Consider the following 72,089-nt stretch of genomic DNA (forward strand, 5'->3'; position numbering starts at 1 on the left):
CATTCTTTCCTTGGACAATGGTAGCCAAGTTGAGGCTTGTCTTTCTTGGTGGGATGTTGTATGAGAAGTTTCCCACAAACAACAAACTAAGGGTGGTAAAGTAATTGATGCATCCGGCTGGGAGGTTGTTAAACCAGTCCTGGGCCACCCCTTTGAGAGTGGCCGGGAAGCATCTACACCATGTAGCATCATCTACACGTTGCAAGTACATCAAGTTCCTGTACGAGGTAACATGCTCTTCTGGGTTGCCCGTACCATCGTAGGCACCCATTAATACACTCTTCACTTTTGCTGGTTGAGGGGATGCTAGTATATCTTGCGAAAACGGAGGCGGCTTATCTCCCAAATTCAACAAACGCATTTGCCAATCGATATGCTGAGGCTGAGCGGACGTTCCAGCCAGGTAAGGAGTCTGGCCGAACATCTGACCATACGGCCCATATTGCCCAAAAACTTGGGGAGTTGGTTGTATCAACCCATTGAGTACTTGAGGGGGCTGATATTGCAATGGCTGAATTGGACGGGGAGTAATAGTATGACTCTTGCTGGAAGCAGCCGTGTTGGTGTAGAAGGAGAAAGATTGGTTGGAGACTTCCTCCGGCATGGTTGGGGTAGAGGCCGTGTCAGAGCATGCGGCCCTCTCCCTTTGCCTGTGCCGAATGTAATCCCTTGCGTCTTTGAAACGCTGTGACGGCTCAGTCTCAACTCTTTTTGGCTGTCTGCCCCTCCCCCTAGCCGACTGTGTTTTCGCCAGCAGGCTAGAGAAGTTGGTCCGTGGGACTCGGGAAGACCTTCCGTGCGGACGACGGAATGGGGTGTTACCAGCATCAGTTGCATTGGTCTTGTTGTTGGCTTTCTTGGAAGTGCCTCCTTTCCCCTTTTGCAAGGTAGCCGCCAACTCCTTGCGGAGCTTAGTCAACTCGGCCATTAGGGTAGCTGGGGTGACAGGAAGTTGTTCGGCCTCTTCAAATGAGGCAGTCAAAGGATTGCTTGAGTGTATGGTAGTATGTATGTCCTCTACATATCCATCCTCGCCTGGACGAGGTCCAAAATTAGGTGTCTGACCATCTATTGCCATAACGGACGAGTATCCCCACAGACGGCGCCAAATGTTTCGGGGTTTTTTGTGATTCCCTCGGATACTGGTCACGCTCTGCTGACAAAGACTCGGACACCTGCAAAATAACGAATATTCCGGTGTTCGGAATATTCGCCTCCGACGCTCAAGTTATTGAACGGAAACGGAAAAGGCTAGAGAGAGAAAGTAGAGAGAAGTTGGAGCTCTTTAATGCTCTATATTTATGTTATGTCACAATCCACCACTCCCATCATAAATGATTGGGGTATTTATAGGGGTGGGAACATGTACCCCTCTAGGGTTTATGCCCTGGAATTTCGTGACATGATTGGCTGCGCAATCAGAGGTCGCCACGTGTCGTAGGGGGCGCCGTTTTACGGCTTTCAAGGTTTTCTCGGGATTTGGGCCTGAGGTCATCAGGGCCCTTTTCTCTTTCTGATTGCAGCATTGGGGCATTTAGAGATGGCTGACAAGTGTCACCATGACAAGTGGACACGTGTCTCACTCACATAGGGCCACGTGTCGCCTGTTTATTGGGCCACGTATCATCATGAGATTGGGCCACGTACCTGGGGTATTTTTACCCTAAACACTGTTTATGGCCGATAAGCTGTTGGCCGATCGATGGATCAAGGTTGCAAACCTTTGGCACTTGTCATATTTTTTCACCATTTTCATGGCGTCCGAATTCTGCTCGACCAATAATACCCCAGGTGGGTAGCCTTTTCAGCTAAAGCGCGTCCACCTATATGGGATCCACAATGCCCTTGGTGGAGGTCGTCCAACACATCATGCCCTCTTTCTGGAGTGATACACATCAAGTATGGTTTCACAAAAGCTTTCTTGAATAATTCCCCTCTCCTCATTTCGAACTAGGCCGCTCTCTTCCTCATCAGCCATCTCTCTTTTGGATCGTCCGGGAGTATTCCATCCCTTAAGTATGAGATAACTCTGTCCAACAATGAGGAGCTTCTATCAATAATTTGCACAGACTCGGTATCAATACTTCTCTTTTCCTTTACTTCCCAAAACATCGTTCTGGGAGTATCGCATGATGCTGAGGACACTACTTTGGAGAGCGCGTCCGCTTGATGATTTTCTTAACAGGGGACTTGCTGCAGGGTAAAATGTTCTAGGCTCTCGGCCTCCTCTTTGACCATCTGTATGTATTTCATCATGGTCGGCTCCTTGGCTTCATAGTCACCATTCACTTGGTTGACTATCAGCTGAGAGTCTGAGCTTGCATCAACTTTTGTTGCCCAGGCCGCCTTACACATTCTAAGGCCGGCCAATAGGGATTCATACTCGGCCTCATTATTAGAGGCTTGGAACTGAAATCTCATTGCATATTCAAACTTATCTCCCTCGGGAGATTGACAAATAATCCCAGCACCACATCCGGTTGTTGTTGCACTACCATTTACATACACTTTCCAAACTTGGTCCCCAGCCGCCAGCAAGTCCGGGCGAGTCATCTCAGCTACAAAATCAGCAAAGGCTTGCCCCTTGATTGCCCTTCTGGGTTCAAACGTGATGTCAAAACCTCTCAGCTCTAAGGCCCATTTAAGCATGCGGCCGCTGGCTTTCAAAGTTGCAAACGGCTTCTTGAGTTGTTGGTCCGTATAGACCATAATTGAATGCGCCAGAAAATTCGGCCGAAGCTTCTTTGACGCCATATACAATGCGAAGCCAAATTTTTCAATAGGGGAATACCTAAGCTCGGCATTATGTAAGACATGGCTGATGGAATATAATGGAATTTGATGGCCGTCCCCTTTAGCAAGCAGGACGCCACTTAAAGAGTGTTTTGAAATAGCAAGGTACATGTATAGCTTCTCGTTCTTGAGTGGACTGACGAGCCGAGGCAATGTATGCAAATAAATTTTCAGCTGAACAAAGGCTTCTTCGGCCTCCTCTGTCCACTCGAACATTGCTTTCTTCTTGATTGTCTAAAAAAAGTATCGGCACTTGTCCCTTGATCTTGACATGAATCGGCCGAGGGCGGCTAAACAGCCGGTCAATCTTTGCACCTCCTTACTTGTCCTCGGCGACTTCAGGCCCAAGGTGGCTTGAATTTTCTCAAGGTTGGCCTTAATTCCTCGCTGGTCAATCAAAAATCCGAGAAATTTGCCGGACTCAATGCCAAAGACACACTTCTTTGGATTTAGCATCATCTTATGCCGCTTAAGTTCGGTAAAGGTTTCTCGAAGATCCTTTAAATGGTCGGCCGGCTCCTTTGACTTGACAATCATGTCATCAATGTATGCCTCCATATTCCGGCCGATCTGATCTCTGAAACAGTGTTCACAAGTCTCTAAAAGGTAGCAGGGGCGTTCTTGAGGCCGAATGGCATAACTTTGTAACAGTACAACCCTTGCTCGGTCACTAATGTAGTTTTCTCTTGGTCTTCTTCCCATAATGGGATCTGGTGGAATCCGGAGTATGCGTCCATAAAACTCATAAGAGCATGTCCGGCCGTAGAGTCGACCAGTCGGTCAATCTTAAGCAAGGGGAAACTATCCTTCGGACATGCCTTGTTGAGATTAGTATAGTCCACGCACATCCTCCAGGTTCTATTCGGCTTTCTCACCAACACAACATTGGCCACCTAGTCTGGATAGGAATACTGCCGAATGAAACCAGCATCCAGCAGCTTCTTTACTTCGGTTAATGCCGCCTGATTCCTTTCCTCCCCGTGATTCCGCTTTTTCTGTCGGACATGCTTAACATGCGGATTTACAGCAAGCTTGTGCACGGCCAGGTCTAGGCTGATACCCAACATTTCACTTACTTCGAACGCAAACACATCCTTGAATTCTCTAAATAAGCTGGTTAAGTCATCTGCAAGAAAACCCGTAACTATAGTTCCGACCTAACTGTCCGATCTAGTTGGTCAGGGTCCAGCACTACATTCTGATGATCGCCGGCCGGTTGGGGTCTCAATTCTTCTGGCCGACCGACGGTCATTAACTGCAATGCCTGATCGACCATGTCCTGCTTACGCTTTTGGCCGACCTGGTATGCTTGGAGTGGGGGTTCTTCCCCTTTTAGCTTGGACGACTTTCCTTATCCGCGAGTTGTTGGCTTCACCGCCAGCTGATTACATTCTTTGGTCATTTTTTGACTTCCTTGAATTGAACCAATTTTTCCGTCTAACCTTTCGAACTTCAACAGCATCAGATGAGGGACGATCACAGCTTTTGCGGAATTTAGGGTGGGACGACCGAGTATGACATTGTAGCCAGTCAACTCTTTTACCACCAAGAATCGAATGACCATATCCCTTCCTTCCCCTTTTTTCCCAAATCGGACGGGCAAGTCTATCTGTCCGACTGGGTGAATGACGTTTCCCCCAAATCCCACTAAGGGGTGAGTGATGTCTTTAAGAGAGTCTTTGAGAACTTCAGATTTTTCAGTGTGGCCAAGCTGATGATATCGGACGAGCTGCCCGTATCCATTAGGATCCGGCCAACTTTCAGATTTGCTATCTTCATGATGAACCCCATGGGATCTTTATGCAAGACCTTGACCTCCCCTCGGTCGACCTCACTGACCGTTACCTCAAGGAAGGGTTCAACTTTGACCCCCTCGACCTGCATCACCTTGCCGAGCTTCCAAGCATCCTGCTTGATACCCTTCATGGTAGGGCCGCCTACAGCAAAGCCCCTTGATATTACGGTGACTAAACCAGAATAAATACTGTTTCCATCATCTTTTTTCAGTTTACTTTTGCTTTTTCTTCTCGGAGTTGTTGTCTGTCCGAGTGTAAGTGAATTTTGACTTTAAAATATATGAGTTCAGCATGCCCTGCTCGGCCAGCTTATCCAGTAATCGCTTTAAATTAATGCAATCGTTTGTGTCATGTCCTACGTCCTTGTGGTAATGACAATACTTGTTCTTGTTGCGATACTGAGCCGAGCCTCTCATCGGCTGGGGCTTCTCAAACTCAAACTTATCCTTAATCTCCATCAAGATCGAGTTACAGTCTTTGGTGAACTCATACTACGGCTCGTACGCCTTAACCTTCTTTAACTTTGGGTGCTGATCATCCGCCACCCAAACTTCTTTTCGCTTTTTTCCTTCCTTCTTCTTCCCGGTAGAGTCTTGTTGAGAAGATGGCTTCTTCTCAGCTCCCTTGGCTGGCTGCTCTGCTTTGGTGAGCGAACAAAAATCAGCTGCCTCTATATACGCCTCGGCTTCCCGCAGAACTCCTGCGTTTGTCCGAACCTTTTTTCTGACCAAATCGAAGTTAAAACCGTTATGCCTTAATCCCCGAAGTAATTCTGAGTATGCCATTTCATCCGGGTTATTCTGAATCTGGGCTTTTTCTTGGTTAAATCTTTAGACGTACGAACGCAACCCCTCATTCTTTCCTTGGACAATTGTAGCCAACTTAAGACTGGTCTTTTTTGGGGGAATGTTGTATGAAAAGTTTCCAACAAACAGCATACTTAGAGTAGTGAAGGAATTTATGCACTCGGCTGACAGGCTATTGAACCAGTCCTGCGCCACGCCCTTGAGGGTGGCCGGGAAGCACCTACACCAGGTGGCATCATCAACACATTGCAGGTACATCAGGTTTCTGTACGAAGTGACGTGCTCCTCTAGGTTGCCCGAGCCATCATAGGCACCCACAAGTACACTCTTCACCTTAGCAGGTTGAGGAGAGCTAAGAGTCTCTTAAGAGAACGAAGGCGACTTGAGGTTGTCTAGTGGATACTTAGAGCTAAGGATCCTTGAGAGATTTGTTCGTGGCATCCTAGGGGACCTGCCATGCGGCCGGCGAAAGGGGGTATTCCCAGCATCTTCAGCGTTAGCTGCCTTGCTCTGATTTCTTCTTTGAGCGCCATACTTCACCCTTTTGGACAGTTGTCTGGAGGTGGACGGCCTCTTTACTTCCAACTCCTTTTGAAGCTTGTTCAGAGCGACCTTTAGGGAGGCGGTAGTAACTGGTAGATCCTCGACCTCATGAAATGTGGTGATCAGAGGATCATTAGAATTGATTGTTGTGGCTATATCCTCTACATGGCCGTCCTAACCAAGGCCAAGGCCGACATTAGGTGTCTGATTGTTTATTTCCGTTACGGACGATTATCCCCACAAACAGCGCCAAATGTTTTGGGGTTTTTTTGGAATCCCTCGAGACACTGGTCACGTACTGCTGGCAGCAAGACTTGGACACCTGCAAAACAACGAATATTCCGGTGACGGAATATTCGCCTCCGACGGTCAAGTTAGTAACCGGAAATCAGAAAGGCTAGAGAGAGAAAGTAGAGAGAAGCTGGAGCTATTTAGTGCTCTATTAAAAGTTATGTCCCAATCCGCCCATCCCATCATAAATGATAAGGGTATTTATAGGGGTGGGAGTTTGTTCCCCTTTAGGGTTTGTGCCCTAAATTTCCGTATCCTGATTGGCTGCGTAATTAGTTATTGACACGTGTTAAATGGGGGCGCCATTTTGTGGCTTCCTATAGTAATCTCGGGATTTGGGCTTTGATGTAAGAAAAGCCCTTTTTCTCTCATTTCAGGTGCTCTTTGTGAGCTTTTTACACGTGTTATCTTCCCATTGGGACACGTGGCACCCTTTGATTGGGCCACGTGTCTCTATGGGATTGGGCCACGTGTAAGGGGTATTTTTACCCTAAACACTTGATTTCTTTCGTGCAATTGTGAATGTTGTCGTTCACTTATTGCATAGGTTTAGTTATGATTACTTTGCAAATCCTAACATCTTCATTATTGATCACTTTCATAATAAGATCATAAGCTTTGAGAGTGACATGGATTATATGTGATTTAGGATTTATTGTCCAAGTGATGGCTCCCACTCATTTTCATGATCTGAGATCTTCAACTTGACAACCTACAATCATTAATGTTCAACAACGAACTTTTCATTGAACAACTTTCTTATTATTGACTTTAAGGCAACAACAATATTCTCAACATATATTTCAGTAGACCTCCTAATGGTTCTTTGCTTGGATTTTATTCCAAACAGGTCACAATGATTTGGGATAACCTAGTCACTTGTGATCATGGAAATTTACCTTAAATTTCCGCACATTATACATGGATGCACGTCCATGCTACCGTTTTCAAGCCACGACGCATTGTACCTTGTGCTTATAAATGGCTTTCTTGTTAAGGATCTTGATCCTTCCTAAGGATGTGCTTGCAACATCAATTCTCAAAGTACATTTTTATCCATGTGTCAAGAACCCATCCCTTTTACTTATCCAAGTACTTTGGATGTTCTTGATCATTATCTAACGGTCCATGACTTAGATTTATTTTGATTGGTACTTTATTCTTCTCATGCTCTAAACATGTAAATTGTGTGACGAATCCATAGCATACACGATGGTTTCAATCGCAGAATTATTCTCAATTTTATTCCATTCATGTGACCTTTTAGCTCATCCAGTTTCACCGAGTCTTGCCAAACTTTTTGCTATGTGATACGATTGAAAGTCTCTACTAGAGTCTTTCTTGTTTGGCTTAGTATTTATCCTAGCTCATACTTAGTTCAAACAGTTACTTAGTTGTATACATATAAGTCAAAAGCCTTTCAAAACTCCTTCAATTCATGTTTAACACGATAAATTCCTTTACCCGTTCAAACATTTTATTAAGTCTATACAATAGACCTTAATTCCCAATATGTACTAAGTGTCGCCTTTAGGTTGGTCCATCGTCGAAAATACTTTCAAATTTATGCATTTAGCATTTGATAGTTAATTTACAACAGAGTTCGTAATTTCTTGTTGGACCTTACAAGATTGACTCTTGCTCCCACTAAACTTCTTATCCATAAGAATTTCTATGTTTCTTCATAAGCCAATCCTTTTATTAAATTTATAAGAAAACACGTTCCAATTCCTTTATGCAATACTTCCTTCAATCCCATAATGGATTTCTTGAGCTTGCTTTCAAATCTAGCATTATTTAGATTTTCAAAACCCTTAGACTATTTTCATAGTCACTTCCAAAATCCTATTTTAGGAAGGCGTTTTTGGAATCTATTTTGCCATATTTCATGTGTGCAATTTTGCTAGAATAATCATGAAAAAACCTGAGTTTTCCGATTGGTGAATAGGTTTTTATTAACATCAACTCTGTGAATTTAATTATATCCTTTTCAACCAATCTAGCTATGTATGCATATACATTTCCACATTTGTTAGTTTTCTCCGTGAAAAGTTATTTGCGATCGATGGGTCTTTCACCCTTCATGAAAATTAATCAAGTTTTAAACATGGAGTCTATTTTGGATTTATGGCCTCTAACCCTTATTCAAAATTTGGATTTTTTGTAGCTAATTTACAAGACACTATTCCCTAACCATCTAATAGTAAATAGTATGCTTGTAAGTCTTAGGTTTATATCTAACTTAATAGAAAATTTATAGGATTCAATCCAAGCCTTTGGTGAATTCTATACCTATACAGGGTAATTGCATCAAACACTGAGTTTCAAGGCGCTTTCAAAGCCCTTTGATTATGTTGATATTACTCCATCATTTCTGATGTTTTGTGAGTAATGAATTCTCTTTTAAGGCACTTGTAAAGTCCTTTTGAGTATTTTGATCAATCATTCTCATGAAGCCCTTTTGAGTCTTCCGAGATTCTCAGTTCTAGTTTGTTGCTAAGCTCGATGGTTATCGAGTTCATTTTCCTCCCACTTGTTGTTTTGGAAATGTGTTACTTTCCAGAAAGACACCATGTAGAGCAACAAATATTATGTTCTTAATTAGGTTGTGGAGGTAATGCCCGTAGTCTCGCTTGTATGCTTACAAAGAGACATGTATATTGTCTTTGGTTAAAAGTTTGTTGTGAAACAAACATTTAGATCTCTTTTGAGCTATGTTAGCATTTATTGAGCCATTAAGCTCCCACTGAGCCACCTAGCTCTCACTGAGCCAGTGAGCTCCCACTGAGGATAAGAGCCTTAGACATATACTTGAAAAGACGTTTAAAAGTTAATTCTATCCATAACTGAATATGGTGTCCTTTCTTAGCTTCGACATTTTGTTTAGTGTAAGTCATTTGTGCAAATCTTTAAGAGTTTTATAGGAAGGGATATGATCCATCATCCTTCGAGTCATTTTTAAATGGCATCGAGGTCTCCGTGAAGACATACTATGTCCTTTGAAGAGTTATTTATGAAAATTTCAATTTCATAGCTTTGAGATGGTCACACTTGGCTCAAGCAAATATCACTCGATCTAATCTAGACGTTGTTTGATGTCTTTCCAAGTCGATTCTATACTTCACTGACCTTTTGAGCTACTTAAGGAAACTTTGTTAACATTTGATGAATATAGCCATATTCTTTCAAATTCTTTGTGAAACGTTGAAGTAATTGAATCCTCTTTAGCTTTCGGAGTCAATTGCCTATTCCAACAACAATAGCTTTTTACTTTATCGGTTTTTAACAAGTAAGACTTGCTTGTCTTAGAACGAATCCGAATCGATCAACTGTCAAGAGCCTATATAGCCTTGAGTACGTTCTTGTTAATGTGACATTGCTAAAGATGTTCGGAACACAAATCATGCCAATGATTTGAACTTTGTGAGTTTTCATGTTAGGGAAATGTTTATTTATAATCAAGCATTCTTGACTCATGGTTTAGACAACCTTGCCATTCAAATAAATTCACAACTATTGCTCTTTACTTTGAATGTGAGTCTTTCCGTGTGTTAACGGATTGTTTGCTGATTATGGAACATAATAACCATTTATTTGTTCCAGCCTTAGTTTAAAAGGTCTTTAAACAAAGCATAAGACCTTACAACTGATGTAGCTCTTCTAGCTTCATTCTAAGCTTGTAAGTCATTAACTTAGCTTAACTCAAGCAGTGTCCGATACTTGTGAAGATAATACTTGCTAAGTTAACTATAATAACATGAACTCTTAGTAGAAATGGAATTTTATTCCTTTTCTTTGTTCCTTGTTTCCTATATTTATTATTTATACATCATCTCACAACCTTTAAGAACCGTTTCTTTAAGTGTTTTGACTTTTATACTTTGTTAGGCATAATTAAGCATCTAGTGCGCCGTATAACAAAGTTCCATCTTTTCCTTAAATTCATACTTGAATTAATACATCAATGAGTTGTACTCACTAGTGTATAAAGCGAAAAGATATGTTGGTTGTCAAGCATTGACAATTTAAGTTTGCAACTCAATACTTCATGTTTATCAAAACAACCTAGTATTTTGAATACATGATGTCCAACCGTCCTTACGAACTTAGTTTATAAAATTCATTTATGAGAATTGTATTTTAGAAATGCATTTCCTTTCTTTGAGAACTATTCTCCAAGATTTCCTTTACCAATCATTGAAAACAATATAATTTGATTTAGGATTCTACAAATATAAATGCAAAGTATAACCATTTATCAAGAAAATAACATAATAAGTTTGAAATTTAAAAGCATTCATGAAAACTTTCAATCTTATTAAACGTCTTATCCACGCATTAAATTTGTCCCCATTTGGCGAGAATAAGACGATTCCAAGATCCAAAGAATCAATGAGTGATTAAGCATTCTTTGGCTTGTCTTAACACTTATTACTCTAAGGTAAGCAACTTTTTGCTATGGCTCCAAGCCACTCTTGGTTAGATAAATCGTCGCATCTAATGATGTCTTAACAATTTATCTCCTTTGCCACGACATGTTAGGACTCCATCACTCATATCGTTGAGTATAACCAAAACCAACATGCATACCCAGTATGCCTTACATTTCCTAGGATTAATAGTGATGCCTCGCTTTGGCGTAGCCCATCACTACTATCATTAGGTCGGTAAGTGTTGTTTTGGAATGATAAGTTTTACTCAATATTTTAGGGACCTAGGATTTCTACGTTGGTTGATTTAATTGAACTTAATTAATCATCACAATATTCGAAATTTTAAACATGCACCTAACATATCATTCATATATAAAAGCATAAATATATATCGAAAACATAAGTAAATGATGCATTTTGGCAACTAGCATGACCCCTTGAGTCTTCAGGTCTTCAAGGGTCTTCTCTTGCAACTTCATGGCTTCGTCTTCCAAGAACCTTTCTTCTTCAAGACTTAACAAAAATTATGCAACTACTAGTATCTACGATTAGGACTAATCTAAAAATTAAGGTACAAAAATACGTAACGGTTCGCAGATTGTATTTAGATTTACAAAAATACATGACGGAATACAGTCTGTATTTTCTATCCTAATCGGGCCCCACTAGTTGCCATTTTATAAAACCTGTGAGAGAATAGGAAAAATTGTCAAAAATAATGCGAACTTTGAGTGGTCCGCTAAAAACAAATCAATCTTTTAATTATTTTTAAATAATACAATCTTTGTGGGTTATTCGCTTTAAACAAGTTATTTTACCTACAACTTATTTCGCCTGTTAATTTTTTTTTATTTATCTTATAAACCTATTTAACAGTTTAAATAAAATAATACAATGCCACGTGTTCCATATAACATTTTCATCAGATAATTAACCGGTTTTAACTTGTTTAAAGCAGATACCCCTCAAAAGTTGTATTATTCATAAATAATTAAAAGATTGACTTGTTTTTGGCGGACCGCTTAAAGTTTGTGTTATTTTTTACAATTTTTCAGAGAATATACATTCCATTCATCCATTCACTATATGTGAATGGCCCATGCATTTTACAATGAAAAACAAGTAACAATGCATAAACACGCGTAAACTAGTAACCAACTTAGGTGGTTAATAGATTAACGCACCTAATTAAAACTAGTCAAAGTTGTTTAACCGATTATGTGATTAAGCGCAATTAAAAAAAAATATGAAGCTCCCACTAAATTCCGCATCCAACTTAATTAATCCAAATTAAGGCGGTAAACCCAAAATTTTGCCAAAATAAAATTTTTCAAGTGCGGCTCAAAACTGAGGCCTAGCCTCAAAATTTTAATTAAAATAAATAAACATAATTAAAATAATTAAATCGGCAAAAAGTTTGCAAAACACATAGCCCCATTAAGCTCAAAAGCCTAGCACCAAGCCACGAGGCTTGTGTTGCTAGGCACCGAGCCTCGGCAAGATGCATGGCTACTGCCCGCACAACCCTTATTGCTGGGCTCGTGCTGTCTGGAAGCTACAAACCGTAGCTCCCCAAAAGGCCCTTGCCTATTCGCATCAAGCAACGCACCACCCTTTGCTCACACACACATGCCGCACACGCAGCATGCATGGCTCGCTTAGCATGCGGCTGCTGCTGCACCATGCTGCTGCCTTGCGCACATAGCCCACGCATATGGTGCACTGCTCGCACCAATGCACAACCACACAACTCGGCAGCCATTTGCGGGCTGCTATGTAGCCCAGCTAGCCGAGGTTGAGACGTGTCTTGTGCCTTGGTTTGCGTGTAAGTGTCTCGGGGTTAGTTCCCGAATTTTTGCGTGACTTATGTAATTAATTCTAAATTAATTTTAGAATCAATTTAATAAGCAAAAAATGAAAAAAATAACATGTCCAACTTAATAAATTCATTCAAGTGCACAAAACCAAATCAATTCCAAGAACTATTCTTAAATGAAATTTTGTTCAACTTGATGCAACAAAAGAAAAGGCGATTCTCACTATTAATTTAACCAACATAAATTAATTATGAGATTTGACAAAATTAAAAGGGAGTTGGAATTATGAACATAAATATTCAAATAAAGATTTCAACTTTAACTTGTGAATCCTTGAAAAATTACATCTTCCAATATGAAGATTAATGAAAATTCTATCACAAGTTTAAAACTTTATGATTTCAATCAACTTAACAAATGATTAAATAAAAAAAGTTCAACAAACATACATGGAATTTAGTAACACAAAGTTCCAATCACTTAAAATAATTAAAGATTGAATCTTTAGTACTTAAGAGCCTCAAAATACAAACTTTTCACACTAAAAGCAATTTATTTGCAATTATGTGAAAATTTGAGCCAACTATTAAGCACCAATTACTACCAAGTAATCATGCTCAAAAGTGGTCTAAAATTGCAGAAGCATAAAGGAAAGAACAAAATGCATAATCACAATTAATATGCCATTAAGATTCAAGGTTTACAAGATTTAAATTTTTTCGTCAAAACGAAAAATCCCTCGAAACAGGCATTTCTGGGCAGAATTTGGCTTTTTCGCAACCCTTAAAGATCAGAATGTTTCCAGAATATCGATTCCACCTAAAATTCACTAGTCTTGAGCGAAAATCTGGGTTCTAGAGCCAAAATTCTAAATAAAACGAGATTAAAATTAATAAAATCGAGCTACTAATCTAATTAGCAACAACAACAAGAAATTAAATCCATTTTAAACATCTTGAAAATTTTAGTTACAAAAATAAATGAGCAAGGCTCCAATACTGCTGTTGGATTAAAGAAAGTTTGACTTTTTGCGGAACAAAACCCGACCTAAGACCCGCTCACAATTAATATAACTAAAAGACATAAATAACAAGATAGAGAGAAAAGACTATCTTACCCTTGATGCGTGCTTCGCTCACACCTCAGAGCTCTTACTTAGCTTGAAAAGCCGGGTATTGCAAGTGCAAAGACCTCCTACGGTATCCACCCGCAACCCGACCCGATCGGTCTCTTACTTGAAGTTTAGCCGAGTCAAACCAAAACAACTACTCGAGTATTATGTGAACTTAAAGGTTTTCTCTCAAGTGGAGATGCCTTTTTTGAGTTCCTACTCAAGTGATTTTCTCCAATTCCCAAGGTGGGTATTTATAGAGAATGTCATATGAGGATTCCACTCTCCCATCAATGTGGGAGAGTTGATAAAATCAATTTTTTTATTTTATTTAAAAAAAATAAAAGGAATCCCAAGAAAATAATTAATCAACAAGTGGCAATCATAGAAGGAGAGGGTAGGTGAGGACCACAAGGGGAGGGGACCATTTCCTTCATCCCCAAGCTTCCCCTTAGCCGCCCTTTTCAAGCCACACGGACCAACTGAGCTACGCCACGTGGCGCGACTAGCCTTGGGTGCCAAGGTAGCCTAGCTGGCACCTAGGCCCTTGGCTGGTCTACTTGGTTGGTTGCTAGCAAGCGCGGCCTAGCAAGCGTGCCTTTCTTGCCAACAGGCTGCTGCTGGGCGTTGCTTGCTTGGCGCGCCAGCAGCAGCATGCTGGGCTCGCACTAGCCCGCACATGCGCGCAACAAGCCACACACGCAATGCGGGCTGCTGCTGTTGCTTGCGTGTTGTTGTTGCTGCTAGCATTGCGCCAGCAGCTTACTAGCCATGCGCACCCAAAACTCTAGCCTTAGTGCGATGTGCATGCTAGCACCATCGCCCCTGACACTCGATTTGCTCGGGGTATTCCAATGCTAGGGGTATTTTGGTAATTGTTGATTAATTATAGATTTTACCGTCTCGTCTTTCATTAGTTTGACTCGACTTGCGACGCTCGGTGTCGATGCTCCTAGCTCGATTTACGACGTCTAAATTCATAATACTCGAGCGACTCATTAATTCCTCCCGGATTAATTCGTCGTATCAGATCGTTAGTTGCTTGGGTGTGACCCGAAGTGTTCAATCAAGATTAAGTTGTAATATTAATTATAGATTAATATTACTGATCGGAAGCGGCCTCCAACTAGGCATTCCGATTACTTGACCTACTGAATAATTAGCTTTCTAATAATTCCGAACCCTCTATTGGAATAATACACTTGTTCGAAGGACACCATTCCTATCACTTTGACTACCATAATCCTTGAGCTTTAGAGAACTAGAGCCATGGTTATGTTGCAAACTCATTGCATCATGTTGTGACTACTTGACCACTTGTGCATCTCTTGCTTGTGCATAATTATATGTGATTAAACTAACCGTTTGTGTTTCCTTGTGTTTCTAAATAAAGTCTAAACAAACTAACCAATGACTAAAGGACTTTGCTTAATTAATGAATTATTTATTTCGGATTAATAAAGTTTAAATTATACGTGACTTGGCAAGAATATAGGCTTACCTTTTTGAAAGAAATATCAAAAACAAGTTAAAACTAACATTCCAGTCTCGGTGCAGAAGTTTGACTTGTGACGCGAAACACCAGCTTTCATCGACACGCGATAGAAATATCGCTCCGCGATGGGACTGACGCGACGCGATGGTTCCATCGCTGTGCAATGGTTCGATTCTTCTTCCCAAGTCTTCGTGTCGAGTCTAATTCACATGATTAATTAATTTTAATTTATAACCAAGGTCCTAATTTGGTCTTTGTTTGAGTCTAATGACATAGTCCATGGTCATCACACGAGTCTTAAGCATATCACTTTCACTAACTAGTTAATGCACACACTTTATATATATGTCACCATAATGACCATGTCTAGAAGTCTTATGTGCGTATTTTCCGTCATTTTTGTAGGGGGTTAAGTCAGATATTATCCTTCCAACATAAACCATGTTTCTTAAGCCTTGATTTGATCCCCATACTTCATTCCTAAAATATGCACCCATTTTTTTAACGAATAAAAATCGAAAATCCATTCAGTCAAGTCATTAAAAGAGTCAATGGTTTAATATTACAACTCTTGGTCAAGGAGATAAGGGCGTCTAATAAAGGACAACACCTTTGTTCAAGTACTACTTTTTTATAGATCAGTTCGTCGAAGAAGAAAGTTCAGAATAATGTACACTCAAGAAGAATTTGAGAAGCTTCAAGAAACTTTGAATGGACTTATCGAGATGTTCAAGGGGCTTTCTACTCAAGTCAATGATCCAGCAAGCAAGTGCCTGTTGACACCATCAATCACATAGAAGAAATCTTGAGTCAAATGTCTAATGACTATAAGTTTCACGGGATTAGATCCCAAGGGGTCTCAGTGGACAAGGAACTTTTTTCGCAAAAGTTCAACGCCAATGACATCCCTACGTTCAAACCAACGGACAATCCTCATTTTCACTTAAGGGCTTTCAAAATAATCATGGACATTAAAGGAATTGACAGGAGAGTTTTTCCTTCACTTTTCCCACTTTCTCTTGAAACAATATGTCAACAATGGTTTTTCTCTTTAGACAAAGAAAAGATCATTGTTTGGGAGTCTATTACGAATACCTTTATTGATAGATACAAATGTAACATTCAAGTTGAAACTGATTATAGAGAGCTTGAAATGTTAAAACAAAAAGAAAATGAGGGATTTACTGCTTTCTACAATAAGTGGAAGGAAACTTCCGCTAGAATGATTGAAGTCCCTACTAAAAGGGAATCTATAAGGATTTTCATCAAGAACCTTCAAGAAAAGTATTCAAAGCACTTAAAATATCAAAATAATTTGAATACTTTCAAAGCCGTCTACAACATAGGCATTGATATGAAGATGATCTTGCAAAACCGAAAGCTGTTAACAATAACGACAATGGCTGGAAAGGAAAGAAGAACGACAATCCTTCTTCTTCCAAGGCCACCAATTCCAATAACGTTGCCTTTAATTTAAATGAAGTCCTCGCCATGAACAATCAAGGGCAAAAGAAGCAATATAGGAGAAACTTTACTCCTATTGGAATGAAGTATGATACTGCTTTTGACCGTCTTTATGCCAAAGGACTCACTACTCCCATTGGACCTATGCAAGATCCACCAGTTAAAATGAGGACAGCTAGTTGGAATCTAAATGCACACTGCAAATATCACCAAGGTAGGGGCCACTATACTGAGAGTTGTTGGAGAAGCCATTCAAGGCTTGATTGACAACAACAAACTACCATTGCCTCCTACTAGCAAGAAACCAAGCATCAATAATGCTCCACTTTCAGATTCTTTTGCAATTTCAGACGAATATGATCCTATGGATCCATCACTCCTCATTAAGCCAGTAGAAGAGGTTTATGCCATTGAAGAAGAGGAGGAAATTTTCTTTGATGTCATGAGAAACTTCTAGGAAAAAGCTAAGCCCTTAACTATTGTAAACAGGCCGCCAATAGAGAAGAAGTGTGCGTCCTGATGAACACATTAGATGAAACAAAGGGGTTACTTGAAACTTTTCGCAAGAAGGTAGAAGAAGCCGAAAAGAGACGGACCCTTGAAAAAGAAACGTATCTCTTCCTCAAACATTGTTGAAAGAATACCATTTACCTTCAATGTGGTTACACCACCAAGAAGGAATGACAAAGTCTATATACCCATTGTGTCTCTTATGATAAAATGTTCAACATGCTCTTCGAGTTGGGAAAAATCAAACCTCTCGAGCCAAGACCATTTGAATCCCTCGAAAGAACAGACATGTATTACTGTAAGTACCATCAATCTTGGGGACATCCGATAAAAAGTTGTTTCAAATTTAAAGATCTTGTCCAAGGATTCGTAGATAGTGGAAGACTTATTCCAACAATGAGAGATTTCTTAGAAAAAGATATACGTATTAATGGAGTTTGAGATAATGATGATGAGGATGTCTACCTTAAAGATTTGGGACGAAGAAGACTCTCCAATTGATGTCCTTACAAGATCCAGAAGGTTGCAACCCCGAGTCATGAATGCACTTATCCCTACTACTCAACAAATTCCATCGCCCCTCATAGAAGATAATGATATTGTCAAAAACAAAACTAAAGTTGAGATGAATATGTGGAAGCTTCTAGCTTCATCCTATGAGAGCATAGAGTCACAATAATGGATGCTCTAGCCAAAGTAGGGATAGATTCCAAGACTACTCATAGGGTTTAGCAAACATTCTAAAAAGTGATCTCCCTAGTCCAATTAATTTAATTACCTTTTTCTAATAAGGATTTACCCTCGAAATCTGACAAACACAATAACTCCTTTAACATCACGGTGATCTGCAAAAAATTAAATGTGCTAATGACCCTTGTGGACAATGGGTCAACAATTAATGTTTGCCCACTTCGAACTGCAAGAGTGTTGGGAATAAAGGATGAGGACTTGTCTCCATCCACACAAGGAATAAGAGCATATGACAACACTGATGAGTGTCATTTATGACACTCATTTGACTTTATTTTGGATGATTTTTAGTCGTTTTATACCTTCTTTATGTCTTTTTCTCTAGTTTTAGTCTTTTATTCTTTAGTTGGTTCATTCTTAGTTGCTTTTCCCTTTTTCTTGTATTTTCTTAGTTTTTATTGCCTTTTCTCTTTTATTTGTTTATTTTCTTTGTTCTCAGGAGAGAGGTGGTGTCCAAGGCTCTCCATGGCTTTTCCTCGGCTTTAAGATGCTCAAGACGCAAGGATGATGCCCCATTGTGGCTTTGAAGACAAGATATGCTAGTTCCAAGACTTCAAGCCTACGCTCTCATGCTGTTGTACTTGCATAAAGAAGTGGTGTTAAACCATCCAATGACATGTTTTGGGACTGCCATACCCAATGGCGATCAAGTGGAGCGCACGAATTGCATCGATGGTTGCACGGAGGAAGTGCCCTGCTCTAGAGGCGCGGTTGCGCACCTCCTGTGCCCGGGCGCGTCGCTCCTGTTCCCTATTCCGTACCCTTCTTCTCGCGGCCGCGCATTTTTGATTTGGACGTCCAACTAATCTATCCTTAGTTTTACTATATATAGATTTTCCTTCTATTTTTAGTTGGAGGGTGTTTTTGGAGAATTTATTTTTTGAGAGAGAAGTTTATGCTTGGAAATTCTAGTTTTTAGATTCTAATTAGAGAAACTTGAGAATTGGATCATTGGTACATTTGATTTCCTTCTTCTTTGAATGCAAGCACATTTCCTTTGATTTTGATCAAGTTTGTAAGAATCTTCTTCTCTTTAATCCAATCTTTTGCATTTAATTTTGATAATTTGTTGAATTGCCAAGTTTACTGATTGATTTGATTGTTGATAGTTTGATTACAATGATGATGATGATATTGATGATTTGTTTTGTTTTGTTCTTTATTTTCACCATGTGTAGTGAGTAGATTCTTTGCTAGGGATGTGGTGAAGCATGCATAAATGATAGATCATAGCTAATTGGTGGATTTTTATTGATTTGATATTGTGATTAAATTGGTTGATAGAAATTGTACATGTGTTTGATTTTGTAAGAAGTAGCTAACCTTGATTTTCAAGCTAGATTGCATTGTAACTCTTGAGTGACATGGCACATTGATTTGGAGATTACGTTTATCAATTGAACTTAATTTGTGATGTGTTGAAGCTTAAGAGTTTTGATGATGATGAACATAAACTAGCAAACTTCAATTAATAAGAATTCTCTAAGTGTTGTAATTAAAACAGGTGAAGTAGACTGTGAAAGTGGAAGAGTAGCCTAACTTTGAAGACTCGAGGAGATTTCAAGGAAAGTTTTCCAACCAGGAACTAACTGTGAGTTCCCTAATAGGAACATGAAGATAGCAAGTTGAGAAGCTCAACTTAGCCCGCGTTAAAGATAGCAAGATTCACAAGAACTTGGTCTGCGAAGTTCCAGTTGAGAACTGGAAGTCAAGTGACAGCAGGAACTTAGTCCTGGACTACGTGAAGCCCGAGTATCCTGGAATGCAACAATTGACGAAGAATTTTAGTTTTGTTAAATTTTTATTCTTTAGATTTGCTGTAAATATGTTTGGCAGGTTTACACATGAGATCTATTAGAAACGTGACAAAAGCTTGGCAAGCTTAAATTAGGATAGTTTTAAAGAAGATAAGTTTTGTGAAAAGATTTATTAAAAATATTTTATTTCATAAAATCCGGATTTACTAAAAGACATTATTCTTTTCACAATTTATCTTTGATAAGTTTTTCTAAAAAGATTTTTTTCTAAAATGATTTACATAAAACTGTATTTTGTGATTTGGTAAAATAACATAATTATCTTTTGAAAACCCTACTTTCTATATGAGCAAGTCTTGTATAAATTGTAGAAATCACATTTCATATTTTCTGGGAGTTTATGCGTGAAGAATTCGAAGAGTGCTTAATAGAGTAAGTTTTCCAAGTTCATTCTTTGTAATATTAGTTTTAGATTTCGTGTGTAGCTTACCTTTCATATAATAGGCTCAAATTATTTATATTGGTTGGGTTATTGGGTGTGTGTGTGTGATTTATCTTTGCATACAGTTTTGTAAGCCTCAAGGTTGAATCTGAATGAAAGTACTCATGGGGTACGAGTGAATCTAAGTCAGGGACTTAGGTTGGGTAGAATAGGGTTCTACTGTGTTGCAAGTTCAGTTTGGAACTTGTGCATAAAAGGTCTTACCATAATAGGTTGTAACTTGTGAGTTTTCCCTATTATAGTGGATTGGTTTGGTTTTGGAAATCCCTTAGAGGGTCGAGGTTTTACTTCTAGTAATTGGGGCCTAGAAGGTTTCATCGTAAAACACTGTGTGCATTGCAAGTTCCTTTACATTCTGTTTTATATTCCGTAAAAGTAGTCACTAGGAACTCACATACAATTCACCCCCCTCTTGTAGTGTTCGTCTCAATTAATATGATGTTTCTAGTTAGTCATTCATAGAGACCCCTAGTTTGGCGCCTAGGAAATAGCCTATCAAGTCCTCTTGATTGCAATTGCTATTTTTCCTTGCATTGTTTGATTGATCGAGCTCCCATCCAATTAGCATTTCTATTGTGAGTGTATGTGGATCCTAAATCCCTATTGTTTGTGATATTGATTTTTCATACTTGATTAGTTGTTGAACCTTAGCCTACACAAAATCATATTCATTCTCTTTGGAATAGCTTAACGAAAGAATATAGAATTTAACCCTCCATTCCTCATGGATCAACCTCGACTTACCCTATGCTATGTCTAGGTGTAGTTGATTGAGTATATAAATTTTGTTGATGATGTTTAAACAATTAACGACATGCTTGTATCGCCCATCAAAATGCGTTGCCGGGGAATGACATAGTTGATTGTTATAGTTGTTCAGTCTATTTCATCATATTTGATAAACACAAAATGATTTTTCTCTTTTAGGCTACATTGGTTGCCGTACGTGCTACTAATATTTTCTCTTGAGATTGTATGCATAGGGCACGTACGTGCTACATCGGTCCCTAGTACCATTTGATTTGGAAATTGAGAGGACTATCACGAAATTAAGAGTTGCTAGTCATTCTTTGAGCTCTAGCCCTCCAAGTGAGGAAGAGCATCAAGAAGAAGATCGAGAAAGCATGAGTGCAAATCCGAGAGTGGCATTGAAGGAGTTGGGAACTCCTTGAGCATATAGGTTTGAGAGCGGGATTGCTCCATCAACAACTCTGGCAAATGTTTTCGAGATTAGACCGGCGATGATTACGATGATAGAGAGGCATCAATTTAGTGGAGCCAAGCATGAGAGTCCCCTAAATCACCTTAAGGAATTTGAGAAATATTGCCATACCATTAAGGTGAATGGGGTTTCTCAAGAATTCATCCGCCTTAAGCTTTTCCCCTTCTCTCTCATTAGGCGTGCCTTGGAATGGTTGGACAAAGTGGTGAAACTAAACACCCTAAGGACATGGGATGAAGTGACAAAAGAGTTTCTATCTCGTTTCTACCAACAAAAGAAGACGGCCGAATCAAGGATACTCATCCAAAGCTTTAAGAAAAAGGCGAATGAGAGCTTATATGAGGCATGGGAAAGGTATAAGGAGTATCAAAGAGAGTTCCCACATCATGGGATACCAACCTATCAAATCATCTAAATTTTCTATGGTGGTCTAAGCCCTCAAGGGAAATCTTGCCTTTGACGTAGGAGCGGGAGAACCCATCATGAACAAGACGGAAGAGGAAGTTGTGGATATAATTGAAGATGTAGTGAGGCATTATATGGATTGGCAAGAAGTTGAAAGAGAATCAACAAGCAAAAGCGATACTATGGTGTATTCGATTCATCACCTTAATGCCATCAACAACTTGTCTTCACAAATATCAAATCTAGGGAAGGAGATGACCTCTATCAAAACAAAGCTTGAGAGTGCTTCATCACAAGCACCAATTCTTCCCTCCCACAATAAGGAGAGAGGTACATCCTCTAATTCTACTCCTCTTTCTACTTCCAACAATATACCAAATGGTTGTCTGTTTTGTGATATTTGTGGGTCATATGACCATGATGCTTCCAATTGTCCTCATGCATTTGTTGATAATTGTGGTGATGTTGATAGTAATGATAGTGAACATGTGAATTTTGTTTCCAATAACAATGGGCCAAGATTTGATGGCCAAAGGAACAATGGGAATAAGAACTATCACCAACAAGGGAACTTTGACAACTATAACCAAAATAGGGGTTATAGAAACAAAGGAAACAATAATTTCCGAGGCAACTATAACAACCAAGGTTATAGTGGCCAAAGTCAAGGTCAAGGGTATGGGAACCAAAACCAAAATAAAGGTTATAGTAACCACCACCAAAACTTTGGCAAAAATCAAGGCCGAGGTAATTAGAGTAACCAAAATAGGGGCAATTTTCAAAACCACAACAAAAGGGGTCCTCCACCCGGTTTTGCTCCAAGAACTCAAGGCAATGGTGATAATTCCTATGCCCAACCTTCATGTTCTAGATCTAACTTGGAGGAAATTATTGAAAATCAAACAAAAATCTTGAACACATACATGACGGTGAGCGACAAAAAGTTCAATGAGATGATTACATAGTAAGATGCTTGAGACCCAAATCACTCAATTAGCAAACACCTTGAAGGAGAATGATAATCCTTCTTCTCTACCCTCTCAAGGGATTGATCCTAAGAAACCGGTCTATTCTATCACAACTAGGAGTGGTAAGGTCCTTGAAGAAAGTGTTTCTAGGAAGAGTAAGGAGGGTGAGAAGGTGAGTGATTCGTGCGAGGAGGATAAGCATGATATGCCAGGGAGAGAGAGTAAAGATACCAAGGAGAAGGCGAAGATTGAAGAAAATGTGCATTAGGATGTGATCAAAATCAAGCTTCCCTACCCTCAAAAGTTCTTGAGGAACAAAGTTGATATTCAATTTGGGAGATTCATCTTTCTATCCCTTTTACTGATGCTTTGACTCAAATTCCAAATTATTTTAATTTTCTTAAGGAGATATTGAGCTGCAAAAGAGTGTGTAATGAAGTAGAATCGGTGGATGTTGGTAAGTGTTGTAGCGCTTTAATTCACAATGACTTACCCCGAAGATGAAAGATCCCGGAAATTTCTCCATCCCTTGCAAAATCAACGGCAATCTTTTTCAAAATGCTTTTTGTGACCTTGGGGCTAGTGTTAGCATTATGCCCTACTCCGTTTTCAAGAAACTTAAGCCGATAGCGCTCCTTTCAACCAATATGACACTTCAATTAGCCGACCGCTCTATTAAGTTTCCCAAGGGGAGGATTGAGGATGTTCCCCTCAAGATAGGAGAGTTTACTATCCCCGTTGATTTCATTGTGCTTGAAATAACGGAAGATACCTGTTATCTTAGGGAGACCATTCTTAGCTACTTCGAGTGCTTTTATTGATGTGAGGGGTGGTCTTACAACTTTGCATGTTGGTGATGATAAGTCGAGCTTTAAGCTTAAGTCAATGCATGAATCTTTTTCCTATGTGAAGGGTATTATGAGTGTCAATTCCCCTTACTTGAATGATAATGTTTTCATGGTTGTGTCTTCCTCTAACGATGTTTGATATTTCTAACAATGTTGAAAGCAAGTTTGGTAGTCAAGATATCAAGGAATCATCATAGCTTGAAGATGAGGAAATGATTGAAATGCCTTCATGGTTTGAGCTCTTATCGAAGGATGTTTAAGACGGATCTCTATGTGTTGATGGTGCGAAACCGTCCACTAAACTTGTTTATTGAAATACCTTCATTTTATCTTTCTTATTTTTCTCTTTATTGAAATACCTTCATTTTATCTTTCTTATTTTTCTTTTATTTTCTTTCCTTTCTTTCACTTGTTTAGTGTTCGTATTTGTAGGGTGTTTTCATGAGAATTGGACTCTTTTGAGCGAGCATGAGCATTATTTGGCGGTGTTATGTGTTTTATGATGAGAGGGTGCTCGATATTCATTGAACTTTGAGCCATATGGGTAAGGTAATCGCAAAGGTGAGTGTTAGATCATTGGTCTAAGATGGAAAAAGAGGTGCTTATAATGTGAAGGAAGTTTGATTTTGGTGAGCTCATTATGGTGCTCTCATGAATTTGGGATGTTAAACCGACTGTCAAGTGGTTTTGAATCTGATATGTTTAGTGGGTATAATAATCTCGGGATTATCTTGAAGCTCGAGCCCACCATCGAGCTCACCAAAGGAGAGGCCATTTTGCGCAGGTACGCAGGCTCGATGCGCGGGCGCGCACGAGTTGCTGTCGTGCCTATTTCTTCTTCTTTCTTTTCTTTTTCCCTCTTTTCTTTCTATCCTACCACACGACACTCATCCCCTCTCAAGATAAACATAAACCCTAACCCTCACATCATCCATTTATCACTCTAAATCACTAATTCCTCACACAAAATCATCAAATTCTTACTTATTTTTCATCAATTTAACCAATCTACATACTACTTTCCACCATTTCTTCTTCTCCAAGCTTAATCCACCATTGGATTCAAATTTGGGGATTTTTGAAATGGGGAGAATTTGTGCTGAAAACTTAGTTAATCTTGCTCCTTGTATGGTGCAATCATCTTCTCTACTCCTATTTTAGATTGTTTCATCATTTTTGATTGAGAATTTGATTATTTAATGATTGTGAATAGTAGTAGTATTGTTTTCTGTTACTTTGAAGATTAATATGATAATGTTGATGCATTTGATTGTTGTTAGCTAATTATTTTTGCTTAACATTTGTTGTTGTTGATTGTTTAGCTTTGTTGTAAAATTTTGGTGGCTATTTGGTGAAGTTGGAAATTGTCTCTTAGTTATGGTAGTAGCATTGTGGTGTTGGTTGTGGTAGTTTTATTGGAGTAGTGGTGGTATTGTGGTGAATCTAGTGTTTGTGGTTGATATATTAGTTCATTAGTTTTCATCTTTGTGGAATCATCATGTCAAAAATCTTGAAATCTTTGTCCTCAAAGAGCAAGAAAGGAAAGGAAATCCAAGTGATAATCAAGGAACCTAGAACTACACCCCAAACACAAGAGTCCGATGAGCCTCTACCATTGCCCACTCTAAAATTCAAAAATCCACTCCATAAACCTACAATGATCTCAAGAAAAGAACCTCAAGACCCTCTCGCCACTATCACCGGCAAGATATGATCAAATTGGGTATCTTTGTGAATACTTCCTATTGGTGTCTTTGTGAATACTTCCTATCGGACTTATCTTAAGCCTACAAGAAAGTTCCTTGTAGCGTCTCTACTACTTCGGTGGGTGATGTCGAATTTGAAATTTCCTTCCAACTTTTCAACGAGCCTCAAATTCTATCCCTTGTAGAATTTAATGCGGCTCTAAACTTTAACCCGACCGCCGACCTCCTTTTCTCAGAGCATGAGCATTTTAATAGGTTTGCAGAATATGCTTGGTGGAATGCTATCTAGGGCAAGGAAAGATTTGCCGCCCGATACTCCTTAGCTAGTGACATTTATCAACCTTGTCTTCGGGTTCTACATCGGCTTTTGGGATACTCGATTTTCCCAAATCAAGATTTGGGAAAGATGTCGAAGCTAGAGTTGGTTGTGCTTTGGTTAGCCACTAGAGAGGAGTCGCGAGGGAGATTGAATATGGGGCACATTTTTATGAGGAGTTGTGAGTCCATGGTAGGTGGAAGGAGGACCATGGAGATAACTTGTGAAAGCATGATCACTCGGTTGGCTTATAAGCTTGGGTATGATCGTAACCTAGCTTCATGTACTCCAGTAGGGGATGCGAAAGAGCTCTACCTCGACATCTCTCAACTAAAGCAAGTGAACTTCATTGCGAAGAATGATGATGATGAGGTGTTTGATTGGTTGCTTAGGCATGAGCACCGGTGTTACCTTCTGAAGATATGATGAGTGCCATTTATGGCACTCATTTGATGAGTATTTAGGTTGTTTTTACCTTCTTTTCATAGCTTGTTTTCTTAATAAATGCTTAGTTTTATGCGTTTTCCTCTTTGTTTTCCTTTTCTCTCTTATTTTGTGTCTTTCATGGTTTTTCTTGTATTTCTCCTTTATTTCTCCTCTTTTCGTGGTTTCAGGTATCGTACGAGGTTCGAGTCTTGATATTGGTGGTTTTCTAAGTTGGAAGATGCTGTTAGAGTAAGCTCAAAGCATTGGAAAAGTTCAAGATGCAAGGAAGTGGATGCTCCAAATTCTATCTCTTGCGCTCTCAAGCCGTGCTCTTATGAAAGATGGTGTTGAACCCACCGTGGAGGCCCTTGGAAACTGCCACCCGCAACATGTATCAAGTGGAGCGCACGAAGACCCATTTGCGAACGTATGAAGCAGCGAAGAAATCGAAGAAACCGAAGAAACCTAGAAGAGCGCGGGCGCGCAACCCACAAGCGCGGGGCGTTGCCCAGTCGCAAGGGTGCGCAGGCCCCATGCTCGGGCGCGCACCTCTCCCGCGCGGGCGCTCCTCCTTGTTTTCGGCTTCGGTCGATTTCGTTTTTCGCACCTCTTATAAATACATATTTAACCCGATTTTTGTAAGAAGTTTTAGATATTATTTTGATCATAATTTTAGCTTGGTTGAGAGTTTCTCTCTCTAGTTTCAGGGTTACTTTAGGAGTAGATTTAGAGAGAGAATGTGAGAGATTTCAATGGTGATTTGAGAGATTGATGATACAAGGGTGACAATTGTGTTGAAAATCTTCTCTATTATCAATGAGCATTTCTAACTCTATCTCATCTTATTGTTTTGTTCAGATTCATGTTTGTTTGATTTGATTTGGATGTTTGGTCTTGGTTAGTGATATTTTGTTGATTCTTGATTTCTTAGTTGTTTGTGGTTAGATGATGATTATTGAGTAGTTGTTTGGCTAGAGATTGGGTGAAACTTGTATGATTGATTAATTGTGCTTAATTTGGGAATTGTATTGATTGATTGCTGAGAATAAAGTGATTAATGTAAGTTTGCATGTGTGTAATTCGATTAGGCCTTGAGAATTATGCTAGATTGCATTGTAATTGCTAATGACACGACCAATTGATTTAGGAATTGCAATTATCGATTGGTTTGGATTGTGATTCTCCTAGTTTGTTATTCGTAGAGACCACTAGCTTAACGATTAGGAGATAGCTCTTTGATTCCAATTGATAGCTCTTATCATTTGTTTTCACAACCTTTGATTGGCTTGTTCTTCCCAAGTTGTTGCAATTGTCATGATTACTTGTTGATCCCCATTACTTAGTGTTTTATTTGTTTGGTTGTTTGTTTTGTTAGTTGGTAGCGTTATCTCTTCACCTTCGACTTCGACCTAGACTAGGCGCACATTAAAAGCACTTGAACATAACCGTTCCTTTGGGTTTGACCATTGACTTACCTCTATACTTGTATTTAGGTTTGTTAAGTGATTATAAATTTTGTTTGACTTAGGGAGGATTAGTCAATGACCTAGTTTTCCCCTCGTCAAGACACCAAATTGTTTCTTCACAAAAAACCAAACTTAGTGATGAGTGCAGTTCACATCATTTGATTATCGAACGAAGTGAATTGTGAAAGAGTCTCGTGATGCCTCTGTTTTTAATAAAAATACTTCTTTCTATTTTTGAAAATCTTTCTTTTTCGTACTCTATTTATGAAAAATGTCCAATCTAATTTAGTTTGATCCATGATATGGGTCCAATAATGGTGTAGTTGGATGGGGCTCGAAAAGAGCTTTCCAATGATATATTATTAGCCCAATTCCGATGAATAATGAGGATGTTATGTCCCAAATACTAAATTGGATTCTAAACGAGTTTTATGGGCGACCCAATGATCAAGTGGAGGGTCCATTAATTGTCATTCCTATAGTCATTAGGAATTACTTTAATTTTCTAGAATAGTCTAGAAGGTTATTTTAAGTTCTAAAGAGATTAGGATTAATTATATTTTTATATTTTTGGACAAGATGAAGAATTTTAGTAAAATAGGTGTTTTGGAGAAATTTAATCTGGTTTTTAATGATAAAGTACGGACTCTAATTACCCAATTATATTGGAAAAAGGACTCCGTACGGTGAAATTTATCATGCAGCACCGTCGCGTTGCGACAGCACCGTCGCGCTGCGATAGGCCTCTCGCATCGCGACAGTGTCATCACGTCGGGATAGCCCTGTTGCGCTACGATGAGAGTAGTTTTACTTCGATTGGAATTCGATCTTTTCTGATCGTTTACGGTCGTTTTTCTTTATAAATAAGGTTGTATTCCCTGTTTTCAATCATCAACAATCATCTTTCTATTCTCTCTCTTTCAAAGCTAGAAGCTTATTATTTATCCCTCTTTCTAAGCCGTACATTTTCAAAATACAACATTCCTTTATCACGAGATTTAGACACACCTAGCAAAGCTCGAAGTTGCCTTCGCCCTAGACATGAAAGAAAGAGATACGAGGCAACAAAGTAAGTAGTTTTATTGTCATATTTCTTTAGGAATCATGCTTAGATAATTTTAATTCCTAGTTTCATGTTAGGATGTTATTTATTTCTTTCTATAACATGATTAGATTGCTTCCTATTTCTTCTATCATGTTAGTATCACGTTTAGGGCTAAAGCTTTGATCTTTATTGCTTAGTAACATGCTAGGATTTGTTGTTAATCATGTTAGTATCATGCCTAGGATCGTACTAATATTATGCTTTGATGAGAGTATCGTAATGATGATGATTTGTTGTATCAATATTATTATCTTGCTTAATATCATTGTAATTGCTTGATCACGCCCTCTCTTGCAGGTTTAAAGGGAATTTGTATTTGAAATCATGCTTAATAAGATAATTAATAATTTTATTAAGGGTAATATGATTTTAATTCAAGTGATCACCAATAATAGATTTGTTTGTGCATTAATATCAACCAACATAGATTAAACATGTTCAGGGTTGATATAATGATTGTATGTTAGTCAGAAAGTGCATATGAATATGAGAAGAATAAAGTAGAGGCCTATTTAGGGCAGGTTCAATCTCTTTTAACTTAGGTTGGATTTGTACCTTCATCCCCGAATATCCAGTCATGGTTCAGGACCACTATGAAGTTAGTGATCTCATGGATCGTGAAGGGGTGTAACTTTCACCCTGTGAACGGTTTACAAGTTCCAAAAACTTGTTACCGACTCTTTTGCTCTAGCTTCCTTCCTTGGGACTCCCCCATACTTAAGTGCATGATCACAGTGGGGCTCAAGTGTGGGATGCTTGAAATATTTATCCCCTTGAATGACCGGCTTTCGGGTGGTGATAAGATGGAGGATGAGCTTGGTGGTGATGATGAATAACAACAACAACAACAACATCCTCAACGTCGACAACAACAACAACAACATCAATACTCCAACCCCAACTTGGAGGCCTTGCATGCGCAATTGTAAGGCCTGCAAATAAGCATGGAGGGTATGTATGATCATGACTTCGAGGTCATCTATAATCAAATGAGAGCCATCACGGAAATGCAATAAGGTATGTTCCTACAACAACAACAATTATATGATGTAAGTGTCAACTGTGGTGATATCACCCCCGCGGTTAATTATCCATAATTTTCACCTCAACTCGGCCGCGTACCGTCTTGGGGGTTGATGGTGAGCCTACATACCCATTTTGGCAAGGTCCGCAAGGACCTAACACCGAGTTGCATTCTTTCCCGAATGAGCATGGTAACTATAATTACCGTGTGCCCGGTGGGAGCGACTATAGGGGTGACCCTAATTACCCCTATGTCGATCCCACCCATCCTCTTCCCCTTGAGTTGCCTGATTATTATACTCCCTTTGCAACAAGATAACTTCCGGGGTCATTATGGTTGGCCACCAGGCTATACCGAGGGATGGGATGCTCATGGGGATGAGGTCGGGCCTAAGCGATCATTAGTTTCCCCATTTTGTGCTTTTTCCTCCATCCCTTTTATTATGTGATATTTTGTTATGATTGTTGGGATGTTGAGATGTTTTCTATCTAGCTTGGGGGAATCTTTTCTTTGTGGGGAAGCACCGGTGTGCCAATATTGTTGTTATAGATATCCTTGTTATCCTCTTATCTTGATATTTTGTGCATGCTTTTCTTGATGCTTCGGTGATGTTGTTGGATGTTGTTGTTTCTATGATGGTTTGATGATAGTTCTTGATTGTTTTGATTTTCATGATTGAGTTTTGATGATGGTGATGTTGTTTCTTGATGGTGATGATTTTTTATGATGATGTGACTACTAATGAATGTGCTCCCTTTGAATCCAAACCCCTCTAATCCAAATCCTATGAATCCAAAACCCTATAATCCAAATTCTTTGTAGATTAGTGTATAGTTTTAATTTTTTTTGAAGTTACTAACATTTTTCTTTGTGTATAGTTTTCTTTTCCTTTCTCACTTGGCTTTTTAGTTCTTGCTATAGCTTTGTGGAGTGTCATGGAGGTGGATGTTTTCCCTTACCTCATTTATCGTTGCTTAGCTTGAACTGCTCGGTGAGATCTTTCTAATATTCCTCTTTACCTTTCTTTATTGTTTGCTTAGATTAGGAATACTTTACGATGAGTTGAATGGTTCGAGGATTATATATATATATATATATAGCTCGACGCTATCATGGAATGAATTTAGGAATCCCGTTCTTTGTCGATGCTTTTCTGCGTCATTGGCATATCTCGTCAACAAAAAGCGTCGAAATGTCTTTGACTTAATCACATGCCATTCACGTGTCATTTCTAGGCGAGGAGTTAGTTTTTTTTTTTTTTTTTTTTTTTTTTTTTTTTTTGAAATAAACATAACCTACTTTCCCGTAACTTCTCTACCCTAGCCGTCTTCTCTCTCATCTATCCCTCCCTCTACTCAGAGATCTGCAAATATTTTAAAAAATTCTCATCTCAAGTTGCTTCTCGTTGTAAATTCATTAGATTTTGTGCACAAATGGTAGGTTCTTGTGCTTGTCCAACCCCAGAACATTATCGCAGAAGCCAAAAACGTCTCTTTTTTCTGAGTATTTGCTTTACTATTCAACATCGAGCCATATGATGATTTTAGAGGATCTGAGTGTTTCGGAACACTAGCACCACATCGAACCATCATTTCCCTGTGGGTACGATATATCTTTTCCCTCTAATTTCCTTTTTGTTTTCTTGCAAATTTTCTGTGTTATTAATCGTTTATTGTATTGAATGGAAATGGGTATGTTTTCATGTGTTAATTTATTTTGAGGTTCATTAATAGATGAATATTTTAATTTGAAGGTTTATTGAATTCTTGGTTTTTTGAGCATATATAGTCTGACTTCTATGTATTTGCAACTCCTTTGTTTTTAATCCTTTTGTACTCCGTATTATATAAAAGAAAAAAAAGTTATCTCCTAACTTTAATTTGCCAAACAATTGATGTTTTCCTTTACTCCTATGTTGCAAGAATAGTCTACGAGTATATGACAATCAACACCATTATTTGTTTCTATTTTATAAAAGTGATTAGCTAATGGTCCTTTATTAATAGCTACTAGGTATATGAAGCCTGTATATTTTTTGGACTCTGTTTCATTATAAATTTTAGTTGGTATACTCTTTAGTTAGAGTGCACACGCAGCAAAATTAAATGATGAAATGTCCATTTTATAGTTTTTGGAAAATGTTATGATTTGCTTATCTCGTATTCATTTGGGGTCTCTTGTTCTTTTTTTTTACTTGTTTTCTCTTTGTATTAGATGTTGTTGTGACTTATCTCCTTATCCTTTATTTTGTAAATGAAGATTCTTTTTAAATTTTGACTATGTTATCACCTCCAAATAAGTATGGCTTCAAGAATTTTTGTCTATCATTGAAGTGAGGCCATATTCTAGTTTTTAAAGTTTTGTTATTGATGAGCTGTAGAAATGAAAGTTAAGAATTTTAATTAATCTTACTTTCAATCCTATATCCTCCCTTTCTTAGTTGTTGTTTCAAGGTTTAAAGTTGAGTTGTATTGATAATTAGCAAAGAAACAAAGTTGGTGAGCTGCTAGTACTGACCTTCCTCCTGTTTTGATTTTAGTGTGATGTTGCTTGAGTTGGGATATTGCCATTTGAAACAATAATCATTCACTGTGGTTGTGACCTACATATAAATGGTATATTCTAAAGGATAAGAAGTCATGGTCATGAGAATAAGAGTCATATTTTCTAGACCAGTGAATATAAAGCTCCCCTATTGTTTCATGTGGTAGTTGTTATAGACATGTTCTAGATTTGAAATATACTCAAATATAAGGCTAATTAATGAATCATATGGCATAAAAGAATAGTATGCTTTCTTATCAATGAGTGAATAAACTAATAGTTATGCCTGGTTTTATCTGAATATATCTACCTTCTGTTTTGCAATTATATATAGACTCAAATACACCTTCATTGCATTCATTTCCCCCTCCCCCTTGCCTCCTTGCCCTTTCTGCATGGTATTTAGAAGTGGGGGACGGTGATTAGAAGCTAAGTTACCATGTCATTAAACTTGTTTTACAAGCTGAAACTGGACTTTAACCTTTGGGGCGGTTTTAAACTTGTTAATATCCCTTCCTGGATCCTCATTTGATATTCTTATTACATTGGGTGTTTAATGTTATTTCTATCAAATATTCAAGAATAAAGCTAAAGCTATTTCTCTTTACCGCAGGAAGAAAGAAGACTTGGGATGAATTTATTTGCATGTTATCATCATTAATCGTGGCTGCTATGTCTGGGTGATTACTTTTCTAATTTTGTGCTTATATTTCATAATTTTGTGCTTATATTTCATAATTTTGTATTATGATTATCTCTGCATTGATTATCTAAACATAGTTTCCACAGATTTCAAGAAAACAATGATAGTAATTGGACTGGAAGATTATATATACACGAGAACAACGAAGTCGGACGTGTTTAATTAACACCTACAATTGATTTTCCAATAATTAGTGATGATTACGAGTTTGCCAACCTTAAAACTCTAGAATAATGAGTTACTTGGGAAACAAAGTTGATGTCTCAATTAGTATATCAATAAATGGAACTACTGCTCATTTGGCTTCTGGTCAGAAGAAATGGCGTCAGCTGAGACAGAATCAACAGGTTAGGGATTTTTTTTAAACGAACAACCTTCCCTCGGCTTCCTCACGCGCTTGATGATCCTCTTCCTCCCACCATATCCAGACACAAGTAAGCATTCTACACCTCGTCTCCTTCCTCTTCCCCTTACCCCACCCCCAAATTAAAAGACCTAAGAAAAAATGTACACAACTTGGACATCTTAATTGATTTACTTGACCTCACACAAGTATCCCTCATTCTTTCTTGTACTTGGTGACGAGCATAATCATATTAAATTTGTGTTTCGTTTGGTTGAAAACTTGAATCTTGGCAACAACAATTTAAAGTGATAAGATTTTGTAATATAGAAGGAAAATCTTATGGCTGTCCTAATATTTCATTTCTTTTTCCACAGGTTTACATTTTAGGCTTCGAAATAATTCCAATAGTTTTGTTTAATGGCTCCTCAAGTAAAAATTGAATCCAATTGATAAGGCTGATTGTTGTGGGTTATCACTCCTGCCTGTTGGTTGCTGCTGAAATTTATGCTTGCTCGATGGTGGTGCTGCTGCTACTAACAATATCTTGCGTTTAAACCATTATATATAAGGTGTATAAACCATTTTTTAATTTTTGGATAACAATATCAACATTTATAAATGAAAATATCTAATATTATGCATGTGTAAATGTTTGTATCAAGTTAAGGTAAAAAAGGCAGGGAAAAAAAAAGAATATGTAATATAGGCGCCTGTTCCACTGCAAACCAGTGCCAAAGTGACAAATGAAAAAAAAAACATAATTCTCGACGCTTTATTGTGTAGAAACTCGAGGTTAAAATTAAATTTTCCTGAAGAAAGAGTGGACGTAAAAAGCATCGAGAAACTAGGGACACAAGAAAGCGTCGCTAATTGATACGACAACAAAAAGTGTCATCAAAGTTAGGAATCTCGACGCTTCGTATGAAAAATTGGACTATAAAAGGCGTCGAGAATCTCGACGCTTTTTGGCGACAAGGAAAATTCTCGACTCACTTATTTTCGACGCTTTTTAGAAGCGTCTAGAAATAATTTTTCGACGCTTTTTGACGTCGATAATTAGGCGTTTGGAGTCATTGACACCGTATGGTGTTTGGAGTCATTGACATTGTTGCCGAATGACCATTTGTTTGTTGATTGGGATTTATATGATTTAGCATGCATCTTTGTACTTTTCTTTCTCTCTTCCTTTTCTTTCCTTTCTCTTTTCTTTTCTTTTCTCTTTCTTTTCTTTTCTTCATATTCTTAAAAAGAAAAAAACAGGTAAAAGAAAATGAGATTGAGGCTTTGTTTTTGGTTTACTTTGATGTTTTGCTTATGACTTGGACATAATACCATCCGAACTTATACTTTTGAATAAATGATTTCCTATATGGTAACAGTATGCAAGGTTCGAGAGTATGCTTGGTTGATTCTAAAATAGAGTATGCTAAGGTAGTGTGTTAAGAACTTTTGGGATCTTGAAGCCCGAGTTTACTTGTTTGTGGTAACGCGGAGTTGTTTCCTATAGTGAGTTTGATACCAATAGTGAGTTTTTACTATGACTATGTGAGGTTTCATTTTTCTAGCCTTCTACATACTTTGTATGAGCAGAACATGGATCCTTGACTATCGCTTACTTTATCTAGAATTTGACTTTTATCTCTCGAGATCGCGACCGAACCATTTAGGAAGAACAAAGTCATCTTTTCGGAGTGGTAATTTTTCTTTTTCTATGATAGGTTTTATCTCTTTGATCTTGAGTTTACATTTGCGTCATTGCTAACCATTTGAGCCATATACCTTCTTTTCAAGCCATATCTTTAGCTTTTGAGCTATTTGTTCATTTTTATTTCCATTCTTGGTTTTTGTGAAGCAATTGGTCCATGTTGTTGGAAAATATGGTATATAAATTAGATTTTTTGGTTCTAATGATGAAAGCAAGTTTGTATTGTGGATATTTTGTGAATAAAGGCCAATGCAAAGTTGAAAAAGCCGTCCATAATCAAAGGAGGCAAGGACAATGCAATAAAGTGAAAAATAAAAAAAAAATTAGAAAAATATGAGAAAGAGCAAAACACAAGCAAATGCTTTGGTAAAAGTGATAAAAAATGAGAAAAATGGAACTTTCAAAAATATTTTGATGTAAGTGTATTTCTCTATTCAGAGCATTGGGGAAAATGCTCCATTTAAGCTTGCGGGGAAACGTTCTTATACTTTTTTATATATGTTTGTGATTTTTGGCTTTGAATAAGCTTGGGGGTGTTGGTGTTTTTGTTTGGTGATTGCTTGATTATGGCGTTGAGGATTGATCACCCTTTGCTTCACAATTTAGGTATACCACCAAATTTCAAATTTTAGCCTACCTTCACCCTTTTTGCCCATACATTACAACCCTTTTCAAGACCTTTTGATCTTTTTGGTTGAGTCACAAGTCGGTGGAGGGAGATGTGAGTCAAGCTTATGGAACAGTTTGCATAGTCAAGATGTCGAGTAGCCTTAAGATGCTCAAGATGCAAGGATCATGCCCCATTGTGGCTTTCAAGACAAGACATGCTAGTTCTAAGACTTCAAGCCTACGCTCTAATGCTACTCTTGCATAAACAAGTGGTGTCGAAACCACCGTCAGCATGTTTTGGGACTGCCATACCCAATGGCAATCAAGTGGAGCGCACAAATTGCATCGATGGTCGCACGGAGGATGCTAAGTGCCCTTCTCCAGGGGCGCGCACGACAAGGGCGCGGGCGAGTACCTCCTATGCGCGAGCGCGCCGCCCCTGCTCCCTGTTCTGCACCCTTCTTCTCACGGTCGCGCATTCTGGAGTGAGGGCGCGCCTGTATGGGTTTTATTTGGACGTCCAACTAATTTCTCCTAAGTTAGTTTTACTATAAATAGATTTTCCTTATATTTTTAGTTGGAGGGAGTTTTTGGAGGATAAATTTTTAGAGAGAGAAGTTTATGCTTGGAAATTCTAGTTTTTAGATTCTAGAGAGAGAAACTTTATAATTGGATGATTGCTACATTTGATTTCATTCTTCTTTGAATGGAAGCGCATTTCCTTCGATTTTGATCAAAGTTTGTAAGAATCCTATTCTCTTTAAACCAATCTTTTACATTTGATTTTGATAATTTGTTGAATTTTCAAGTTTATTGATTGATTTGATTGCTGATAGTTTGATTACAATGATGATGATAATTTTGATGATTTGTTTAGTTTTGTTCTTTATTTTCACCATATGTAGTGAGTAGATTTTTTACTAGGGATGTGGTGAAGCATGCATAAATGATAGATCATAGCTAATTGGTGGATTTTGTTTGATTTGGTATTTTGATTAAATAGGTTGATAGAAATTGTGCATGTGTTTGATTTGTTAAGGAGTAGCTAACCTTGATTTTCAAGCTATATTGCATTGTAACTCTTCAATGACACGACACATTTATTTGGAGATTACATTTATCGATTGAACTTGATTTGTGATTGTAGACACCTGATTGTGTCTCCCTAAAAACCAAACCCAGTGATGAATATTTTTCATGTCATTTGATTATCAAACGAGGCGAAGTGTGAAAGAGTCTCGTGATGAACTTATTTTTAATAAAAATGCTTCTCTCTGTTTTCGAAAATATTTCTTTTCATACTCTGTTTATGAAAATATCTATTCCAGTTTAATTTTTTCCATGATATGGGTCTAATAATAGTGTAGTTGGATGGGGCTCGAAAGGAGTTTTCCAACGATATATTATAAGCCCAATTCTGATGAATAATGAGGAAGTTATGACCAAAATACTAAACTGGGCCCAAGGTGAATTTTATATACGGCCTAATGATCAAGTGGAGGGCCCATTAATTATTATTTCTAAAGTCATTAGGATTGACTTTAATCTTCTAGAATAATCTAGAAGGTTATTTTAAGTTCTAATGGAATTAGGATTAATAATTATACTTTTATTTTATTTAGAAAAGATAATGATTTTTAATTTGGAATAAAACAAGTGTTTTAAATGATAAATACGGAGTCTAATTACCTAATTATATTGGGAAAAAGACTCTGTACAACTTTTTTGTCTTATCCGCGCCATAGTGCTGCGAGGAGTTTATTTCGACGCGATAGCTCTGTCGCATCGCGATAGGAGCAGTTTTACTACGAGTCGATTTCAAACACTTTTCTATCATTCAGGGTGTTTTTCTCGATAAATAGGGGCGTTATTTCCCCGTTTTCAATCATCAACAATCATCTTTCTATTCTTTCTCTCTCTTAAAGCTAGAAGCTTGTTCTTTCTCCCTCTTTTAAAGCCTTGCCTTTTCAAATACAACATTTGTCCATCATGAGATTTAGACACACCTAGCCAAGCTCGAAGTTTCCTTCACCCTAGACATGAAAGGTTGATAATTTCTGAGGTTTGGTCCCAAATATTATTTCAATTCTTTGATTATATTTACTATTTAATATTTTATTGAAGTTACTAACGTGTGTATTGTTTTGATAGAAAGAGATACGAGGCAACAAAGTAAGTAGTTTTATTGTGTCAAAAAAAAAGTAAGTAGTTTTATTGTGATATATCTTTAGGAATCATGATTAGATTATTTTAATTCTTAGTATCATGTTAGAATGTCTTTATGATTCCTAATATCATGTTTAGGGCATTAACTAAGATTTCTAATATCATGTATGTTTCTAGTATCGTGATTAGGTTGGTTCCTATTTCTTCTATCATGTTAGTATCATGATAGGGATAAAGCTTTGATTTTTATTGTTTTGTGACATGTTAGGATTTGTTATTAATCTTGTTAGTATCATGCCTAGGATCTTGCTAAAATTATTGCTTTGAGATTGAGATTATTATGATTATGATGATGATTTGTTGTGTCTATATATTATTATGCTGCTTGATATATTATTGTTATTGCTTGATCACGCCCTCTCTTGCAGGTTTAAAAGGAATGTGTATTTGAAATCACGCTTAATAAGATAATTAATAATTTTATTTAGGCTAATGTGGTTTTAATTGATGTGATCGCCAATAATAGATTTGTTTGTGCATTGATAATCATCCAACATAGATTAAACAGTTTTAGGATTAACCTAATGATTGTATGTTAGTCAGAAAGCGGACATGAATATGAGAAGAATAAAGTAGAGGCCTATTTAGGGCAGGTTCAATCTCTTTTAGGTTGGATTTGTACCTTCATCCCGGAATATCCTGTCATTGTTCCGGACCACTATGGAGTTAGCGATCTCATGGATCATGAAGGGGTGTAACCTTCACCCTTTGAACGGTTTACAAGTTCCTAAAACTTGTTGGCGACTCTTTTTCTCTAGCTTCCTTCCCTTTGGACGCCACCATGCTTAAGTGTATGATCACAGTGGGGCTCAAGTGTGGGATGCTTGAAATAATTCACTACAATGTTGTTCCTAGTTAGTCATTCGTAGAGACCCCTAGTTTGGCGCCTAGGAAATATCGTATTGAGTCCTCTTGATTGCAACTGCTATTTTCCCTTGCAATATTTAGTTGATCAATCTCCCATCCAATTAGCATTTCTATTGTGAGTGTATGTGGATCCTAAATCCTTAGTGCTTGTGATATTGATTTTTCATACTTAATTAGTTGTTGAACCTTAGCCTACACAAAACCATATTCACTCTCTTCGGAAAGCTTAATGAAAGACTATAGCATTTAACCCTCCATTCCTCGTGGATCGTCCTCGACTTACCCTATACTATGTCTTGGTGTAGTTGAGTATATAAATTTTGTTGATGAGGTTTGAGAAATTAACAACATGCTTGGATCGCCCATCAAATACTCACCGTCAAGCTCTTGGAACCATCACCATGAATGTCACCGCATGAGTCATTGAACATACCACTAATTATCAAGTAGTAGACATTAAAGCTTCATTCAGCTTATTGTTGGGACGCCCTTGGTTTCATGAACTTAAGGTCGTCCCTTCATCTCTCCATCAACAAGTCAAGGCTATATTTGGAGGTATTCCTGTAACAATCGATGCTTCCTGTAGACGTCGTCCGAAACGCGCCTACGTTAAGCATGTGTGAATATGCTTGGGACTTATAGGAAGTGGGAATTGACGTATACGATTAGGGACAAATAAAGTAGGGAGCCGCCTACAAGTATTTTAAGGAACTTGTAAACCGTTCACGGATCATAAAAGGCAACCACGATAATGGGACAATGAAAGGTAACAACGATTGACCCGTGAAGATTACACCCCATTCATAACCATGATATTACTAACTCCATATGGTTCAGAACTACGAAAGGAGGATCGGGGATGATGTTACAAAGTGAGTCATGGAGTCACATTCGCCCGTATTGACCTCTACTCGATTCTTATTGCAAAAAGTGATTCATGCAATCTCAAAGGCATGCAAACAAAGATTCAATTTGCTCCAAACTAACATTAGACTAAGTTGGGTAAACATTAGTGCAACATATAATTCTAAAATATTGTGATCACTTTGACTAAACAACAAGATTAAAAAGGAACCTTAATCGGTCGTCCAAATTATCTTATTAGGCATGATTTTAAATTACATATTCCCTTGAAACATGCAATATAGTGATCAACAAATATAGTAAAAATCAACATTAATATTGGAAGCAATTCAACAATAAATTGTTAGTCAAATCAAATCATAATAAACATAATCATGATACTAGCAATAAGAATAAAAATAAGAGTAATTAAGTGATTAATTACTCACTTTCCGCGTTTCCTTGAATTGCTACATCATGAATAAACTATTAGTAACTTCAATAAATATATAAATCAAATTGAAACAATTAAATTAAAAACAAAGTACAGTTGATTTGCTCCAATCCCTCAGTTAATTATACCTTTCACACCTTGGTTTGAGTATAGAACTTCGGTTATTGTATGGACTCCTTGGAGTGTTTAGGGGAAGTATTATGGAAGAATAGGGAGGCTAGTGTTTCGGCTAACGAGGGAGAAGAGAATGATTTTGTGACCAAGCTTGTTGATGATTGGAAAAGGGGTTATATGACTTCTATTTATAAAGAAAAAAGAAGGGTCGAAGAATTAAGATAAAATCCGAATTCTAATCGGAATAAAACTCTTGCGATAAGCAGCAGTTTTTGCGGTTTTTATTTTTATCATATCTTTCGATCCAGAAATCGGAATAAGATAAATAATATGTCGTTGGAAATATCTTGAAGTCTAATTTCTAACCCAATTAGAATCATAATAAAATCATTTTTAGAATAAAAGATATGGCCGAAATAGTGGGAAGGTGTCAGTTTTGGATAGAGTTTCATATTTCTTTTATATCTTTTTCATTATAGCTCGGAATTAATATTATAATATATTTTTAAAAAGAAAATTTCAAGGGCTATCCAAACATCTAAGATTTAGATCAAAACTATGAGGCAAGAAAATAATATCTGATAATCTTTGAACGTCTTTCAATTCGAATAGAATTAGGACTTTCAAAAAGAGTTTCATTCAATTTCAAACTCTTTAATCTTATCTTTTCATAAAGGATAATTAACATCATTTAGAAACTTATAGAATCTTCCAATGGGATTAAATCCTTTGGACCCTCCACATGATCATTGGGTCGTAGGTAAGGTGGGCTTAGGTTCGGTTTAGGCTCAATTTAGTATTTTGGCCATAACTTATTCGTTATAACTCGGATTTGGGCTTATAATGTATCGTTGGAAAAATCTTTTCAAGCCCTATCCAACTATTCAATAATTGGACCCAGATTATGGACCAAAATAAATTAGACTAAACGTTTTTATAAAAAGGACACGAAATGAATGATTTTAAGGGACACGAAATGAATTATTTTGGGTCTAAAGGCACGAAAAGAGGAAAATAAGTTATAGTTTGGGGAAATGGGCTGGGAATTGGGTTGTTTTATGAAATGTATTGGGATTTAATATGGATTTAAGCATTTCAAGATTAGATACTCAACCCGATCAATAATGGCGGTGAAAAGTTGTTCATCATCGGGTTTGGTTTTGGGGAGATTTTTAGATGTCTACAGAAGCCCCCACTTTGACTGAGTTTGTAGAAACTTTAGTTTCGAAAATGATAGTCAAAGTAGTTGGTAAGGACGGAGAATGATTTAAGACGTTCTGCGATCCTGAATCACTCTTTATACGCCGATACCTGCAGAAAACGTTAGTTCCGCAGATAAAAATGTAGAGATAGAATGCTTATCTGTCACCAGTGTATCGGTGGCAAATATGTTCGATAGCATCTGACACCAATGTATTGGTGGCAAATGAATTTGGTAGCTTTTGACACTAGTGTATTGGTGGCAAATGAGTTTGGTAGCTTTCTATGCTTGAAGAAATCCACCGGATGAAGATTATTGTGATATAATCGCTGACTTCTTTGCCTTGAGAGGTGATAACGACCGAAAATTTTCTATGCTTTAGGAAAAAAATTTCTAATGATGAGATTGCAAGTCTCTGTGTATCGAGAACCTTGCGCCGTGAATCGTCTTCGCTTGGGAGATAATCTCTAAATATTTGAAAAATGAAGATGGTTCAATTGTCCCCAAACGTGGGCTATATATGGTTTGATTATCCCCGAACGTGGGATGTAGATCGTTTGATTGTCCCCAAATGTGGGCTATAGATGGTTCGCTTGTCCCCAAACGTGGGTTCTAAATGTTTCGCTTGTCCCCGAACGTAGGGCTGTAAATGGTTCGCTTGTCCCCGAACGTGGATTGTAGATGATTCGCTAATCCTCGAACGTGGGCTGTAAATGGTTCGCTTGTCCCCGAACATGGGATGTAGATGGTTCTCTTGTCCCCGAACGTGGGCTATAAATGGTTCGCTTGTCCCCGAACATGGGCTGTAAATGAGACCTGTAAAATGAAATTTGCCAAGGGGCTCGTATATAATGTGATTGACTTGACCAACTGACTTGACCAAGCTTGACTTGACATGACATGACGTGTGTATGACTTGTGATTGGGTGTATATGTGTATTGAGTGAGTGTGTGCGCAGACACAAGCAACCAAAAATGCAAAAGCAAAAAATTTCCGTCATTTTTATCATGCATGAGTAGAGGGTACTGACTTTCTCCCGAAAAAGAAATATGTGAAAAATGAAGTTTTGATTTCAACATCCCTCGATGAGAAAATTTTGAAAAAGTTTTTGAACTTCCCCCAAAGAAAACTGTGAAACAAGAAAAGAAGTTTAAAACTTCCTAGTCGAGCAAATTGAGAAAAGCAAGGTAATTGAATTGCTCATCTTGAAAGTAATGTATGCATAATGAATTTTCGTAGGCTAGGGGGCTAAGGACAATTACATCATATGACATGATTAATGAATGCACTTAGGTCATGGAGCTAAGCATCATATATAGTGTAAAGAAACGATCTTGAACGTCACTTAGGTCTGGAAGCTAAGCACGTATATAGATGAAGTGATTACTGGGTATTGCATAATGAAAGTAGCTTAGGTTAAGGAGCTAAGCACGATATGCTTTGCATGATCACAGATCATTGATATATAAATGTTGCTAAGCACATTATGCGAAGCGTGAAACAATGAATATTGCTCAGGTCAGGAAGCTAAGCAAGTATACAATGTTTCTTTTAATGAATGTTGTCTTAAAAGATGATGAAGCATGAGTGGTAAGGGAACAAGATTTCATGGTAAAGGGTTACTAAGGAAATGATGATATGGCTATGTATGTGTGAAAGAAGTGTGTAAATGTGATACTAAGTGATGTAAGCCTAAACACACCCACTCGAATATAGGTTGATGGATTCAAATTTTTAAAACGGGTTACTCTCAAATTACACTAGAATACTCACGAAACGGGATAGACAACCAAAACTCAAGAACACACTCACAGTTATGGGATCTTAGGCAAGAACTCAAGACACATTCAAAGTTCACCCTAATCTTATAACTCAAGAACAAACTCAAAGCTATAAGGAAACACTTTAACTCGAGACAAACTCAAGGCAAAATGTTAAAACACTCGGTTTTTATCAATAATCAAAAGCTGTCATTCTCTTCTTATTAGCTCCCTATTTATAGGAAATATGGGGAGTAAGGTAACTGAAAAAGTTACCACTTAACATCTCCTAAAACCGTCACATTAATTCAACGGTTACAAAAACTAAATAAAACTCCAGCTCTTAATTCACTCCTTTGTAACACCTATATGAATGGGTAGTTACAAATCAGCAATTAAGAGTTACAATAACTCCTATTCACACATAAGGTTACAGCTAAATAAGAAGAAAGTTAGTAACTCCTCGAAGCCTTATTACAACTTAAATAAAAGATAAATCAAACTTAATTATATAGCCCAAAGTAGTAAATAGGCCATGCACTCATAGATAACACTCCTTTGTGGGCTTCAAGTGATCTCCCAAGTGAGCAAAGTGACAAATTCGGGCTTGAATGCAAATGGGCTAAATCCAAGAGTTTCTAGAACAAGGGCAACCGGCTATTGATCCATGGAGCTTCTAAGTGGGTTGGTTGATCTTGGATCATTCTCCTCTTCTGAAGAAAAGTTTGACCTCAAACTTGCATCATCCAAGTAAGGAGATAAGTCCCCAACATTGAAAGTAGCACTCACACCCATCAGCTCATCGAGAAGCTCAATTTTGTAAGCACTATCATTTATCCTCTCAAGAATTTTGTAAGGACCATCAGAACGAGGCATGACCTTGTTTTTGCGTAACTTAAAAAACCTTTCTTTCCTTAAATGTAACCACACCAAGTCCCCTGGTTGAAAAATAGGTTTTTTGCGATTCTTATTGGCTCGCTCTTGGTATTTCTTATTCATGTCCTCAATTCTTTTCTTCACTTGCTCACAGGTTTTTTTGAAAAGTTTCCACTCTTTTTTTAGCATCTTTCTCCATTATTTCCCCCTTAGGAAAAGGAATGATATCAATTGGAGCAAAAGGATTCATGCCATAAACTACTTCAAAAGGAGAACGTGAAGTAGTTAATGAATGAGACCTATTGTAAGCAAATTCTGCATGGGCTAGTTTAATGTCCCAATCATTCAGCGTTTTGCTTACAAGACCACGCAACAAAGTACCCAAAGTTCTATTAGGGTAACCTCCGTTTGCCCATCAGTTTGGGGATGATGAGAGGTACTAAATAGCAACTTGGTACCCACAAGCTTTGATAGGGTCCTCCAAATGTGACTAAGGAATTTGGAGTCCCTATCAGATACTATACTTCGAGGAATGCCTTGGAGTTTGACAATTTCCTTGAAGTACAGCTCGGCCACTTTCACTACATCAACAGTTTTATTACAAGCTACAAAATGTGCCATCTTAGAGAATCTATCGACTACTGCCATGATGTTATCCATTCCCCTTTGCGTTCGTGGCAACCCCACAATGAAATCCATACTAACACTTTCCCATGGAGCTTATATGAATGGGTAGTTACAAATCAGCAATTAAGAGTTACAATTTAAATTTACAATTTACAGTCATTTTTATAGATGTTATCTATGAGTGGGTATATTATATATAAGTCTTAATTATAGACTTAATTATGTCAAATTTTAGAATTTTATGTAAGACTTAATTATAGAATTTTTCTTCTTCGTCTTTAAAGCTCCATGAATTTATACTTATTTATTACATGTATAGCAATTAAGAGTTACAATTTAAATTTACAATTCTTATTTATACTTATTTATTCTTATTTTATAAAGAATTTATACTTATTTATTATTGCAAAATTTTATAAAGAATTTATACTTATTTATTACATGTATATGAGTGGGTAGTTACAAATCAGCAATTAAGAGTTACAATTTAAATTTACAATTTACAGTCATTCTATAATTAAGTTTTACATAAATAGGTATATTCAAGAAAAATTGATGATGTAAGAGTTTTAAATACTTTCTTGGATCATTCTCCTCTTTTAAAGAAAAGTTTGACCTCACAATGTTAACCACCACATTACTCTTGCCATCTCTGTATTTGGAACTGAAAGTAAATGATTGGAGAAACTCCACCCATTTAGCATGCCGCTTGTTGAGCTTTTGTTGTCCATGTATGAATTTTAGAGCCTCATGATCAGAATGAAGAACGAATGGCTTTGGTCTAAGGTAGTGAGACCAATAATCAAGTGCTCTAACTATGGCATAGAACTCACGGTCATAAGTTGAATAATTCAACTTTGCCCCATTCAACTTCTCACTAAAGTAACTCACATGCTTCTTCTCTTGAATCAAAACAGCACCTATCCCAATCCCACTTGCATCACACTCCACCTCAAACACTTTGTTCAAATCTGGTAACACAAGTACAGGAGCATTACAAAGAAGATATTTAACCTTCTCAAAGGCCTTTTGTGCCGCTTTATTCCACTCAAAATCACCTTTCTTTCTCAATTCTGTAATAGGAGCCATAATGGTTGAGAAGTTTTTTTTATGAACCGCCTATAGAATGAGGCTAGGCCATGAAAACTCCTAACTTCATGAACATTGGTCGGAGTCAACCAAGATTGAACCGCGTGCACCTTTTCTGGATCTACATGTACCCCCTCTCTAGTTACAATGTACCCTAAGAAGACGACACTAGGAGTCATGAATACACATTTCTCAAGCTTACCATACAACTTCACCTCCCTCAATTTTTCAAACAACCTCCTCAAATGAACTACATGATCTTCATTGTTTTTACTATATACAAGAATATCATCTAAGTAAACAACAATAAAATCATTAAGAAAAGGACTGAGGACTTCATTCATCAATCTCATGAAGGAGCTTGGGGTGTTGCAAAGCCCAAATGGCATCACCAACCACTCATACAACCCTTGCTTTGTTTTAAAAGCCGTTTTCCACTCATCGCCCTCTCAAATTCTCATTTGATGGTAACCACTCTTTAGGTCAATTTTGGAAAAGACTAAGGCACCACTCAACTCATCTAGCATATCTTGCAAACGAGGCATAGGGAAACAGTATTTGATCGTTATGTTATTAATGGAACGACAATCAACACACATTCTCCAAGTACCATCTTTCTTTGGTACTAAAAGTGCCTGGACAGCGCAAGGACTAAGGCTCTCCCTCACATAGCCTCTCTCAATTAATTCATGTTGGGGTTTGGTGAGTTTGACTCACTGCGGAAACAAACCCAAAACCAAGACCGCACTTGCAATAAATAAAACCATAAACATAATTAACTTAATGACAAGATTAATATAATAATTATACCTTTGACGCGTGCTTCGCCCGACCTCGAGGGGCTCTTACTTCGAAAGCTAGCCTCGAAATTATGACGACCTCCAACGAAAGTCCACCCACAACTCGAACACCGACTAGGTCCAATGCCTTGGAGTTAGCAAGACCCGAACGACACCAGAGTAATTGAGTTCAAAGGTTTTCACAAAGGTGTGCTTTTTTCAACTCTTGAGTTCAAAGGTTTTCACTACTAGTGATGCCTTTTCCAACTCTTACTCAAGTGCTTTTCCCAATACCCCAAGTTGGGTATTTATAGGGAAATGCAAGAGTGTGAAAAGCTCTCCCATCAATGTGGGAGAATTTGATTTTCCTATTTTATTTTTAAGCTAAAATAAATTTAACAATCAAACAAGTAATAAATCAACAAGTGGCAAGCTCACAAGGAGGAGTGTGAGGACCATTTGGAGGAGGGGGGGACCAAACTTGCCTCCCACTCTCACTCCCATAACCGACCACCTCAACCCCATAGCCCCCAATTAAATTGCGCCACGTGGCACCCTTACTTGGGCACCAAGGCACCCAAGGTGGGCTACCATGTGCTATAGCCCAAAAGGCCCTACACCAAGTGCGGGCTGCTTGGCCGAGGCTAGCTGCCAGCACGCCGCGCATAATGTGCGGGCTGCTAGCTACTGCCTGCTAGTATGCCTCGCACATTGGTGCGGGCTACTAGCTACTGCCTGCTAGCATGCCTCGTACATTGGTGCGGGCTGCTAGCTGCCACGGCCTAGCAAGCCACGCACCAAATGTGGGGGCTGCTAGCTTTTTTCCGGACAAGTGTGCTTCTAGTGTATAGCTTTTTTCCTATGTCGCTTAATGCCTCTTCATGAACTATAAGGTAAGATTAATTTGTCATCCTTATTACGTCCAGAAGTGTTTCTCGATTCCGAGTCCGACTGTCAATTAACAGATGATTTCTAAAATCCATCTGAGCACGGCCATGCATTTTACACTCTCGCTATACGAGAGGCCTTGTAAACAAAAAAGACATCTTCCTTATCGTTAATAGGAGGACATTTCCAGTCTTGTAATGTAGTTTCTCTTACTGAGAGGACCTAGCCGCCCGAGTGATGCCGTTATAATCCCCTATTACGGCAGACGTTTGACAATCATCAAAGCGAACTAGTACTAAAACAAGAAAGCTCACAATACTCATGGTTGAGGAAAAAGGTTCTGATAGCAATAATGAGAAGTATACTTATGACGATTTTTAATCTCTTAAAGTATTCTCATAGGCCGATCCAATATGGTTCTAAACCAATACATGTGCAAATGATTCATGAATATCATGTTCTTGTAGCACAAGAAACGGTGCTATAAATTAAACTACACACTAATCTCAAATGGTCATTAATCATCCATCGTTTAAATGACCTCTTTTAGGGATAATTTCGATTATAACATTCAATGTTCACTTAATAGGTGTTTCCTTACTAAGACTGGTCTTGATACCCTATTTTGAATATTCCAAAAATCGAATGGACTCATTATTTAATTCTAAACCACAATTAAATAGCCAATGGAGTGATTTAAATCGCATTAAAAATTTAATTACTCCAAAACTGAATGGTTCATCATAGTGCTTTACATTAAAATTGTCCAAAATTAATTAAAACACTAAAATAAGGAAATCAAAGCCAATCTCCGATGTGCCTGATTCCAATTTCCTCAACATGCTTGTTGTGCTTCACTTGAGGCAAAGGTTTAGTCAGTGGATCGGCTACATTGTTATCCATTCCAACTTTACAAATTATGATTTCACCTTCTGATTTCCATTATCGAATCATATGAAATCGCCGCTTGACATGTTTGACCTTCTGATGTTCTCTTGGCTCTCTGGCCTGAGCAATAGCTCCATTGTTGTCACAATAGAGGTCTATTGGTCCCTCGATGGAGGGTACAACACCAAGTTCACTAATGAACTTGCGAATCCAAACTGCCTCCTTAGCTGCCTCAGATGCTGCTAAGTATTCGGCTTCAGTTGTAGAATCTGCAGTTGTGCTTTCCTTAGCACTCTTCTAACTAAACGCTCCTCCATTGAGACAGAATATGTACCCAGATTGTGACTTGAAGTCGTCTCTGTCTGTCTGGAAGCTTACGTCGGTATAACCCTCAACAACTAATTCATCTCTGCCACCATAGACCAGGATTTTATCCTTGTTCCTTTTTAGGCACTTTAGGATATTCTTGGCCGCAATCCAATGCGCCTCTACTGGGTATGATTGGTATCAATTAGCGAAGCATATGGAATCTGATTAATCCTTTCTCGCTCATTAGGTGTCTTAGGACACTGCTTCTTGCTTAGGGTTATGCCATGTGACATGGGTAGGTGACCTCTCTTGGCCCCTTCCATTTGGAAATGAGCTAGTACCTTATTAATATAAGTACTTTGAATCAATCCTATCATCCTTTTCGATCTATCCCTATAGATCTTGATGCCTAGTATGTACTGAGCCTCTCCCAAGTCTTTCATTGAGAAACATTTTTCGAGCCAAGCCTTTACAGACTCTAATAACGGAACATTGTTTCCAATAAGTAATATGTCATCGACATATAAGAATAGGAAGGCGATGTCACTCCCACTGACCTTCTTGTAAACACAAGACTCATCTGAATTCTTGATAAAACCAAACTTACTGATGGCTTCATCGAATCCCAGATTCCAACTTCTGCTTGCTTGCTTTAATCTATAAATGGACTTCTTAAGCTTGCATACCTTTCCAGCGTTGTTTTGGTCGAAAAAACCTTCAGGCTGTGTTATATACACAGTTTCTTCCAAAATACCATTTAGGAAGGCGGTTTTGACGTCCATCTGCCATATTTCATAATTTTAATATGCAGCAATCGCTAGGAGGATCCGAACGGATTTAAGCATTGCGACTGGAGAAAAGGTTTCATCGTAATCAATACCATGAACTTGTCTATAACCTTTTGCTACAAATCTAGCTTTGTAAATGAATACATTTCCATCTTTGTCGGTTTTCAACTTGAAAATCCACTTACATCCGATAGGTGTGTAACCTTCGGGTAAGTCAACCAAGTCCCAGACTTGATTTTCAAACATGGAATCCATTTCAGATCTCATGGCCTCTTGCCATTTAGTAGAGTCGGTGCTTGCCATCGCTTGCTTGTAGGTTGCCGGTGCATCTCCATCCATGATCAGGATGTCCTGATTCTCGGTTAATACTAAACCAAGATATCTATCAGGTTGAGATCTCGGCTTTTGAGACCTACGTAGGGTAATGGACTGAGCATTTGCATTATCGGTTCGACTTTGAATATTTTGATCACTTTGACTTTTATCAACAGATGTTGTTTAAGCACTTTCACTGTCATTCTGACTTTGTTGCTCATCCTCACGAACTTCGTCGAGTTCGATTTTCCCCCCACTTGTCATTTTGGAAAGGTGTTCCTTCTCCAAAAAGACACCATCGCGAGCAACAAACACTTTGTTCTCCGATTTGTTGTAGAAGTAATACCCTTTGGTTTCTTTTGGGTAGCCCACAAAGTAAACCTTATCAGATTTGGGATGAAGTATGTAGAAAGCAATTTCTTGACATATGCTTCGCATCCCCATATCTTTAGAAAAGACAACCTAGGAGGTTTCTTCGTCCATAACTCGTATGGAGTCTTTTCTACAGCTTTCGATGGAGCACGGTTCAGTGTTAGTGCCGCAGTTAAAAGTGCGTGTCCCCAGAAAGAGATAGGAAGATCACTAAGACCCATGGTTGATCGTACCATGTCTAACAAGGTTCGATTTCTCCGTTCGGATACTCCGTTCCATTGTGGAGTTCCCGGAGGTGTCAGTTCTGAATGTATACCATGATCTTTCAGATGGTCATCGAATTCTTGGCTCAAGTATTCACCACCTCGATCCGATCAAAGGGCTTTGATTTTCTTGCCAAGCTGATCTTCAACTTCACTCTGAAATTCTTTGAACTTGTCAAACGATTCAGATTTATGCGACATGAGGTAGACATAGCCATATCTACTATATTCTCCGTGAAGGTGATGAAATATCGATGTCCATTTCTTGTGGCGGAGCTCATTGGTCCACATACATCGGTATGTATTAGACCCAATAAGTCACCTGCTCTTTCTCCCAACTTGGAGAATGGCTGCTTTATCATCTTTCTTAACAAACATCCTTCGCAGTTCTCAAAAGATTCTAAATTGAAAAAGTCAAGAACGCTTTCTTGTAGAAGCTTCTTGATGCGTTTGATGTTAATGTGGCCAAGACGACAATGCCACAAGTAAGTTTGATTTGACTCCATGGTCTTAGCTCTTTTGGTATCATAATAAACAATTTTGTCTAAACACACAAAAGTGTCATTTCCATAAATATGAACAAGACATGAAACAAAAGTCTTGTGATAAAGGTTAAAATGACGTCCAACGTCATGAGATCAAAGTATGGTAGATAAAACTCAACAAGTTTTAGAATTTAGACAAAATACATGAAATTACAACCTTTCTTTGGATAAATTATCTTCGTCTTCCACTTGTGTACTCATGTCCACTTGAAAAAGCACCGCTCACGTTGTTTCTAAAACAGGAGCATAAAGTGAGTCAATTTTCCTGTATTTAATACCTTATGAAATTCTTGTATTCAAGTGTTAAGATGATACCTGAGATTGAGGCTACTTTTCCTTTTGCCTCATCTTCCAGATACTCGCTACATTCTCTTTTGTAGTGACCTTTCTTACTAAAATAGAAGCAGTGCATCTTAGCCTTGTTCTTGAACTCCTTCTTCTTGGGCCTTAGAGCAACCTTACCCGCCTTGCAAGAATAGGTTTTCTGGAGTTCTTGGATAACTTCCTTGTAGGATAGTTTATCCCGATTGTTGGTAAGTTGCATCTTAATTGCAATGTACCCCGAGTGGAGTGAGCTTAAAAGCATATGAGCCGCTTGCTCATCCTCCACCGGCCTACCAATCAGTTCCAGATGGTTAAATAACCTTGTCATCTTTTACACATGGGCTTGAAGCGGCATCCCGTGTCTAAGTCTTGCACTATAGACCCTAGCCCATAATTCTTGCCTCTCTTTGCTGAGACAACCATCTTGCGGCGGCTTGATCCTCATGTTAGACAGTGACCTAGTCACTTCCTCCACAAGTCCATCATAGTTGTCCCTGTCGCTCTTTGTGACCCTCAGATTGACCACATCTTCTAGAGCCTTGAGGAGTACATCCGAAAGGTAGTTGGAGAATTTCTTCTTCCACTGTTCCGGGATGGAATTTGCCATGAGTCGCAAGACTCTCTTGCAATCATAACTCCACTCCTCATGAGCTTCATCGCTCATAACCCTTTTTGAGTAGAAACTCGGGATGGGTGTATCCAAGATATGCTCTAACAACGACTAGGTCCACTGCCTTGGAGTTAGCAAGGCCCGACCGAAACCCGAGTAATTGATTTTAAAGGTTTTCACAAAGGTTATGCCTTTTTCAACTCTTGAGTTCAAAGGTTTTCACTACTAGTAATGCCTTTTCCAACTCTTACTCAAGTGCTTTTCCCAATACCCCAAGTTGGGTATTTACAGGGAAATGCAAGAGTGTGAAAAGCTCTCCCATCAATGTGGGAGAATTTAATTTTCCCATTTTATTTTAAAGCTAAAATAAAATTAACAATCAAACAAGTATATAAATCAACAAGTGGCAAGCTCACAAGGAGGAGTAGGTGAGGACCATTTGGAGGAGAGGGGGACCGAACTTGCCTCCCACTCTCACTCCCATAACCGGCCACCTCAACCCCATAGCCCTCAATTAAATTGCGCCACGTGGCACCCACACTTGGGAACCAAGGCACCCAAGGTGGGCTGCCATGTTCTACGGCCTAGTAGGCCACGTACCAAGTGCGGGCTGCTTGGCCGAGGCTAGCTACCAGCACGCCGCACAAATTGGTGCGGGCTGCTAGCTGCCACGGCCTAGCAACCCACGCACCAATTGTGCAGGCTGCTAGCTTCCGTATGCTAGCTCATCCACGCACACTAGTGCTGGCTGCTAGCTGCAGTATGCTAGCCTAGCCCCGCACTTCGTGCGTGCTGCTAGCATTTGCCGTGCCCCTAGCACTCGGTTTTCCGATGCTTGGGGTATTTTGGTCATTGTTGATTTATTATTATTTTCACGTCTCGTCTTATTACTATTTTCGACTCGACTTCCGACGCTCGGTTTTGACACTCCAAGCTCGAATTTCCGACGTCTAAATTTTAATTACTCGGTCGACTTATTAATTACTTTCGAATTAATTCGTCGTTCGGCTCGTTAGTTGTTTGGGTGTGACCCGAAGGGTTCAGTCAAGATTAAGCTGTAATATTAATTATGCATTAATATTACTGATCGGAAGCGGCCTCCACCCAGGTATTCCGATCACTTGACCTTACTGAAAAATTAGCTTTCTAATAATTCCGAACCCCTTATCGGAATAATAAACTTGTTCGAAGGACACTATTCCTTTCAATTCATTCACTTGCCTCTCAAGTTCCTTACTCTCCTCTGGATTATACCTATAGGCAGCCTTGTTGGGCAAAGGTGCTCCTGAAATCAAGTCAATGGCGTTCTCAATGCCTCTTATAGGTGGGAGGCCATTAGGCAAGTCATCGGGAAACACATCTCTGTACTCTTCTAATAACTCATTTAGTGCGGATGAGTTATTACAAGAAGTTCCAAAATCATCTTTGGTCCTTACAACCAAAGCATACCCTCCCCCATTCTTTTCCACTATTTTCTCAAATTCATTACAAGTTATAAGATAGTTGCTTTTCTCCTTTTCTTTCTTAGGAACTTTAGGAGGTAAAGGCAATAATCTAACTTTTCTACCATCTCTAGTAGTAACAATATACACATTAGATCTACCTTTATGCTACGAATTATGATCAAATTTCCACGGTCTTCCAAGCAACAAATGGAACGCATCCATTGGCATATGTCACACCATCTCTCGTCTTCAAAGTCGCCGATGGAATAGGTCACTAAAACTTGCTTCTTCACTCTTATTCCCGTTCCATCATTTAACCAATTCAACTTGTAAGGCTCATCATGATCTCTAGTAGTAAGCTTCAGCTTACATACGGCTTCTGAAGAGATTACATCGGTTTGTGCACCTCCATCAACAATCACATTACAAGTCTTCTCACCTATCTTGCATCTAGTATGGAACAAGTTGTTTTGTTGCCTTTCATCGATTTCAAGCTCACTAAACAAAATCTTTCAAACCACCATCATATTCATTTCATTCTCCAAAAATATATCTTCATCATACTTTTCATCAAATTCTTCATTTTCCTCTTGTGCAACAAAATTATAGAATGTTTCTTCTTCGTCAAATATTGCACATTGTGAGGCAGTCAACACTTTCTTGCTTGGACACTCGGAAGCTATATGTCCTCTACCATGACATTTGAAACACTTCCTCCTAGTAGCAAGTTCACTAGGTGTGATTACGGCCTTTTCTTTCCCCTTATCAAACTTAGAACCAGAAGCGGAAGACTTATTTTGAAAAGAACCACCTGTTTTATTTTGAAACGTACTCCCCTTTGAGTAAGTAGGAGTAAATTTCATAGGGCTTTTGAAAGAAGGGGTTTTGGGCCTCTCTTCTTTTAATTGAGTTTCATAACGAAAAGCCAATTTGCAAACATCACTAAAGGTGGTGTAGTGAGTCACTTCCACCTTTTGACTAATACTCTTCGAAAGACCTTTTACAAAACGAGCGATTTTGAAGGTCTCCTTCTCTTGCAAGTCACAAACTAAACACAACTTCTCAAACTCCTTAATGTAATCTTCTACGCTCATGTCTTCTTGGGAAAGATGGGTCAATTTTAGGTATTGTTCTTGTTCATACTCCTTATTTACACATTTATCCCTCATTTTCTTTTTTAACTTCTCCCATGAGTCAATTTTTTCTTTTCCCTTTCTCCTTCTATTTGCCTTGAGGTTTTCATACCATAGGGCAGCAGGTTTAGTGAGTTTAAGGACATCCAATTTGAATCTTTTGTTATCATCGAACCCCTTATACTCAAATGCGGTTTCAATTTGCCTAACCCAATCAAGAAAGGCCTCGCTATCTTTTCCCTTTCTCCTTCTATTTGCCTTGAGGTTTTCATACCATAGGGCAGCAGGTTTAGTGAGTTTAAGGACATCCAATTTGAATCTTTTGTTATCATCGAACCCCTTATACTCAAATGCGGTTTCAATTTGCCTAACCCAATCAAGAAAGGCCTCGCTATCATGCCCCCCATCAAATTAAGGTAAGTCAATCTTAAGTCCCCTATCTTCATCAAATTGCCTAAGATTGTTACCGCCCACATCCTCATTTTCTAACTCATTCAATTTTCTATTGGCTTGTAAAAGCATGTAAGACATAGTATCCATCCTCGTGTTTTGCCTAGCCTTTTCTTCCTCACTTTCTTTTGTTTTTTTCTCTAAATTCTCCAATCTTTTAGTGATTGCTTGTAACATTCTAGCAAGCTCCTCTCCACCAGTCATTCTTTTTCACTATTTTGCTAGACTATTAAAATTATAAATGATGAAATATTGCTGAAAACAGAAAGCAAAAACAAATACGAAAATGCCTTAAGACTCTCAAAGGCTTGAAGATTCAGAAAATATAATCCAGATTAAATCAATCAATTTGAAAAAAAGAAACTCCTCAAAAGCTTTCTAGATGAAGGAAAAATCCTTGATTGAAATCTAATGTGCTGAAACGGCTTCCTTTCTGCACTGTCTTCGTAAATCTGCCCAGTTTAATTCACTCCTTTGTAACACCTATATGAATGGGTAGATACAAATCAGCAATTAAGAGTTACAATAACTCCTATTCACACATAAGCTTACGGCTAAATAAGAGAGAAAGTTAGTAACTCCTCAAAGCCTTATTACAACTTAAATAAAAGATAAATCAAACATAATTATATAGCCCAAAGTAGTAAATGGGCCATGCACTCATAAATAACACTCCTTTGTAGGCTTTAAGTGATCTCCCAAGTGAGAAAAGTGACAAATTCGGGCATGAGATCAAATGGGCTAAATCCAAGAGTTTCTAGAACAAGGGCAACCGGTTCTTGATACATAGAGCTTCTAAGTGTGTTGGTTGATCTTGGATCACTAAGACTGGCTGCAAAGGCTGTAGTGATGGAAATAGATGTGAGAAGAGTCAAAGATGATGACTCTTTAGGCTGTGTAAGCTAAGTGATGCGGGTTCAAGCCCCCAAGTCTAACTCTATAAGGGAAGGGATAAGCATTGGAAATGACTCGATCATGTGTGGATACGAATATTATTGTGGCCGCACCTCGATGTGAGGTTGCTTACGTATCAGTTAGGAATCAGGCCGAACGTAGCTCTAACCGAACTTTGCACAAGTGTACGTACACCTCAAAGAGGTCTTTGGAGGGTTGTAACGTGGTTAAGTTGATGGTTTAAAGAAGAAAAGGGTAAAAGGCTCAAGACTCGAGAGAATCCCCAAGATGTGTAATTGTGAATTTGAAAATTTTGAATTTTACAAGTTTATTTTCAACATTTTTTTTTCTTTTTTTTTTTTTGCTTTGGTTATTCTTTTTTCATTCTTTTGAATCAATGTGGGAAATCTCAGATCATGCGGTCCATCACTCACTTAGCATTCATGTTTCTAAGGCACGATACCAAGCACTCGATGAGAGACGCAATTTGAGACGTGTTCATATCAAAGACGTTGGAACACTTGCCCTTAGACTTTGTTTTATTGTTGCTTTGCTGATTTTTTTTTACTTGCTTTTTGAATGTTACACAAATTTCACACTTTCCCATCCCAGGGCTAGGTGAATACGGGTTGAATAAATAAGGCCAATCATTAGACGAGGCTCAAAGGGGTTGATGAAGAAATGGATATGTGATTGAATGGTTAATGGGGAATGAATGAGTTACAAAGGTACCTCAAATCATTGGTATACCTGATGTTTGGTTCGGCAATCGATATTTTTTTTTTATTTTTTTTATTTTTTGCTAATCACATGATCGAATGTAAGAAGGAGATACTCATATATGAAGAAGTTACATAGAAACATGGATAAGGAGAACCTATGCTAGGCTTTTTAGGGGGAAGGATTTGAAACAAAAGAAAAAGGCATGAAATCTTGTATGGAAAACTTGTCTTGTGCTACGTCTTCATAGTTGCTTATGAATTACTTGTTACTGCCAGGGGGGACAAGAAATTTGCTAGTGTTGATGCTTTGATTGGAAGAAAAGAAGGAAGGAATGACGTTCCCCTTATTCTTCCAACTCTTGCCTACTGATTCTTGAACTCATGTACTATGGAACAAAATGAGCTCACTTAATGCATTAACTCAATAATCGGATTGGAAAGGAAGAGTGTATGAAAGAATTTTGAAAACCATTGGGAAATACTCCACTCATTCCTATTACGACGGAAAACGACGCATGCATGGTCCTAATATACGATCATAAACAATATAGTGCATTACTCAAAGACAAAGTATGTGCAACGACTCAACAAATGTGATTCGATGAGTTTATAAGACTCGTGGTATGATCGTATGGCTAGACACGTAAACGATATAAAAACGACTGACGCAAGGTCCAAAAATAGCACGGAAGAATAAAAAGACAAACTAACTTGATTAATTTTGTCCAATTTTAATGTTTATGCTATTTACAAGGTGAAAACGTTCAATTGAAAATCGTTAGTCATAAATAAGATCAACCACCATCAAAGACAAAGAACACATGTTAAGGTTAGCACAAAAATCACAAGAAACTAGGAAGAGGACTAGAATTCTTGAAGAGTTAGGACTCATTAAATAAATAAAAACAAAAATCTATAATCCTATGTTATACGAGTTGACACTGATTAAAGGACTTGTCTAAGAATAGCTTGACACGAAAAAATATTAAAAAAAATTAAATTAATAAGAAAGTTGACGCTAAAAAGACACCTAAACTGGACAGGCTGTAGTATATTGGTTATAACTTTTGATCTATGACTTTGATTCGGACGATACCAACTCCAAATGAAAGATAAAACGCGGGGCTACAGATCCATAGTTGGCACGACACGTAAATTTTTCTAGAACACCGGCTATGACCAAAACAGGTTGGCGCTTTTGTAGAATACGAGAATAAAAATCCGGGATGACTCATAAAAAAAAAACAAAAAAAAAAGCTATGACTCAACTCTAAAAAAGTTTTGATAAGAGAAAAAATAAAAATAATAAGTCAATAAAAAAAATGCACATATAAACACATTGTCAAGTTCTATGTTCCTCTATGGTCAAGCTTTGGGGTGTCAAAGGGTACCATGGTGAAGAGTTTAAACGCGTTAACAAGGCAACCTCCCTTGAGGGTGTATGCCAACGGGCGGCTCTATGAGTTTGTGATGAAACCGAACTCGACTCCATGGTTTGGGTGGATTTAATAACTCGGATGTACCCTTACTGTCATGAACATTTTCGGGTTGATAGAGCTTAAATCCCCCGGGGCTAGCCACATACGTGGAAAACGTACTATTGTGACAAAAATAGGAAAGCTAAAATGTATATGCATATGTGACAATGCTAATTAAATTGCAAGAATACAATTCAAGAATCTTTCAAGTCTCATCCACTTATCTCAATTAAATACCGATCAATTAAATTGATAAATAACCAAGAATCCTCCCCAGTGGAGTCGCCAAATTATAGGCGTCGTTCAAAGCGCGCCTACGTTAAGCATGTGTGAATATGATTGGAACTCATAGGAAGTGGGAATTGACGTATATGATTAGGGACAAATAAAGTAGGGAGATGCCTACAAGTTTTGTAAGGAACTTGTAAACCGTTCACGGATCATAAAAAGGCAACCATGATAAAGGGACAACGAAAGGCAACAACGATTGACCCGTGAAGGTTACACCCCATTCATAATCCATGAAATTACTAACTCCATATGGTTCGGAACCACGAAAGGAGGATCGGGGATGATGGTACGAAGTGAGTCATGGTGTCACATTCCCCCGTATTGGCCTCTACTCGATTCTTATTTCGAAAAGTGATTCCTGCGATCTCAAAGGCATGCAAACAAAGATTCAATTTTCTCCAAAGTAACATTAGGCTAAATTGGTTAAACATTAATGCAACATATAATTCTAAAATATTGTGATCACTTTAATTAAAAAACAAGATTAAAAAGGAACCTAAACCGGTCATCCAAATTATCTTATTAGGCGTGATTTTGAATTTACATATTCCCTTGAAACATGCAATATAGTGATCAACAAATATAGTAAAAACAACATTAATATTGGAAGCAATTCAACAATAAATTGTTATTCAAATCAAATCATAATAAACATAATCATGATACTAGCAACAAGAATAAAAATTAGAGTAATTAAGTGATTAATTACTCACTTTCCGCGTTTCCTTGAATTGCTACATCATGAATAAACTATTAGTAACTTCAATAATATATAAATCAAATTGAAAGAATTAAATTAAATAAAAAGTAGAGTTGATTTGGTCCAAACCCTCTGTTAACTATACCTTTCACGCCTTGGTTTAAGTATAGAACTTCGGGTATTGTCTGGATTCCTTAGAATGCTTAGGGGAAGTATTATGGAAGAATAGGGAGGCTAGTATTTAGGCTAAAGAGAGAGAAGAGAATGATTTTATGATCAAGCTTGTTAATGATTGAAAAGGGGTGCTATGACTTCTATTTATAAAGAAAAAAGAAGGGTCGAAGAATTAAGATAAAATCCGAATTCGAATCAGAATAAAACTCTTGCAATAGGCATCAATTTTTACGGTTTTTATTTTTATCATATCTTTTGATCTAGAATTTGGAATAAAATAAATAATGTCGTTAGAAAGATCTTGAAGTCTAGTTTCTAACCCAATTAGAATTAGATTAAAATCTTTTGTAGAATAAAAGATATGGCCGAAATAGTGGGACGGTATCAGTTTTGGATAGAGTTTTGTATTTCTTTTATATCTTTTTCGTTATAGCTCAGAATTAATATTATAATATATTATTAAAATGAAAATTTCAAGGACTATCCAACCATCTAAGATTTAGATCAAAACTATGAGGCACGAAAATAATATCTGACTCTCTTTGGACGTCTTTCAATTCGAATAGAATTAGGACTTTCAAAAAGAGGAGTTTCATTCAATTTCAAACTCTTCAATCTTATCTTTTCATAAAGCATAATGAAGATATTTTAGAAACTTATAGAAGATTCCAATTAATCCTAATTTGTTTAGGAATGAGATTAAATCCTTTGGACCCTCCACATAATTATTGGGTCATTGGTAAGGTGGGCTTAGGTTCGGTTTAGGCTCAGTTTAGTATTTTGACCATAACGTATTCGTTATAACTCGTATTTGGGCTTATAATTGATGGGTGTCATAAATGGCACCCATTTGATGAGTATTTAGGTTTTTTTTACCTTCTTTTCATAGTTTTCCTTTTGAATAAATGCTTAGTTTTACGCATTTGCTCTATGTTTTACCTTTTCTCTCTTATTTTGTGGTTTTGTGCATTTCTATGGTTTTTCTAGTCTTTTCTCCTTTATTTGATCTCTTTTCATGGTTGTAGATATTGTACGAGGTCTGGGTCTTGATATTAGTGGTTTACTAAGGTGGAAGATGCTTTTGGAGCAAGCTCATGGTAATAGGAAAGCTCAAGATGCAAGGATGCGGATTCTCCAAGATCCAGCTTTTGCGCTCTCAAGCTGTGCTCTCATGAACGAGTGGTGTTGAACTCATGTTCAAGTGCTTTTGGATCTGCCTCCTTTGTGTCCATCATCATCATTTGGTTCGCTCATTTGAAGCCATTAGCGAACGCACGAAGCCTCGAGAAGAACCAAAGGAACCTAGAGGAGCGCGGGGGCGGACGCGCATCCCCCTTGCGCGAGTGCGTAGCCCTGCTTTGCGGGTGCGCCGCTCCGGGTACCTATTTTGATCGGCTTCGTTTCGCGCCTCCTATTTATACCTTGTAACCCGATGTTTGGGAGAGTGATAAGAAGCAATTAGAGATAATCTTTAATCATAATTTTAGCTTAGTTGAGAGCTTCTCTCTCTAGTTTTAGGGTTAGTTTAGGAGTAGATTTAGAGAGAGAAATTGAGGAATTTCAATAGTGATTGAGAGATTGAAGATTCAATGGTGACAATTTTGTTGAGGATCTTCTCTATTATCAATTAGCATTTCTAACTCTATCTCATTTTATTGCTTTGTTTATTCATGTTTATTTGGATTAATTTTAATGTTTGATCTTTGATGAGTGTAATGTTGTTCATGTTTTGATGATTCTTGATTTCTTTAGTAGTTTGTGATTAGATGATGATGTTAGAGTAGTTGTTTGGCTAGGGATTGGGTAAAACTTGTATGATTGATTGATTGTGCTTAATTTGGTGATTATGTTGATTAATTATTGAGATTAAAGTGATTAATGGAAATTGTGCATGTGTGTAATTCGATTAGGCCTTGAGAATTATGCCTTGAGAATTCGCATTTGTCGATTGAGCTTGGTTAGTGACGTTCCTAGTTAGCTAGAGTCTTTTGTAGTTGGCGCTAGTTAGATCTCTAGGAAATAGATCGTCGAACTCTTTTGATTGCATTATCTATCTTCCCTTGCAATACTCGAATTAGTCAATCTCCAACCCGATTAGTGTGTGCTCATTGCAAGTGCATGTGGATCCTAACTCCCTATTGTTTGATATATTGATTTACTTTGTGTTTACTTTGTTTGTTTTGTTGAACTTAGATAGCCTACATTTCCTTTTACGCTTCGAAATAGCTTGACTTTGGCACTAGCTAACCTCCCCCCGTTCTTAGTGGTTCGACCCGAACTTTCCCTATTACTAGGTGTAGGTTTGGTTACAAATTTAGTTTTAATTGGAGGAATTTAGTTTCAACGACCTAGAATCCACCTCTCGTCAAAAATGTTGCTGTTGCCGGGGAATGGCGTAGTTGTTTGCTATTGTTATAGTTGTTGAGTCTATTTCATTTCATTTCAAAAATACAAAAAGATTTTTCTCTTTAGGCTAAATTTGTAGCCATGCTACTAATATTTTTTTTAAGATTGTGTGTGTAAGAGAACACGGGAGAAGTTCCAAGGGTGACATTGAAGGAGTTGGGAACTCCGGGTGCATATAAGTATGAGAGCGGGATTGCTCCATTTTCAATTCCGGAAAGTGACTTTGAACTCAAGACGACAATGATATATAACTTTGATTGAAAGGCGAAAATATAGTGGTGGAACCAATGAAAGTCCCCTTAATCATCTTAAGGAGTTTGAGAAATATTGCATCACAATTAAGGTGAGCGGGGTCACATAAGAATTCATAAGGCTCAAGCTATTTCCTTTCTCCCTAATTTGAAGAGCTCAAGACTAGAGTGGCTAGGCAAGGAAGTGAAGCCTAATTCCTTGAGAACTTGGGATGAAGTCACTAAAGAATTTCTTTCCCATTTCTTCCCTCAAAAGAAAACGACGGAGGCTAGAGCTTTGATTCAAGGTTTCAAGCAAAGGACTAGTGAAAACCTCTATGAAGCATGGGAGAGGTATAAGGAATACCCACTTACCAAATCATTCAAATCTTTTATGGTGGTTTGATTCCTCAAGGGAGGTCAAGTATTGATGCCGGAGCCGGAGGCCCAATAATGAACAAGACTAAGGAAGAAGTTGTTGATATTATTGAGGATGTAGTGAGACACTACATGGATTGGCAAGAGGGTGAGAAAAAGCCAAAAAATAAGAGTAACACCACGGGATGCTCGATCGATCAACTCAATGCTATCAACAATTTGTCCACGCAAATTTCGGATTTAGAGAAAGAGGTGGTATCTATCAAGGTTAAGCTCGAGAGTGTAACTTCATAAACACCGATTCTACCCTCCCAAATTAAGGGGAGAGGTACACCTCCTTACCCTAACACTTTTCCCTCTTCTTATTATATGATTAATGAATGTTAGTTTTGTGGAATGAATGATCATGATGCTTCTTTTTGCCCTAATGTTTCTTGTGATAGAAATGATGAATATGATGGGAATGGGAATGAGCATGTGAATTATGTTGCTAATAATGATTTTGGACCTATATTTGATATTCAAAGGAATGTTGGGAATAGGAATTATCACAACCACGGGAACTATGATAATTATAACCAAAATAGTGGTTATGGGAACCAAAGAACCCAAGGGTTTCGTGGTAACTATAACAACCATGGTTATAATGGTCAAAGTCATGGCCAAATATATGGAGATAATAACCAAAGTTATGGTAACCATAATCAAAATCATGGCAAAAATCAAGGTAGGGGTAATTGGAGTAATCAAAGTAGGGGGAATTTTAAAAACAATACTCATGGAGGTGCCCCATTCGGATTTACTCCAAAGACCCAAGGCCAAAGTGATAGTTTCTATGATCAACCATCTTCATCTAGGAGTTGGTTAGAGGATTTCATTGAGAACCAAACCAAGGTTTTGAATACTCATGTAACCCTTAGTAATGAGAAGATTAATGACATGATGACTTATAGTAAGGGGTTAGAGAACCAAATTTCTCAATTGGCTAGTATGTTGAAAGAGTTTGTAAATCTTTCTTCTTTAACTTCACAAGCTAGTTTTAGATCCTAAGAGTTCTATGAATGCAATTGTAACTAGGAGTGGTAGGATTCTTGAGAGTGGAGTTTCTAAGAAGAGTGATGCTAAGGAGAGTCCTAGCAAGGACCTAATTGAGAATAAGGGAGATGAGAGTCCTTTGGTTGAGAAAGTTGATGAAGAACAAGTTGAAAAAGTGAAAGAGAAAGTGAGAGAAGTTATCAAACCTAAGCTCCCATACCCCGAAAAGTTTAATAGGCACAAATTAGATGAACAATTTGGCAAATTCATAGAGATGCTTAGGCAACTTCATCTTACCCTCTCATTTACCGATGTCATTGACCAAATGCCGAATTATGCAAAATTCCTTAAGGAACTCTTGAATGGGAGGAGAACTTGTAATATGGCGGAAACGTTAGTTTAACCGAAAATTATAGTGCCATCATAATGAACAAGATGCCGCCTAAGTTGAAAGATCCCGGGAATTTTTCTATCCCTTGTGCTATTAACAAGACACAAATTGATAATGCCTTGTGTGACCTAGGAGCTAGTGTTAGTCTTATTCCATACTTGGTCTATCAAAGACTTGAGCTAGGAGAACTTTGACCTACCAACATTACCTTACAGTTAGCCGATAGGTCCATTAAAATCCCAAAAGGTAAGGTAGAGGATGTTCCCTTAAGGGTAGGGAAGTTCGTGATCCTGGTAGATTTTTTTGTACTTGATATGGACGAAGATTCCAATATCCCCATCATTCTTGGTAGACCCTTCCTTGCAACATCGGGAGCTATTATTGATGTCAAGAGTGCTAAAATTTCTCTCAAGGTGGGGGAATAAGAGATTGAGTTTGACTTGAATGAGAGTATGCAATACCCTTCTTCTTCAATAGAGAATTGTATGAGAATAGAAATTTTAGATGACATTATGAATTCCATGCATGAGCACTTGCTCGCCTCTAATGATTCTCTTGAGTGTGTTTTGTTGAACAAAAAAATGATAGGTGAGCATGGCAAGGAAATGACCTTCATTGAGAGAGTCATTGATGGAAGCTTGGAAGGAAGTGATGAGAAAATGTGCATAAAGATCTCAAGCTAAGAAGCTTTGCAAGCGGCCTCCACCAAAGAAGGTTAAGGTATTCCTACGGTAGAGCTAAAACCTCTACCATCACACCTTAGGTATGAGTTCTTAGGCCCAAATTCTACTTATCCCGTGAATGTTAGTGTATCTTTGAGCAAGAGCCAAGCTCAAGAGTAATGTGATATTTTGAAAAGGCACCAAGGTGCTTTGGGATATATCATTGATGACCTCAAGGGTATAAGCCCCGCTTTATGTACACACCACATAACCCTTGAGGAAGGCGCTCTTCCTTCTATTGAGCGACAACGGAAACTACATCCCCAAATGGGGGAGGTAGTGAAGAAAGAGATTACTAAGCTTCTAGATGCGAGAATTATATTCCCCATCTCAAGCTCTAGGTGGGTCTTTCCCGTTCATGTCGTTCCAAAGAAGGGGGGCATGACCATCGTCAAGAATGAAAAAGGTGAGCTTATCCCGACGAGGACGGTCACGGGTTGGCGAATGTGTATAGACTATAGGCGTCTAAACACATCCACCAAGAAAGATCACTTCCCCCTTTCTTTCATTGATCAAATGTAAGAAAGACTAACAAGGCACAAGTATTATTTTTTTCTTAATGGTTACTCAGGGTTTTTCCAAATTCCTATCCACCCCGATAACCAAGAGAAGACTACTTTTACTTGCCCATATGGTACATTTGCTTACAGGAGAATGCCATTCGGACTTTGTAATGCTCCTGAACATTTCAACGATGTATGATGAGTATATTTGGAGATATGTTGGAGGAGGAGATGGAAGTGTTTATGGATAAATTCTCTGTAGGGGAAGTTTCCTTTGAGGCATGCCTTGAAAATCTGGAGAAATGTTTGGCTAGGTGTGAGAAGGTAAATTTGGTATTAAATTGGAAGAAATTTCACTTCATGGTTGAGGAAGGCATAGTCCTTGGGAATAAGATTTCTCACAAAGGCATAGAGGTGGACAAAACAAAGATTGAGGTTATTGAAAAGTTGCCACCTCCGGTTAATGTGAAAGGTGTGAGATTTTTCTTGGGACATGCCAGGTTCTATAGAAGGTTTATCAAGGACTTTTCTCTCATAGCAAAGCCTCTCAATGATCTTCTCCAAAAGGATGTTGAGTTTGTGTTTGATGACAAATGTTTGGAAGCATTCAACAAATTGAAGAAAGCTTTGATCTCTACTCCTATTGTCCAAGCCCCTAGGTGAGATTTGCCTTTTGAATTGATGCGTAATGCTAGTGATACGACCATTGGGGGTGTGTTTGGTCAAAGAGTTGATAAGAAGCTTCATGTCATTTATTACATGTCGAAAACTCTTAATGGTGCTCAAAGAAACTACACAACAACGGAGAAGGAGTTCTTGGCAATTGTTCATTCTTTTGAAAAATTTCGTTGCTATTTTTTAGGGTCCAAGACAATTGTCTTCACCGATCATGCGGCCCTAAAATATCTCTTTGCTAAAAAGGAATCAAAGCCAAGGCTAATTCGTTGAGTGCTTGAGCTTCAAACTTTTGACCTTTAAATTAGAGATAAGAAAAGAGCGGAAAATGTGGTTGCAGATCTTTTATCTAGACTTGAGGATTTCCACGTTCAAGATGACGGGTCTCCTATTGAAGATAGAATGTTATATGATTCTTTGTATGCTATACATGTGAAGGAACTCCATTGGTTTGCCGATTTAGTTAACTATCTTGCTTGTGGGGAGTTTCCTCCTTCATTTACCAAGAATCGAAGAAAGAAGCTTAAAAGGGAGGCTAGGTATTATGTGTGGGATGAACCAATCTTGTACAAGAGAGGTGTTGATGGTTTGTTGCGTCGATGTGTGCCAGATGAGGAGATACCTAGTGTGTTGAAGATGTGCCACTCGGATCCTAGTGGTGGTCACATGGGTGTTTCTAGGACAGCTTCTAAGGTGTTTCAATGTTGATTGTGGTGGCCAAATTTCTTGAAGAATACTTGGGAATTTATCAAGAGTTGTGACCGGTGCCAAAAAATCGGAAATATTTCAAGGAGAAATGAGATTCCCCAACAACCCATCCTTGAGGTGGAAGTTTTTGATGTATGGGGAATTGATTTCATGGGTCCTTTCCTTTCTTCATATGGGAATCAATGTATTCTTGTTGCTGTTGATTATGTGTTGAAATGGGTTGAAGCCATTGCTTCACCAACAAACGATCATAAGGTAGCAATGAAGATGTTCAAGAAGATAATTTTCCCAAGGTTTGGCATCCCCCAGGTGGTCATAAGTGATAATGGATCTCATTTTTTGCATAGTGCCTTCCGCAAGATGTTGAAGAAGCATGGGGTTAATCAACGTTTCAGAATCCCCTATCATCCTCAAACTAGTGGACAAGTTGAGGTGTCTAATCGTCAAATCAAGTTAATTCTTGAAAAGACGGTTGCAAGAAATAGGAAAGATTGGTCGGACAATCTTGATGATGATTTGTGGGCATATAGAACGGCCTTTAAGACTCCTATTAACACCACTCCTTACCAATTGGTTTATAGGAAGTCTTGTCATCTTCCGGTTGAACTTGAGCATCGTACTCTTTGGGCTATTAAGAAAATCAATTTCGATTTGGCAAAGGCGGGTAAGCAACGCTGGCTTGATCTACATGAATTGGAAGAACTTCGTTTGGATGCATATGATTGTGAAAGCATGTAAAACTCGTACTAAAGAGGTGCATGATAAGCTTATTGAGAAGAAGGAGTTCAATGTTGGTGGTAAGGTGCTCCTTTACAATTCAAGGATGAGATTATTTCCCAGAAAGTTAATGTCTCGTTGGAGTGGCCCTTTTGTGGTTCAAGAGGTTTTCCCCAATGGTTCTATTGAAATCTCTCCTTTAGATTTCTCAAGATCTTTCAAAGTCAATGGCCATAGGCTCAAGAGTTACTATGATGGAATTTTTGTCGGAGTCATTCATAATATAACCCTCTATGAACCACCTTGAAAACTGGGGAACGTCAAGCTAATGACGTTAAAGAAGCGCTTCTTGGGAGGTAACCCGAATTTCTAACTTTCTTTTCTATTTTCTTTAATTTTATTTTTCCTTTTTGATGCTTTTGATCTAATTGATTTTTCTTTCTTGATTGTATTTTAGGGTGTTTTTGATTAGATGGAAGTAAGATCTCCAACAATTTTGGTACCAAATTTGAGGATGAAGTGTTCATTTGGAGTATTTGGAGGCATAAGTTAGAATTGAAGCTAGGTGGGTTCGAAATGGTGGGTTCATGAAATTGTCATGTTGAACCCACCGTAAAGGCATTTAGAGACTGCCTAGTCTCGTGTTCATCATGGGCGTGTAGCTTGTACCCCCCGGTGTGCGCACAAGAGGGTTTCGAAGGAGCCAAAGACCCAGGAGGGCGTGGGAGCGCGAGGCCATGGCGCAGCCGCTCGGCCTGGTGGCGCGGGCGCGCAGCCCCTCTGCGCGAGCGCGCCCCCCTTCTGCCCCCTTCTTTTAAACGCACCATCTTCTTTTCTCTCTCTTCCTCTATTTTCTTACTTCATTTCTCTTGTTGAGTTCTAGCATCATTATCTTTTTTTCTGCCATTTTATCATCATAATATCATCCTTTTTCTCTTCATTTAGTTGATTATTACTCCAAAATCTCCAATTTTACACTTTCCTTGTGATTTTCTCTCTCCAAAAGTTGGGATTTTTGGGTATTATTTGATTGGGGTTTTGAGTTTGCAATTTTGGATTGATACTGTGTGATTGTGCTATTTGTTCCATTTCATTAGAATTTATCACCAATTCAAGGTATGATTTCTTCATTTCTTTTGGTTTTCTTGATAAATTCTCTACCTTGGATTTTCATGAGAGATTTGACTTTTTTTGGTACTTGTATTAATGGTGGTTTCATATTGCTTTTTTCTTACCTCTAATACTTGTATTGATGATGATTATTGATGGATAATTGAACTTGTGATGCTTGATTTTGCTTGAACAACCACTATTTTGATACCATCATTGTTGGACATGTTGTTATGATGTTTGGTAGTAATGATGTTCATATTGATGGGTTTTAGATGATTGTTTGAAGTGTTGTTTCTCTTATTGCTCATTTGTAGTTCATAAATTGTTGCTAGCATTATTGTTCAAGTGCACTTTTACACTTGCAGTGTGATAATTTGCTTATTTCCATGATAATGGTGGCCTTGAATTTATTTGCTCTTGATACGCACCATCTTTTTACATCATTTCTTTCATGATTTTGAACCTAGTTCTTGTTTGCTTGTGTTTAGATGGCACCTCTTCGCCGGGCCAAGAGGACACGCGGTTTTAATTCTAGGGAGGTTGTGCCACCTCCGCCCAATGTCGAAGAGACTTATGGCATTGAATTTACCAAGCAAGAGCATTGGGATAATTTCATTCGTCTTTCATCTAGGAATCTTTTATCAACTCGATTCTATGATGCATCGGCAACAACATCATTAGGATTTGACAAAGATGTGAGATTCTTGGCTCGAAATTTGGGGTTGGAAGAATTCATTGGTCTTAAAGATCCGACCTATACCCGCATTACCTTCGAGTTTCTTCCATCTTTGGAAGTGCATGAGGAGAATTTGGATGGTGTGTCTACTCAAATGCTTACTTTTCAAGTTTTCAACAATGACCACTCGATTCCTCTCTCCTACTTCCTACATTTACCCGGCTTTTGAGGTTTTGCAACGAGATCATAATTATAAGGAACGTCGTTGGTGGAGACACATATCGGTTGAAGATAGTTATCGTCCTCAATATTCCAAGTCGGATTCCATCATTCACCCGGCTTTGAGATACTTTAGTCGGCTCCTCACCTATGCATTTTTATCTAAAGAGTCTCTTGGAGCCATTTCTAGGGAAGAACTAAGTTTTCTTTGGTTGGCGGACAAACCCCTTGAAGAAAAGGTCAAGGTCCTAGATTTTGCGTCCCATTTGCTTGATTGTTTCATCGATATTCGTGATGGTGTCTTTCTCTCCGGAAGCATTCAATTGGGAGGAATGATCACTATCTTGGCTCTCTCTCTCAACAAGAAATATGGGAAGATGCTTGAGTCCCTTGAGCCTATTCATGTTAAACGAGAGAAAACTCTATCCCGTCTACTTAGTATCTATTCCTTGATCAATCAAAGGTTTTTGGAGCGTACTTCTTAAGAAGACTTGTTTGTTTGGAAAGTTTCAAGGACTATCGATTGGTGCCCTATCCCTCATCTGGAGGCTACCGCTCGATGCTTGGGCACCGCTCTTCCTTGAAGGCCAAACAAGTGGCTGGTGGACCAATCTCTCAAGAAGGCTCCTTTGCCAAATCTCCGCCACAATCCGTATGCCCCCGTTCACCATCTTGCTCCCTCTTTTCCCCGGGCGTCCTGGGGAGGTACATCTTCAATTCCCCCTTCTTCACCTTCTTTCTCTACTTGTGACTTGTCCATTTTGCATGTAAAGATCGATTCCATTGCAAATGTTTTGAATTGTTCACCTTTAGGGAATGACTTTGTTTTCGGCTATGATTACCATGCTAGGCAAGTTTATGATATGCATGTAATGAGGGGAGAGGTTGAGTCATATGTTAACTACCCTCACCTCCCGGTTCAACAGGGATGCATACCTCAATGTGCCCCATATGACCCGGCCCTTGGACCTCGATTGTGCTATCCCTATTGGAAGGGACCCAATGTGCCTCCCCATGCGATTAAGGGGACCTCTCCGACCTCTTACGACTATAGGAGGCCCGGAGGGTGTGACTTTGCTTATGACCCGGCTAACCCTAACCCACTCCCTAATCCTGAGACTTTCGGCCGATAAGGGCTCTCGGGTGAGTCGGTTCTCTAGATGATTGGTCCCACTATTTTTCTAGGGACAAGGCCATGAGGGAGAGTCGGTTGAAGGGAAAGGGTCCTATGGATGTGGATGATGTCATTAGCCATGTTTCTTCTGAGGTTGGTGAGGGGAATACCCAATCTACCCCTTACCACAATGCCGAGTGATGTCATTTTGGTTGCCCCCCCTTTTATGCTCGTTTGCTTTTGTGTTGATTATTTTTCCAGCTTGTTGCTTGGTTTGAGCTTGGGGGGAAGCTCATTTTAAGCTTGGGGGAGTATTCTTATGTTTGCTGTGCTGCGTTGTTTTCCCCCCTTACTTTTATGGTTCACTATGGTTTTGTCTTCGACTTGGTATCTCTTTCTGATGATGATATATTGTTGGTTTCTTTTTGCTGCAATTTTTTTCTGATGATGATGATATGATGTTGGTATGTTGCTTGACCGTTGTTTTTATGCTGGTTGATTGTTTTCTGGATGGATAAGTTTTCTCTCTGCTATATGATTCACTTTCTCTAATTCTATGATCATTTTTGTCTTAGTTTAGATGTCTTGAGTTTTTGTTCGGAAGTTACTAACAATTTCTTTTTATATATAGTTTTTTTTTTATTTCTCACTTGGAATGTTATCCTTGCTTTTGCTTTTGGAGCATCATGAAGATTTATGCTTCCCTTCATTTATATTCATTAGCATTGCTTGGAGTACACGGTGAGATCCTTCTGTTTCTTTTCTTTCTTTTTCTTTCTTGACTGCTTAGAATAGGTTTAGTTTAGGAAGAGTTGATTGTTCGAGAATGTTTGCCTTGTAACACCTAGCATGTTTGGGGTCATTGGTGATGTTGCCGAATGACCGCTTGTTTGATGATTGGGTTTTACTTGTCTTGCTTGCATTCTTGTGTTTTTCTTTTCTTTTTTCTTTTCTTTCCTTTCTTTTCTTTTACCTTTTTCTTGCTTTAACGAACCAAAACACACAAAAAGATTTTGAGGCTATATTTTCTTCTTACTTGTTTAGCTCTTGTATTTGGGCATACTACCATCCGTAATTTTGCATTTGAATATGTGCCTTCCTATATCTTATCGGTGTGCATGCTTTGAGAGTATCCATGGTTGACTCTAGGATAGGGTATGCTAAGGTAGCAGTTTAGACCTTTTCGGGCCCTGATGCCGGATTCTATTGGTTTGTGGTAAGATGGAGTTGCTTCATTTGGTGGATTTGACGCCTTTAGTGAGTTTTTGCTACAACCTTGTGAGGTTTCTTTCTTTTCAAGACTTCTACATATTTTCTTGAGCGGCACATGGATCCTTGGCTATTATGTACTTTATCTAGAATTTGCTTTTCATCTCCCGAGATCGCGACCGAGCCATTTAGGAAGGACAAAGGCATCTTTTCGGGGTGGTTATTTTTATGTTTCTAGGATAGTTTTCACTTCTTTATTTTGGGTTTTCATTTGCTTTCTTGCTAACCATTTGAGCCATTTACCCTTCATTTCAAGCCACATCTTTATTTTTGTTCCCATCATTGGTTTTTATGAAGCATTTGGTGTCTTATGTTGGAGTTTTGGTGGATGAGAATGATTGTTTGGTTCTTATGATGAATGCAAGTTTAAGTTGTAAATATTTTGTGAATAATAAGCAAATGCAAATGTTGAAAAAATCGTCCACAGTTAAAAGAGGCGAGGACAATAAAGTGAAAAAATGAAAAAAAAAATTGTGAAAAAGCAAAGCACATTCAAAACCTTTGACAAAAATTGAAAAAAGTGAAAAATGAAAAATTCAAAAATATTTTGATGTAAGTGTCTTTCTCCCTATTTTAAGCATTGAGGACGCTTTGTTCAAGCTTGAGGGGAAGCGTTCTTAGGCTTTTTGTACATATGTTTGTGATTCTTGGCTTTGAATAAGCTTGGGGGTGTTGTGTTTTTGTTTGGTGATTACTTGGTTTTGGTTTTGAGATTTGGCCAATCTTTGCTTGACAATTTAGGTATACCACCAAATCTCAAATTTTAGCCTACCTTCGCCCTTTTCGCCCTTACATTACAACCCTTTCCAAGACCTTTTGACCTTTGTGGTTGAGTCACTAGTCGGTGGAGGGAGATGTAGGTCAAGCTTATAGAGCGGGATACAATAGTTGAGACGTCGAGTAGCCTCAAACTTCTTTCTTTTTCCATTTCCTTCGAGGAACCATTAAGATGCTTGCTAAAATGTAGATTTGAAGCTAATTGGGAGAATGTGATAAAAATGTTTTGAGATGAAAGTGACTTGTGTCTTGATAAGTTCTCTATGCTT

At 38.2% G+C, this 72,089-nt stretch overlaps 1 protein-coding gene, 1 long non-coding RNA gene and 1 pseudogene across 2 annotated transcripts; 1 reads left to right on the plus strand and 2 right to left on the minus strand.

Moving 5' to 3' along the window:
- Positions 1–21,585: 21,585 nt before the first annotated feature.
- Positions 21,586–21,683, minus strand: LOC145577213 (small nucleolar RNA R71; annotated as a pseudogene).
- Positions 21,684–30,864: 9,181 nt separating this feature from the next.
- LOC145576523 (uncharacterized) lies at positions 30,865–33,788 on the plus strand. The gene is made up of 4 exons (XR_014098418.1): positions 30,865–31,156; positions 32,712–32,778; positions 32,888–33,235; positions 33,522–33,788. It is a non-coding gene; the product is annotated as an uncharacterized LOC145576523 (long non-coding RNA).
- A 9,796-nt stretch (positions 33,789–43,584) lies between these two features.
- Positions 43,585–54,832, minus strand: LOC145575392 (uncharacterized). Its single transcript, XM_081633268.1, has 7 exons — positions 54,633–54,832; positions 53,610–54,569; positions 53,327–53,543; positions 52,822–53,210; positions 45,722–45,792; positions 45,008–45,503; positions 43,585–43,840 (listed from the first exon to the last, which is right to left on the minus strand). Exons 1-7 carry the CDS (start codon positions 54,830–54,832, stop codon positions 43,585–43,587), a joined length of 2,589 nt encoding a protein of 862 aa, XP_081489394.1.
- Between the last annotated feature and the right edge of the window lie 17,257 nt (positions 54,833–72,089).

This window comes from Chenopodium album, chromosome 13 (assembly GCF_948465745.1).
Source record: "Chenopodium album chromosome 13, dcCheAlbu1.1, whole genome shotgun sequence".
Classification (NCBI taxonomy): domain Eukaryota; kingdom Viridiplantae; phylum Streptophyta; class Magnoliopsida; order Caryophyllales; family Amaranthaceae; genus Chenopodium; species Chenopodium album.

Coding starts and splice junctions, on each gene's coding strand:
- LOC145575392 (XM_081633268.1), bottom strand. CDS start 54,832: ATGACTGGTGGAGAGGAGCTTGCTAGAATGTTACAAGCAATCACTAAA. Junction 45,793..52,821: donor GAGAGTAAGGAACTTGAGAG/GCAAGTGAATGA, acceptor TCTTGTATATAG/TAAAAACAATGAAGATCATG. Junction 45,504..45,721: donor GAGGGAGGTGAAGTTGTATG/GTAAGCTTGAGA, acceptor CTCCTATTACAG/AATTGAGAAAGAAAGGTGAT.